Below are 71,145 nucleotides of genomic sequence, written 5' to 3'. Positions count from 1 at the left end.
GAGTTCACCAAAGATGTCGCGGAAATCCACGAGTACTTGTCAAAAATAGGCGGGACCACGAGAGTCTCGAACGAGAGAGAGAGAGAGATGATACCGGGAGACTGACTCTCTCTTGGCCTGGCTGCGTTGGCTGTGGCACAGACTGGAGCAATTCCGAATGCGTACCAAAGGCTACCGAACAAAGGAGAGAGAGAGAGAGAGAGAGCACGCAACACCGATTGAACACACGCCTCCTATGTACAGGAAACGAAAAGAAAGAAATGCACCCGACACCAACAAAGACAAATATGCACAACCCTTTATATGTGTATTTATAACTCCAACTCTGAGCCAAACCTTGGTAGATCATGTTATGATAGTTGTTTATTGCCAAGCAAGGTCTTGCACAAGAGACATGGCAGAAACGAAAACCCTAGTATATGGGAGCTCTCAACTGGACTAAACCTTAAACAGACATGAAGAAGACCTAACAGAAACCCAAAAGTAAGAAGAAGAGAAAACAACCTAAGTGGTATATCCTCCTAACTCAAAATGGGCAACCCCCACACAAGAGACCCTCCCTTCCTTTTATAGCACAAGGAAGGAGTGGCATAACAATGTGTGATAAATATCCCTTATTACAAGGGATACTTTGTCCTGTTATTACTCCTATTCGGCGCCTTAAAAGCACCTGCTACCTTTGTACATCTTTTACAAGGGTGAGTGCACACGGTGCACTACGCCGATATCCTCTACAACCCCGGTTTTCGCACTGTGGCCTCGAATCCTCACGACGTCTCGACCATGCGTCTTGGCTGTGTATCTTGGCCGCATGTCTTTCTTTACACACTTCCGGTACTCTTCAAGAGTGGTGGCTCCTATGCATCTCAACCTACCCCGTGCAAGCATTGGCTTGAAATTGGCAACCTCCATAGACCCTTTAGTGTGTCCTGCACCAAGAACAAGATGAATTTCATCTATGAACAGGATACCTTGCCCTCCCTCTAGTACTTCTTTCAGCACAGCTTTTAGCCTTTCTTCAAACTCTCCATGATATTTAGCTCCAACAACAAGAGCTCCCATGTCCAATGCTATGATTCTCACATCAGAGAGATTTCTTGGAACATCATCTCCAATAATCCTCTATGTCAACCCTTCAACAGTGGCAGTTTTTCCAACGACAGGCTCACCAATGAGGACAGGGTTATTCTTCATGCGCCTAGAGAGGATACAACAACTTGAAGAAGGTCATGGAGATAGTGCAGGAAGGTCGCGTTCCATGGCGTTGGCTGATCCACGTGACTGTTCAGGCTCGTGTAACTACTTGATCCTTCACGATTCATGGTCTGATAGCCCATTAAAGCTTCTTCGACAGAGCCGAGCTGAAGATAAGAGGGATGATGATGAGAAGAATAAGGCTCAGGGACGTTGTTCTTGGCAATAGCAGTAGCGGTAGAGATGGGGACCTCTGTGAATGAAGCTTTGGGGATAGACGCAACTTCAACAATGGCGACGACACTCATGGCGAGGAGACAGGCATGCAGGCACAGAGGAGGAGAGAAGAACAAGTTTTCTCTACGTCTTTATCTGCATCTGCGAAACTATCACCCCTTTTGGCATACAGATAGGCCAAAGCCTCCCTAAGGCTGGACGAGGCACCTGTGATGATGACAATCTTCCTGCGAAGGTCCTCCTCCAACACAGAGCTGATCAAGCAGAGAAAAAGTCTGTGGAATGTGAGAGCGGGCCACAACAGGATCAAGATGCAGAAAGCGACGAGAGGGATAGTGATCCCCAAGAATGCTTGAAGCTTGATATGATCTTAGATTGCAAAATATGTGCACCACTAACTACAAGGTGGACGCAAGCATTGTTCCAGAAGGACCAAAATAATGAGATATCACAATGCCCCCCAAAATACCAAGAGGTTTACTCACCATGCCTTGAGCTTCTCCTTTGGCAATCACCTCTGCAAAGCTACGTTGGGCAGCAAAACCTGTTCATTCTCCTTCAGCAAAACCTCTGAGGGTCTAGGGTTTCCATTGCATAGATAGAAATCAAACAATGAGTGTGAGGGGAGAGAGAGAGAGAGAGAGAGAGAGAGAGAGAGACTTCCTCTTAGGGGTAGTGATCTCCATCATAGGCTGGCTCTCACAGAGAGTCCATACACAAATCACACTCTCTAACACAAAGACTAACACGCAGAGAATAGATAGAGATTAGTGATGGAGAGGGAGAGTGAGGGATAGACTTCCTCTCAAGGGAGGGTCGGCCGGTCAAGCTTGCCAAAAGTGTTGATGGGTGGGATTGAAGCCTAGAATGGATCCACCCCCCATGGATCCACCCCCCTCCCAAGGGGGTTGAGAGAGAGAGAGAGAGAGAGGAAAAATAAGAAGCACACCAAAATGAGAGGGGAAAAAGTTATATATCTATTACATGCCCCATAAGGGGTTTATATAGTACATGATGTAACCGTTACAAAAGAATGAGAGAAGCAGGGAGTTACATTATTGACCCACTCTCTCACTTTTGTACACATGCACACAAATGTGCATGTGTTTATACACATACTCATCCTCACACACTCATACACATTACACATACACATTAACCACATTATCGTGTTCCACCCCTTATGCCTCCCCATATATTATTACGGGTAACAAAGATCTCTAGGTGGCTACCGGTACTTCATCATGTTCGTCGATGATTGTACATGAAAGATTTGGGCCAATTTGATTATGTCGAAAGACGAAGCACTCGAGATCTTCGCTTGATGGTTAATCGAAGTGGAGAACCGGTTGGGACACAGAGTGAAAACACTTTGTTTCGACAACCAAGGCGAATATACCTCTCGAGCCTTCAAGCAGTACCCATTTGACAAAGGGATCCGACACCAAAAGACCGTTCCTCACACACCCATGCAAAATGGAGTGGCAAAACGGATCAACCGAACGATCCAAGAGAGGATGACGGCAATGCTCCAACAAGCCGAACTGAAGCTGGAGTTCTAGGCCGAAGCATTGCAGATGGTAGTTTACTTGATAAATCTATCGCCGTCGAAAGCAATTAAACTCGAAGTACCACAGGCATTATGGTCAAGCAAACAGCCGACCTATGAAAGGCTTCGAATTTTCAGATGCAAAGCTTATGCATTCATCCCCAGGAAAAAGAGGACCAAGTTGGCACCCCATGCGACAAAGTGCATCTTTCTCGGTTATGGAACCGATGGGGATTTCAGCTATTGGCTATGGGACCCAGAGAATCGAAAATTGATCCGAATCGGTGACGTAGTCTTCAATGAAGACTCTATCCTCTCGAAGTGGCACCAATAGAAAATAGTGTGCAAAAAGGTCTCCTTCGACATCGACAAAGAAGTTGTAGAAAGACCGACCCACCGGGCCGAATCGGAGATTCAACAAACAATTGAACTCGACCAAGCTGACAATACACTTGTTGACTCCGAATCGGTAGGAGGTCCACAAGTCGAACTTGAAGACAAAGCCGAATCCACAAGAGTCGAAAAAGGCAAAGTCAAGATGTGAATCGGAAACAAAGTCGACTCGACTGAGACACCCAAGGCCAAAGGGAAAACCATATACGAGTCGGCTAAGTCTCTCCATCCCGAAGAAGGGGAGAATGCAGTGACATCGCCGAAATCCTATCACAGGGGCGAGTCATCCGAAAGGACTCCTTACATAAGTGGTTCAACAAATGTCGGTCGACCGACAGAGACGATCGAAGGATCTGAACCGATCATTACGGCAGTTAGGAGATCTGGACGAAATCGAAAGCCGACAGAGTTCTATCAACCAGGCCTCGAGTACATCAACTACACGGATGCAGGCAAACCAAGCACATATGACGAAGTTATAGTCGCACCCAATGCCGAAACATGGCTGCAAGCCATGAGATCCGAGATGGACTCGATCAAAGAGAACAATACATAGGAGTTGGTCGAACTACCAGCAGGAAGAAAGCCGCTACCTTGCAAATGGGTATTCTAATACAAATATGTATCTGACTCAAAGAAGCCTAAGTACAAAGCTCAGCTCATCGTGAAGGGATTCAAACAAGAACACGGGGTCGACTACAATGAGATATTCTCTCCAGTAGTCAAGATGACCACCCTTCGGCTTTTACTCGGGGTCATGACGACAGAGGACCTAGAGATTGAGCAACTCGACGTAAAGACGACATTCCTACACAAAGACTTGGAAGAGGACATTTACATGTCCCAACCGGCAGGCTTCTCGGCGATGGGGGAGAAAGTCACCTCATATGTCAATTGAAGAAAAGCCTATACGGCTTAAAGCAAGCGTCGAGGATGTGGTACCAAAAGTTTGACTCCTACATCCTGCAACTCGGCTACAGCCAGTCCGACTCTGACCCATGTTTATACACTCGGCAACTAGCCAACGAGTCCCGAATCTATCTAATCCTATACGTCGATGACATGTTGATTGTAGGATGCAATAAAGCCGAAATTGGAAAGTTAAAGAGGAGCCTTCATGACAAATTCGCGACAAAGGAACTCGGACAAGCCTGACACATATTGGGCATGAGGATCGAGCAAAATCGGGCGACGAAAACTCTCCAACTCTCCCAGTCCGACTACATCCGCAAAGTACTGAAGCGCTTTAACATGGAGAACGCGAAGCCAGCACCAACACCACTTCCGACATCGATCCGACTATCGGACAAAGACTCTCCCTCGACTGATAAGGAGAGAGAGCTCAACGGAAAGATACCCTACGCATCGGCAGTAGGAAGTATCATGTATGCGACGATGGCGACCAGACCCGATCTTGCATATATTGTGGGGGTCATCAGGCGATACATGTCGAATCCAGGATAGAAGCATTGGGAGGCGGTCAAACACATTTTCAGGTACCTAAAAGGAACCGAAGATGCTCAACTGACTTTCAGATCGCCAAACCCGACCATAGTCAAAGGCTACACCGACTCCGATTATGCTAGGAATTTGGATAATCGAAAGTCGACATCAGGCTACATCTTCACCTACAGTGGCGACGCTATATCATGGAGGTCAAAGCTCCAAGAGTGCATGACCCTGTCTACCACAAAGGCCAAGTACATGGAGCAAGGATACCGACTAGAAAGGAAATGATCGAGAGGCGAATGAACTCGGATACAGATCAAGGATCCAGCGAGGAGCACAGGAGTAGAAACGAGCGAGCTACGAACAATCAACACAAGGTCAAAATCGAGAATCGGACACAAGCCGATTTTGACAATCAGACCGATTCGAATGAAGGACGATTCAAGCACGATTGATTCGACCAACTCAAACAGCTGAACCTTGAGGCTAACCGAATCAAGCTAGACATCCACCTCACCTTCGCTAACTCGGCTTTATGCCGACTGACTTGTAATATAAATTTAGGTTAACTTTGTGATCTAGGTTTACGAGGGAGATAACCCTAATCACGTGTACATATAGGAAAGAGTAGTCCCATTACGGGGGAGTTTGTTGGCATAACGAGCCGACTCCTTCCACTTTGTATCCTAGTGTGTGAACACGTCCAAATAGTTAGGGCTTAGTATATAAGAAACAACCTAATGTTGTAACATTAATCTTGAACATTCTTGTATATTTTGAGTCTCTGAGAGAGAGTGTGTATGTGTGAGAGAGAGAGAGAATAAGAAATAGAGAAAGCTTCCATTTGAGCTCGAACTGTGTCTACGGTTCAATCATATCCTCTGTCACATTCTCTGTGTTGTTTGTTGTGCACATTCATTGGCACGTCCTCTCTTGCTTCTGCGCATTACTTCCCACAACATTTTGGTTCTAATATCAACATTTAGAGTAGAATGAAAATTTGAATGATCTTGCTTGAATCAAAGAGTGGAAATGGGCATGATGAAGTTTTCCAGACCTTGGACATTCAAGTTTTAGTCAATTGGTGGTGATGAATTGGGTGATTGGTCAATTGTTTGTATGAGGATTGATGGGGGGTGGTTGATAGTAAGGGGTAGGGGTGAAAGTGACGGTGGTTTATCATTATTAGGTTGATTATTTTTATTGTTGTTGTGCTTAATGTCAGTATCTTCTTCAGGATCATCTTTACGAGTATTAAGATCGGGAGTTTGATTTATAGGGGTATCTTTTAGCACAACTATTAAGAGTCTATTACTAATCAATAGACCAAAATAATATAAAAAGAAGGAAAATAGATTGGATAGAAGAACTCGTTCCACCCCCGAGCTATGATCTAGACATAGCCAACCTACCACTGACGTCCCATACCGTTAGATATTAGGATGACTAATACCTTGGAAGAGATAAACATGATCATTGTGACCAAAGCCTAGCCCACACCACCGGTGTCTAAGACGGCAGCCTTCCAACGTAATGTCCTTATGAGGGTAGCTAAGCCTCATATTTATACCTCTTCCTAGGCCCCTTGAATAGATGTGCCTTTCTAAAAGGCTCTCTATTCATTGGTTGTCCAAATCATGATAATGCATGCACCTATCATTCCTTCTATCCAATCACATTAGTCCCCTTTTTAACATTAGTGAACATACCCTTCACTTATGTAAATATTAGTGTCCTACCCTCACCTACGTTGTCGTGAAGAAAACCGGCCATAGGTGAAATCGGAGAGAAAGCGCGTAAACCGGCCCCTACACGGATGAACGCGTGACTGGATACTTTGTACACGAACCGGTGGATGTGACTACTAAGCCACACGCATTTATTAGAGGGGATTGTGCGTATCCCAAAGGGGGACAAGGAATAAAAGGAAGAGGAGTAAGAAAAGGAAGGATATCGCGCGCGAGGGAGAAGGGGAAGCGCAGCTGCAGAAGGGAAGCCGAGCTCTCTCTCTACTCGAGCCGTCATTCTCTGTGGGTCCGTCGCCGCCTGTGGGACTGCGCTGCCTCTGCTTCGTGGACAGCCTGTGTGCTTCCAGCAGAGTCGCTCCCTTTTCCCTTTGTTTCTTGGAGTCGGGTGATTGTCGTCGGTGTGCGTGAGTAGGGTCCCCGTGTCGGGTCCGTCGCCGCCTTGTCAGTTGTAACTGTCAGGGATTGTAATCTCTTGTCATTATAATTAAGTGTTACGATTCTATCTCTTTCCTTCTCGCTTTTCGTGTCGGTGAATCTCTCTCCGTCTCTCTCTCTCTCGCTCCTCGGTCCAAGACCCCCATGGTCCCGCCCTTTTCCACACGTACGTGCATAATAACGTGACATCTTTGGTGAACCCAACATGAAGAGGCGGCAAAGGAGTTGAAAGATGAGGGGATCGGAGCTAGCGGAGGCAATGGCGGTGGCCGTCGACCGGCTGGTGAGCGCTCGTGAGGGAACGAGTATCCTCGACAGAGCCATTGAATCGATCGTCGGCTCTATAGGCCGTTTCGGAGGGAAAGACGCCACAAGTTATTTGGAGGCTTACCGGGCCGAAATGATCATGAGGGATATCCCGGTGGATAGGCGACTGTCCAGATTCCCTCGGGTGGTGACGCCGGGCATCCATGCGGAGGTGCTTGAGGTGATGGCCGGATGCCAGACTTGGGAGGAGTTCGAGCTGCAGCTCCTCGAGAAGTACGGGTTCGACGACTCGCTTCGGTTGTCGAGGCGGGACTTCATGGTGTGGGTGGAAAGCCCCGGAAAAGGGAGGAACACATCGGTGCTCCTCCAGGAGTTCGAAAAACGGTTCGCGCGGTTGTCGACGCTGGACCAGACGGTGCTCGAAACAAGTCGAGTGCTGCTGTTTGTCAAGTCGGTGGATGCGCTCGACAAGGAAAAGGTGGGTCCCCTACTGGAAACGGACGAAGGGCTCACGACGGATTGGGCCGTGGTAAAACGGGTCTGCAGCCGTTTCGACAAACGGCACAATTGGAGCGACGGAAGCACGTCGGGATCGGGGCCGGTCCCGGGGAGGAGGCTCGAGGAGCCGGTTTCGGTGCCGGATGGGAAGAAGCAGGCGGGGTTTCAGTTGAGCACCGAAATCGAGAGAGCAACGGACCTACGGAAGGTCCTTGAAGAGCGGATCCTCGACAGTAAAGTGGAGTTGTCGTTGCGGGAGGTGTTGGGAATCGCCAAGAGGGAGTTCCACGACTCTATCGTAGACTTGGTGAAGTGGAAGAGGCTCTCAACGGAGCCGAAACCGGAGAAGCCGGTGGAAGTGCGGACCACGCACCTGGAAGACGGAGCCTGAGCTAGCGGGAAGCCACTACACGAAGCCGCATTGGGCCAGGGCGACTACCGAACCAGTGGTGGCGTTGGTAGACCATGGATTCGAAATCAACCTGATGTCCATGGATTTCTACAAGAAGGGTAAATGGCCGATCAACACCAAGCATGGCTGGAAGATACGGGCAGCAACGCGCGCCACGGAAGAACTACATGGGGCCTGTCCGAACATACGGGTGAAAATCGGCGATGTCGAGATCGACCAGCACTTCTTCGTGCAGGAGACGTCCTCGCATCCGGTTATACTGGGAGAACCATATATCACGGCGGCACGGATGGAGACCAAGGTGCTGGACAACGGTTCAGCCTATGCAAGAGTCAAGAGCTAGGACGGGCGTCACTCGGTCCAGTTCCTAACGGTGCGACCAAACCACAAGCGTAACCGCGAGGCCCTCGGCAGCGAAACCCGAGGGGATTTTTAGAGAGGGTTGTCAAGGCGTCGGGCCACGATAGTCCGGACACCCAGGAAGAACCCCACAAATGTACAGTACGGAAGAAGTCATGTACCATAGGTAGGAAATTTTGGTTCTTCGACAACGGAGGTTGTACTATAACCAGCGTCAGCGGCAGGGAGAGGAAGTGAGCGGAGGAGCGACTCAGGGGATGCGGAGTCCTCTTCCCCGACGAGGCCATCAGCGGCGCCGTGGAGGCGGTCTCTTTTGACGACACCTTGGGCGAACTACGAAAGGTGATCGGTGAAGACCTTAGAGAAGACCGGACCGTTCCGGTGGGGTCAATGGGAATGTACGAAGTCATCGCAGACTTCGGGGAAAGGATCGGGTCGGATCGGACGGCCCGCGTGGATACGAAATACAAGTCTGTGGACCAGAAGGTGAGGCCAGTCGCGGCACCCTTGCCAGAGGGCAGTGAGGAGCGGATAAAGGGGGTCGCGTCGGACCCAAGTTTACGAAATCCGGCTGGCATAGGGCACCGGTTCACCAACATAACGCTACGGGAGCTCAAGGTCGATGGGGGCGGCTTCCTACTGCCGGTGGAGGAGGACCGGTTTCGGAGAATGCTCGGGAGGCACGGGAAGGCTTTCGCATTCTCACCGGAGGAGATTGGGTGCGTAGACCCGACAGTTGTCGAACCGATGGTGATCTTCACGGTACCGCATGTACCGTGGAATCTCAAGCCGATTCCGGTGCCGAGAGCTCACATCCCGAAGTTGATGGAGCTCCTAAAGCAAAAGGTGGAGATGGGCATCCTCGAACCATCAAGTGCCTCGTATTCGAATCGGTGGTTTACGGTGCCGAAGAAGAACGGCACGCTGCGCTTCATCCAGGACCTACAACCGGTCAACAAGGTGACCATCCGTAACGCAGGGATCGGACCGACCATAGACGAGTTCGCGGAGGCCTTCGCTGGAAGGTCGATCTATTCTGTCGGTGATCTGTACTCGGGGTACGATTAGTTCCAACTAGCTGTGGAGAGCAGAGACATTACGACGATACAAACTCCTCTCGGCCTGGTGCGGATGTGTACCCTGCCACAAGGAGGGACGAACTTAGTGGCTCACATGGTGAACGCGATGAACAAAGTGCTCAGGGATTGTATCCCGGACATCACCATGCCGTTCTTAGACGACATCCCGATCAAGGGATGCCCAGTGGAGAAAAGGGACGAGGCAATCAGGCCGGACGGATGTCGGAATTTCGTGGCGTCCCACATCAATTACTGCGAGAAGGTGTTGCAGAGACTAGAGCGCGCGAGGCTCACCTTCTCCGGGGAAAAGTCGGCCTTCGGACAGTCAGAGATCTTGGTGGTCGGACACCTGTGCGGGCCTTACGGTAGGAAACCGTCTCCGGCAAAGGTAGAGGCCATCTCCGCGATGAGGAACGTTTGCAGGTCAGTCACGGAGGTCCGCAGATTCTTGGGGGCATGCGCGTTGTCGTGAAGAAAACCGTCCATAGGCGGAATCGGCGCACCTAGGCGTGGGAACCGGTTCTTCACGCGCGCAAGCTCCAAGTTGTACATAAAAGCGAATTAGGAGGATAATCGGCAGGAACGGGCCCTAACTCAAGTGGAGACAAAGACCGCGCGAACAGTCTTTTCGGTCGCGCGCGCGAACTGTACGAGTCGGCGGCGTAACTACGCGGATGCGTGAAAAACGGCGCGGATCCCTGTCCAAAAGGGACAGGGAATAAAGCTGATAGGACGGCCTGCTCGTCGGCCTATATAAGGAGCAGGAAAGAGCTGTTGCAGGCATCTCGCGCGGAGAGGACGAAGTGCTGCCGGACCGTTTCTGGACGCTTCTCTCTCTCTCTCTCTCTCTCTGTGTTTCCTTCCTTCTCGAGCTCCAAAGCTTCTGTGCAGGGTTCCGGGGAGGCTCGCGCTGTTTCGAGGAACGCCCGAGTGCTTCCGGCAGCACCTCCGACCTGCTACCCCGTTTGGCGTCGAAGCGAACAGGCATCGGCATCTGTTCGCCGGCCTGTTCAGTTGTAACCAACCTGTGCCCCATCGAGGGTTGTAATCGTGTTAGCAATTTTGTTAATATACATATTTAGTCGTTCGCATCTGTCTGTGTCGGTGTCTGTTCGCGTTCTCCGTGCTGAAGGGCCGTGTCCCTGTGTATCCCCGGTCCTGCGTAGCCGGTTCTCTCTCTGTCTCCTCCCTCGCTTGCTCTTTGGTTCGAGACCCCCGCGGTCCCGCCTCGATTCCACACGCACTTGCGCAATATCTCGACATCTTTGGTGAACCCGACGTGAAAGAGGCGGCAGAAGAGCGGAAGATGAGGGGGTCGGATCTTGCAGAGGCCATGGCTTCGGCCGTGGATCGGATTGTAAACGCGCGCGAGGGCACCGGTGCCCTCGACAGAGCTATTGAGGCGGTCGTCGGCACGATCGGCCGGTTCGATGGGAGGGATGCCACGAAGTATCTGGCGTCCTACGGTGCGGAAATGTTGATGCGGGACATTCCGGAAGAAAGGCGTCTTGCCGGATTTCCCCGAGTCGCGATACCGGGCATCCATGCGGAGGTGCTCGAGGTGCGGGCGGAGAGCCGTACCTGGGAGGAGTTCGAAGGTCGGCTCCTAGAGAAATACGGGCTGGACGACGCGCTCCGGCTTTCGAAGCGAAGGTTCATGGAATGGGTGGAGTCCCCGGGGAAGGGAAGAAACGCTTCGGCACTCCTCCGGGAGTTCGAGGAAAACTTTGCGCGCCTTTCGGCGCTCGACCGAACCATCCTGGACACGAGCCGGGTCTTGCTGTTTGTCAAGACGGTTGACGAGCGAGATCGGGAGCAAGTGGGCCTCTTGCTGGAAACCGATGACGGGCTCACTACCGACTGGGCAGCCGTCAAGAAAGTCTGTGGCCGTTTCGACAAACGGCGAGAATGGGCGGATAACGGGGTAACCGGGTCGGGCTCGGTCGCAGCAAGGAAGTTCGAACCAGCGCCACGGGTGCGAAAGGAAGAGACCGGAGAGTGGTTGGAAACCGGTTCGGCTTCGACCGGCGTAGTCAGAGGCTCAACCGGAGGAGCGGCGCTGGAAGAATTGACGAGGGCGGTAAAGGACCTCCAAATCGCGCAAGCCCGAAGGGAAGGTGGCGAACCGGCTCGTGACCGACGGCCGGCGGCAGGAAACAGGTGCATGTGGTGCGATGAAGTCGGCCACATTCGGAAGGACTGCGGCGACTTCGCGGAGGCGCTGAGGGACAGGGTGGTGTACCTATGGGAAGGACGGGTGCATGCCAGCGACACCCGAAGGGCCCTGAGCCGAAACGACGGAAAAGGTGGCATGAAAGGGTTGATGGAAGAGGCGGCGGCCCGACACGCGGAAACCGTCCACTACTCGGCGTCGGCCGGCATTCGAGTCGGGGGCGGCGAGGCCCGAAGGGAAAGCAAAGCCGGATTCTGGCCGACGATGCTGGAAGGCCTTGCCGGTGCAAGGCTTAAAGGGGAGGAATCGGACGGTGCGGAGAAACGGGTACGGGAGATGACCGGGTGGAGCGACCCGGTCGAGGAAAGGACGGGCTTCGTGGAAGCCGCTTGCCGGAACTACGAGGCTCTGGTAGAAGAGAAGCGGGTGGGGAGACCCGGGACGACCGGGCCCTCGCAACGATACGAGACCCGGTCCGGGCCACGACGGGACGAAGCCGGCGGGGCCGGCACACAAGATAAACCCCATAAGGGCGGGTACCGTCTGGGGACGGAGATAGAAAGGACCACGGACTTACGGAAGGTCCTGGAGGAACGGATCCTCGACAGCAAGGTGGAGCTGTCGTTACGAGAGGTGCTGGGAATCGCCAAGAAGGAGTTCCACGACTCCATCGCGGACTTGGTGAAACGGAAGAGGCTGTCGACGGAGACAGAACCGGAAAGACCGGTGGAAGTGCGGACGACGCACCTAGACGACATGGCGCTGGGAGACGAGTGGGCAGAAAGCCACTATTCGAGACCACACTGGGCCCGAGCGACCACGGAGACCCCGGTGAAGATCGGCGATGTCCGGGAACCGGTGATAGCTTTGGTGGACCACGGATCGGAGATCAATTTGATGTCCATGGACTTCTATAAGAAGGGCAAATGGCCGATCAACACCAAGCACGGGTGGAAAATAAGGCGGCAACGCGCGCCACCGAGGAACTGCACGGGGCCTGTCCGAATGTGCGAGTCAAGATTGGCGACGTCGAGATTGACCAGCACTTCTTCGTGCAGGAGACGTCTTCGCATCCGGTCATTCTGGGAGAGCCGTACATCACGGCGGCGCGAATGGAGACCAAAGTGCTGGACAATGGGTCGGCCTTCGCGAGGGTCAAAAGCCAAGACGGGCGCCATTCGGTCCAGTTTCTGACGGTACGGCCGAACCACGAGCGTAACCGCGATTCCCTCGGTTCTGAAAACCGAGAGGATTTTTAGAGAGGACTGCCAAGGCGTGGGGCCGCGACAGTCCGGATGCTCCGGGAAAACCCCACATCTGTACGATAAAACCGTGTACAATAGGTAGGAAATTTTGCTTCTCCGACAGCGGAGCATGTACGATGGTCGGCATCACCGGCCGAGAGAAAACAAAGACGGAGGGGAGACTTCGGGCGTGTGGGGTTCTCGGCCCTGACGAAGGAATCAACGGAGCCGTGGAGGCAGTCTCCTTCGACGACACCTTGGGGATGCTGGGGAAGGTAGCCGAAGAAGACCTTAACAAAGGCCGGACGATACCGGTATGTTCCGAAGAAATGTACGAAGTCATCGCGGACTTCGGTCGAGGGCTCGAGTCGGAACGGACGGCCCGAGTGAGCACCAAGTACAAGACGGTGGACCGGAAGGTGAGGCCAGTTGCGGCGCCCTTACCGGAGGGCAGCGAATCCCGAATCAAAGGGGTTGCATCGGACCCCAGCTTACGAGATCCGGCCTGCATAGGACACACCTTCACCAACGAGACGCTCCGCGAGCTGAAGATCGGTGGGGGCGGGTTCCTACTGCCGGCGGAGGAAGACCGGTTCCGGAGAATGCTCGGAAGGCACGGGAAAGCCTTCGCATTCTCGCCGGAGGAAATCGGGTGCGTGGACCCGACGATCGTAGAGCCGATGGTGATATTCACGGTACCGCATGTACCGTGGAATCTCAAGCCAATTTCGGTTCCGAGAGCTCACATCCCGAAGTTGATGGAGCTGTTGAAGCAGAAAGTTGATATGGGCATTCTCGAGCCGTCGAGCGCCCCGTATTCAAACCGCTGGTTTACCGTGCCAAAGAAAAACGGATCATTGCGCTTCATTCAGGACCTGCAGCCGGTCAATAGGGTGACCATTCGGAACGCAGGGATCGGACCGACCATAGACGAGTTCGCGGAGGCCTTCGCCGGAAGGTCGATTTACTCGGTCGGTGATCTATACTCAGGGTATGACCAGTTCCAGCTAGCCGTGGAGAGCAGAGACATTACGACGATGCGAACTCCCCTCGGCCTAGTGCGGATGTGTACGCTGCCGCAAGGAGGGACCAACTCGGTGGCCCACATGGTGAATGCAATGAACAAGGTGCTGAGGGACTGCATCCCGGACATCACCATGCCGTTTCTAGACGACATCCCGATCAAGGGATGCCCCGTAGAAGAGAAGGACGAGACGGTCGGGCCGGACGGATGCCGGCGCTTCGTGGTAATGCACATCGACGACTGCGAGAAGGTGCTGCAAAGGCTAGAGGATGCGAGGCTCACCTTCTCGGGGGAGAAGTCTGCCTTCGGGCAGTCGGAAATCATGGTGGTCGGACATTTGTGCGGGCCATATGGCCGGAAACCGTCTCCGGCAAAGGTAGAGGCCATCTCCGCGATGAAGCCTGACTGCAGCTCGGTCACGGAAGTACGAAGATTCTTGGGAGCATGCGCCTTCTACCACATATGGATCCCGCATTACGTGCACGTCGCGGAGCCACTGTACGGATTATTGAAGAAAGGGCGAAGATTCGAATGGCTAGACAAGCACGCGGAGTCGGTCCGGAAGCTGAAGGAGGCTCTTTCGGCAGCACCGGCGCTCCGAAAGGCTGTCTACGGGAAGGACACCCCAGTGTACATAACGGTTGACACGAGTCCGACCGGAATCGGGTGGGTCGTCAACCAAGAAGACGAGGACGGCAATCGGTTTCCGATCCGATTCGGCGCGAAGGTCCTCGGCGAACGGCAGCGAGGATACGCCCAGGTTAAACGCGAACTCTGGGGTATCGTTTCGGCGGTGAAGGTCGACAAGGACTATCTGATCGGGACGGAGGTAATCATAGAGACGGATTGCATGCCGATTCTCGGCATGGTTTCCGGGTGCGCGACGCCGGACCTGGCAATGCTCAGGTGGATAGCGTACATCAAGTCCCTAGACCCGGTAATACGACACATTTCCGGGAAAGACAACGCCATGGCCGACATGCTTTCAAGGGCGAGATTCGAGGACGAGGGCGGCATGGTCTCGGAGGACGAAGAGGTCGGCGTGGACTTCTTCGAGACTGCGTATGTAACAACCGGCGGGACAAGCACTCCGGCGCTTAACGACTTCGACGCGAGCAAGTACGACGGGGAGTGGCTGCAGATCGGTGGGTTTTTGAAGACAATGACGCCCGATGCGTCATGGACAAAGGACGAGGCCAACCGGATCCGGAGGAAAGCGTACCGGTTCTTTCTCCGGGACGGCTACCTATGGAAGCACCCGAAGAAGAGGGACGGCGCTCCGCTCCAGGTGGTGGCGATGAAGGAAGAACAGGAGGAGCTGCTGACGGCCTACCACGACAGCCCTTGGGCTGGACACCGTGGAACATGGGCTACGTTTGAGAAACTGAAGGGGAAGTATTGGTGGCCGGGGCAGTACCAGGACGTGCATCGGTTCGTGACGACTTGCGAGAGCTGTCAGACGCACTCCATAGTCCGACATCGGGACGAGCTTCACCCCACGTACCCTCCGACCATCCACTTCAAATGGATGGTAGATCTGGTAACGATGCCAATGGGAGTAGGACAGATGCGGTACCTGGTCCTAGCGCGGGAGGATCTGACGAACCAGGTGGAAGGCCGGGCCCTTCCGAACAAAACGACCGCGGCCGTATGCCGGTTCCTAATCGAAGACGTGATATGCCGGTACGGGTGCGTCGGGAAGATCGTGGCTGACCGAGGGGAGTTGGACGCCGAAGAACCCGCGGAGCTGTTCGACCGGCTCGGAGTTAAGCTCTCGCTCACCACTGCGTACAATCCGGAGGCGAATGGGAAGGTGGAGCGCGGACACGGACCGATCGTCAAGGCGTTGGTTCGGGCGTGCAGAGGCCAAGTCGGTAACTGGCCGCGGCTGCTGCCTTATGCCTTGTGGGCAGACCGGACCACGCACAGTTCGGTAACCGGGTACATGCCGACGGAGCTCATGTTCGGCCAGAAGCCGATCATGCCGATAGAGCGGACGATCTCCTCATGGGCGACGGTCGATTGGAGGGGCGAGATGAGCCGGGAGGAGTTGTTGGCCGCGCGTATACGACAACTCGAGCGGAGACCGGAGGACGTGGAACTGGCTGCGGAGAGGCTCCGGGCAGCGAGGGCAAAGAACAAAGCCAGGTTCGACCGAACGCACCGGCTCCGACCGACGAAAATCGAAGAAGGTGACTGGGTGCTCGTCTACGACAGCAGCCTCGACAACCAGCACCGAGCCACACGGAAGTTCGCACGAAGGTGGTTCGGGCCTTACGTGGTACGAAGCGCCAATGACAACGGGACATATCACCTGGCGGAACTTGACGGCACGAGAGTGGCGATACCGGTTGCAGGGAAGCGGATCAAAGCATTCAAGAAGCGACATGACGACGAGCCGGACCCGGCTCTCCTAGACAGCAGTGACGAACGATCCGGAAACGAGGAAGAACCGACGGGCGAGGAATGAAGATGGGCCGGTTTTCTCCGTCCCAACTCTCTTGGCGCATACCGGAGGATGCGCGGTTAGGTGGGGGCGGATGTCGTGAAGAAAACCGTCCATAGGCGGAATCGGCGCACCTAGGCGTGGGAACCGGTTCTTCACGCGCGCAAGCTCCAAGTTGTACATAAAAGCGAATTAGGAGGATAATCGGCAGGAACGGGCCCTAACTCAAGTGGAGACAAAGACCGCGCGAACAGTCTTTTCGGTCGCGCGCGCGAACTGTACGAGTCGGCGGCGTAACTACGCGGATGCGTGAAAAACGGCGCGGATCCCTGTCCAAAAGGGACAGGGAATAAAGCTGATAGGACGGCCTGCTCGTCGGCCTATATAAGGAGCAGGAAAGAGCTGTTGCAGGCATCTCGCGCGGAGAGGACGAAGTGCTGCCGGACCGTTTCTGGACGCTTCTCTCTCTCTCTCTCTCTCTCTGTGTTTCCTTCCTTCTCGAGCTCCAAAGCTTCTGTGCAGGGTTCCGGGGAGGCTCGCGCTGTTTCGAGGAACGCCCGAGTGCTTCCGGCAGCACCTCCGACCTGCTACCCCGTTTGGCGTCGAAGCGAACAGGCATCGGCATCTGTTCGCCGGCCTGTTCAGTTGTAACCAACCTGTGCCCCATCGAGGGTTGTAATCGTGTTAGCAATTTTGTTAATATACATATTTAGTCGTTCGCATCTGTCTGTGTCGGTGTCTGTTCGCGTTCTCCGTGCTGAAGGGCCGTGTCCCTGTGTATCCCCGGTCCTGCGTAGCCGGTTCTCTCTCTGTCTCCTCCCTCGCTTGCTCTTTGGTTCGAGACCCCCGCGGTCCCGCCTCGATTCCACACGCACTTGCGCAATATCTCGACAGCGTTCTACCACATCTGGATCCCGCACTACGCACATGTCGCGGAACCCCTCTACGGACTATTATAAAAGGGGCGTAGCTTTGAGTGGAGGACACAGCACACGGAGTCGGTTCGGAGACTAAAGGAGGCGCTTACGGCAGCGCCGGCTCTCCGTAAAGCGGTTTATGGCAAGGAAGTTCCCATTTGCGTAACGGTGGACACCGGCTCGACCGGGATCAGGTGGGTAATCAGTCAGGAGGACAAGGGCGGCGTACGATTCCCGATCCGGTTCGGGGCGAAGGTATTGAGCGAGCGACAGCGAGGGTACGCCCAAGTTAAGCGCGAACTTTGGGGTGTCGTTTCGGCGGTCAAGGCCGACAAGGATTATCTGATCGGGACGGAGGTGATTATCGAGACGAACTGCCTGCCGATACTCGGCATGGTTTTCGGATGCACAACGCCGGACCTAGCAATGCTCCGGTGGATAGCATACATTAAGTCCCTGAACCCGGAGATATGGCACATCTCCGAAAAGGACAACGCCATGGCCGACATGCTTTCGAGGGCAAGGTTCAACGACGAAGACGGCATGGTTTCGGAAGACGAAGAAGTCGGCGAGGACTTCTTCGGGTCGGCTAGCGTAACGACAAGGAAAGGGAACACTCCGGCACTTAACGAATTTGACGAAAGCAGGTACGACGGGGAGTGGCTCCAAATCGGGAGGTTCCTACAGACGATGACGCCGGACGCAACATGGGCAAGAGAGGAGGCGAGCCGGATACGGAGGAAGGCGTACCGATTCTTCCTGCGGGACGGGTGCATATGGAGGCACCCAAAGAAGAGAACCGGCATTCCACTTCGAGTAGTGGCAAAGAAGGAAGAACAAGGGAAACTACTGACGGCATTTCACGAGAGCCCCTGGGCCGGGCACCGCAGAAGGTGGGCCACTTTCAAGAAGCTAAAGGAGAAGTACTGGTGGCCTGGGCTGTACCAGGACGTGCATCGGTTTGTAACGACTTGCGAGAGCTGTCAGATGCACTCCGCAGCCCGACACCGGGACGAGCTACACCCGACCTACCCGCCTACGGTCCATTTCAAATGGATGGTGGACTTGGTGACGATGCCGATGGGGGTAGGACAGATGTGATACCTGGTGCTTGCATGGGAAGACTTAACGAACCAGGTGGAAGGCCGCGCACTGCAAAGCAAGACAACCGCGACGGCATGCCGGTTCCTGATCGAAGAAGTAGTGTGTCGGTACGGGTGCGTCGGGAGGATCATGGCGGACCGGGGAGAGCTGGATGCGCGGGAGGCCGAGGAGTTGTTCGACCGGCTAGGCATCAAACTCTCCCTCACCACGACGTACAATCTGGAGGCGAACGGAAAGGTGGAACGTGGGCACGGACCGATTGTAAAGGCGTTGGTGCGTGCATGCGGTGGGCAGGTCGGGAATTGGCCGCGACTCCTTCCTTACGCGCTATGGGCGGACCGGACTACGCACAATTCGGTGACAGGGTTTATGCCGACGGAGCTAATGTACGGACAAAAGCCGATCATGCCGGTGGAATGGACGGTTTCTTCGTGGGCGGCAGTAGATTGGAAGGACGAAATGAGCCGGGAGGAGTTGCTCGCGGCGCGGATTCGGCAACTCAAGCGGAGGCCGGAGGACGTAATACAGGCGAAGGAAAAGCTGCGAGCGGCGAGGGAGCGTAACAAGACCCGGTTCAACCGGACGCACCGGTTGCGACCAAAGAAGTGTTGGGAGACAGGTCCCTCCGGATGGGAAGGGAGAAGTGCAGTGCCGACGAACAAACTCGGCCGAGGCCGAATCGGTATGAACTGGATGGGGAGTTCCCGACTGCGGAGAGCCAGATGGTGTAGGCCCGGTATGAACCGGATGGGGAGTACCCGACTGCGGAGAGCCGGATGGTGTAGGCCCGGTATGAACCGGATGGGGAGTACCCGACTGCGGAGAGCCGGATGGTGTAGGCCCGGTATAGACCGGATGTGGAGTACCCGACTGCGGAGAGCCGGATGGTGTAGGCCCGGTATGGTCCGGATGGGGAGTACCCGACTGCGGAGAGCCGGATGGTGTAGGCCCGGTATGAACTGGAGGAAGAGACATATTCGTAAATATGTTTCTGAGAGCCCATCGAGGCTACATTTGTAAATAGCCGAAAAGTCATATTAGTATAAATATGACTTAGGGCAAACTCTTAGTTAAGCTGTTCTTGTTGTTGTCATTCTTCATTGTTGGTGCAAGAAGAAGAGAGAGCGCGTAACTGTACAGAGAGAGTGAGAGAGAGACGAGGTCGCTGCCTCCGTTGTAACCGCCGCCTGTGGCGAAGATCTGAGAGCACGAGGTCGTTGCCTCAGTGATCTCACTGTTGTATATTCCTACATAGTGACAGTTTGCAGCCTGTGGGCTGCCGTGGTTTTTTCCCCTATTTTGGGGTTTTCCACGTAAACCTCCTGTGTACCATTTCTCTCCTTTGTGTTGCGTTTCATTACCTGTTTTTCTGTGTATGAAAAGAATCTCGGTTGTGGCCGAGCGTCGGACATAAGGAACGTCCAGTTCTCGTCAAGAAGATCGAGGAAGGCGACTGGGTCTTGGTATACGACAGCAGCCTCGACAATCAGCACAAGGCGGTGCGAAAGTTTGCTAGGAGATGGTTCGGGCTCTACATGGTGACGAGCGCGAACGGCAACAACACGTACCACCTTGCGAAGCTCGACGAGACACGGTTAGCGGTGCCGGTGGCCGGAAAGCGGATCAAAGCTTTCAAAAAGCAGTTCGAAGACAAGCCGAAGCCTGCGAGCGGGAGCGACAACGACGATCAGTTCGGGTTCGGCGGAGAACCGGAGAGCAACGAGTGAGGCCGGGTTTCTTCGATATCTACCCATCTCTTGCGCATACCGGTGGATGCGCGGTTTGGTGGGGGTGGATGTCGTGAAGAAAACCGGTCATAGGCGGAATCGGAGAGAAAGCGCGTAAACCGGCCCCTACAAGGAAGGACGCGTGACTGGATACTTTGTACGTGAACCGGTGGATGTGACTACTAAGCCACACGCATTTATTAGAGGGGATTGTGCGTATCCCAAAGGGGGACATGGAATAAAAGGAAGAGGAGAAAGAAAAGGAAGGATATCCCGCGCGAGGGAGAAGGGGAAGCGCGGCTGCAGAAGGGAAGCCGAGCTCTCTCTCTACTCGAGCCATCGTTCTCTATGGGTCCGTCGCCGCCTGTGGGAGTGCGTTGCCTCTGCTTCGTGGACAACCCGTGTGCTTCCAGCAGAGTCGCTCCCTTTTCCCTTTGTTTCTTGGAGTCGGGTGACTGTCGTCAGTGTGCGTGAGTAGGGTCCCCGTGTCGGGTCCGTCGCCGCCTCGTCGGTTGTAACTATCAGGGATTGTAATCTCTTGTCATTATAATTAAGTGTTACGATTCTATCTCTTTCCTTCTCGCTTTTCGTGTCGGTGAATCTCTCTCCGTCTCTCTCTCTCTCGCTCCTCGGTCCAAGCCCCTTTCCACACGTACGCGCATAATAACGCGACAACGTTATGTGTACATAACATACTCCCCTAGTTCAAAAGATTGCACTCTTTTTTTTTTCATGAGAATATATCCTCCATTGGTATTAGAATTGCAATGGCCAGAGGCCTTATACCAAATAGTCCAATATTACATATGACCGTAGTCAATCTTTGTAGGTAAACAAAGTAAGAAACACACGTAGGCAATTTTGAGATAAAGAAAATACAATGAAGCCATATCCGTCTCGAAGTCAACAAGATGAATAGTCCAACCTCCAGACAAAAACAAGCAAAGGAGTCCCAATATACGTGAAGCATTGAACCAAATCAAGGTTATTGTTTTTTTCTTTTTTCTTCCCCTTCAACAGCCTCAATGCCTCCTTTTACCTTACCTTGTAGTTAAAATCCAACTTCATGAATGAGCATAGTCTTGTCTGAATATACACCTTCATGAAGCATTTGATGACATAAGAAGAGAACATCTGCTCTGCATTCCTACTTAGAGTATCCAACTTTTTCGAACTTCATTTTTCCCATTAGCCCTATCACATAACCGATACTAAGGACATTGTGATAACAACTCATTTTTTATTAGCTAGCTTCTCCAAAGCATACCTCAACCTTTCACAAAAAATGCCCACAAAATCAACCAACTTTATAGATCATGTAATGTGATCACTTTGTCAATGAACTCCAATGTCTAGAGTCGAGCAATGTATTCCAATGACAGCAACACATTTGGCCTGAGTTGTTGTGTATTAAATGCTTCAAAGAGACAATTGTAAAGGTGAGGGTTGATGATATCATTAAAATCTCCAAGCTTCAAAGCATGTACCCTCGTCAACCCTCAATAATATGCTTCCAACTCCACACCATCAACACTCATAAAACAAAAAAGAAAATGAGTCTACTCTCCTTGTCCCGTCGTGACAGCCCCCGACAACCTCATGACTCATCCTTATCAAACAAAGAATTTGTTTTGTTTTCCCCATCCAACATTTAGCCGATTACCACCAAAGTCCACATCAACCACCTCGTCGTAGACCACCAAAGCCCTACACATACAAAAAACATAATGACAATACTCTCCGGATCCCCTCATGAAATTATGCTTCATCCCCTGACACCATCGTCACTCATCCTTGTTAGAAATAGATAATGTGCTTCGTTTTCCATATCAACAGTCTCATCATTTACTACCAAGGTCCTTGAGATTGGAAGACGCGATGACCCTAGGGAAGATATATCCACCATTACACAACGTTATGAAAAGATAAAGGAATATGCTTAATTTTCCACATCAAAATCATATCAACAAACATCCATGTTTTATATGCCCTGTTATCATTGCATTCCATGAGACCACATTTGTTTCCACATCCACCATTCCGAAAGTCCAGTACCTACAACATCAAGTGTGCTCTCCTTCTCCCCTCATGAAAGCATGTTTCAGCCCCCTACACCATCAAAAAAATAGAATGAGTTCACTCTCCTCAAACGCTCATAAAAATCTGCTTCAGCCTCCAACACCATCTTCAGTCATCATTATAGAAAATATGCTTCATTTTCAACATCAACCATTTGTCCATTTTTAGGAACTTCCTGTACCTACTCATAATATTCTACTTCAACCCCCACACCGTCTTCGCTTATAAAAGATTGCACTCTTGCAATATAAAGTGAGGAAATTGTGCCTTAAGAGTATGCTCACGTTCCCATGTGGCATCATCAATAGGTTTATCCATCCATTAGATCTTGAATAGCCAAATCTCTTTAGAACGTAAAAGTTTTGTACGAGAATCAAGAATTCGTTCAGGAACATGAGGTTTGTGAGAAAAATCCTTTAATTTTACAAGATCCTGGATTGTGATGGTGTTATCACCAGAGCCTAAAAATGGTTTTAGACGACTGACGTGAAAAACAGGGTGAATGCCAACGTTATGGGGTAAGGCAAGGTGATAAGCATATGACCCAACTCGCTTAAGGATTTCATATGGGCCACAATATTGTGGGGCTAACTTAGAGTACTTGCTCGTAGACAATGACATAGAGTCAGTAGGGACATGCAAAAAAACATTTTGACCAATAGTAAATGCATGAGGACGTCTATCTTGATCAGCATAAAATCGAGTTGGATCTTGAGTTGTTTAAACATTTTCTTTGGTAATATGCAACATTTGGTTCATGTCTTGCAAAAAGTTGCATGTACTGTCTAATGTATCACGATTAATCGTGACATCGACTGGGGCACATGGCGAAAAACTATACATCAACATAAAAGGACTATATCCAGTGGATGTATGTTTTGAGCTATTAAAGGCAAATTCTAAGATAGGAAGGTATTGCTCCCACTTAGAAGGGGTTTTTGCTACATAAGCTCAAAGCATGTCCTCAATAATTTGATTAACTCGTTAAGTTTGTCCATCAGACTAAGGATGAGCTGCGAAACTCATGCTCAACGTAGTTTCTAGATTCTTAAAGACCTCGGTTCAAAAGTCACTAGTAAACTTGGAATCTCGATCACTAACAATATCCATCAGTAATCCAAGGCACATCTGTTGAAGGGGGCTAGGAAGAGGTATAAATATGAGGCTTAGCTACCCTCATAAGAACATTACGTCAGAAGGTTGTTGTCTTAGATACCGTTGGTGCGAGCTAGGCTTTCATCTCGACGATCGTGTTATCTCTTCTAAGGTATTAGTCATCCTAATATCCGGCGGTATGGGATGTCGGTGGTAGGTTGGCTATGTCTAAATCATAGCTCGGGGGTGGTCGGGTGAGGCTTTCCGACGTAATGTTGTTATGAGGGTAGCGAAGCCTCATATGTATACCACTTCCTAGGCCCCTTGAATAGATGTGCCTTTCTAAAAGGCTCTCCATTCATTGGTTCTCCAAATCATGATAGTGCATGCACCTATCATTCCTTCTATCTAATCACATTAGTCCCCTTTTTAACATTAGTGAGTATATCCTTCACTTATGTAAATATTAGAGACCTACCCTCACCTACGTTATGTGTACATAACTACAACTTTGGAGTAAACGCCTTCAAATAACAATGTCAACATACTACATTTACGTAGAAATACACATGTGTGTGTGAAAGTTGAGCAAGATCAACAAGGACCTAAACTAGGGAAGATGGTGTTGTGACATAAAACATAATTACATGACAAATAACTAAGACTAAGACTCACAGTTTTCTTGTACACCAAATGCTAGATTAAGAATTAAATAAGTTTGATTTCAACGAGGAAACCCCTTTAAACATAGAGTAAAACAATGACAGAGTATAAAAAGAAACAGAAAATAATCTAGGAGGAAGGCCTTCGAGTTTCGCTAGCCTGAGCTATAATGGTCGAAGCTTCAAAGGTAGTTTTTATTTTGAAGATAAGAAGATAATAACAAAGCAAGAAAGCAATAACAAAACATTTGTATTGCCCGGAGACCAAGATGACAAAGTGTTGAAGATTGGCATGGAACCAGAGTGGTTCCATGGTGTGAGCAAATCTTTCACTCATATAGCATTCTTAGGATCACAAGAATATCGCCACTTGGCAACATGCAACTCAAGAACAACAATTGCCTTGCCTTTTCATGTCGTGGGCTATTCCACTCACACATTCACGTCCTTCTCTCCCACTTTGAGTGCCTTCTTTGTCCGCATCTTGCCTCCCACTCCCGAGCAAGCGGAAACCCTATAAATCCTCTCTCACAATCTTTTTGGAGTGCTTCTTTGAAATAGTGTTTGCATGCTTACTAGCCATGTATTGGTGAGAAAAAACATGTGTATTCTTACTCTCATCTCTTGGAATCTTGACATTGTACAACCGAACCTTGAGCCATTTGCCATCTTTCTTTCCTTTTTTTATACCTTCAATTTCAAGCTCTATGGCAAGTAAGGACGATTCAAAATTGACCAAACTTTGGGCGATTCAATTCCAATCCCTATTGACAATGGATGGAAAAACGGGAATTGAGCTTTGTTTTTCCCCTTCCACAATCTCTATACGTCTTAACATTATGTATCTAGTGATGATAGTTGTAGGCATATTTTATCCAACGAGAAAACAGAGTGAACAAGCAAAAGGCATTCGAGATCGAGTTCGGATGGATCATGTCGTGGACAAGGAACCTTCATATGTCTTCTTGTGATCAAACTAAAGATGGCTCATATAATAATAATGAGAGTAGTCGAACAGATAGCAATGTGGTGTGGGTGCGATGCGTCGGTTAAACCTCTCTATTGAAAGCAATTCAATTCAACACAAAATGAATGAAGGAATGACTTAATTGAAACCTTCTTTACAACTTGCATGGAAAAGGGCTCTTTCATCACAATGGCTTCTCTCTCTCTCTCTCTCTCTCTCTCTCACACACACACACACACACACACACCCTCTCAAGCTTGCATGAAAAGGGCCTTCATGCAAAATCTCTCTCTCTCTCTCTCTCTCTTATCATCCCAAACATTCTCTCTCTCTTCCTCTTCCTCTTCCTCTTCCGACAAAGAAAGACGAAGAACAAACACTGCACATAGGTGTCTTGACGAGCTTTTTGAGCTTCCATGGCGAACCTTCTACAGATCTCCCTGACTTCTCACTGCTCTTTCTCAACCGACCGAGCTCTGTCCTTCACCAAGAAGTCAAGAATTCCTACCCCATGTCATCATTTTAGAACAAACCCATCATCGTCTAACAATCGATTCAGCTTGCTTAGCTCAATATCATGCAATTCCGAGCAATTTGAAAGCACGGCTACACTCACGGAGGTTGCAATGACCTCTACAAAGGCCACTGAAAGCAACCTATTTTCTCTAAACAAGCAAGCATTGGTTATTGTAGAAGATAAGTCTTCTTCTTCTTCGGGTGTGCTAGAAGTGGATATAGTGACAGAGTCAGATTTGAAGAAAAATGGGTTCAGAAGTAGTAGAAGAACAAAGCTAGTGTGTACGATTGGTCCGTCATGTTGTTTGCCTGAACAACTTGAAGCTCTGGCTGTGGGAGGTATGAACGTGGCTAGACTTAACATGTGCCATGGTAGTAGAGAATGGCATGCTCAGGTCATTAGTCATGTTAGAAGGCTCAATGATGAGAAAGGGTATTGTATTGCCATCATGATTGACACGGAAGGTAGTGAGATCCACATGGGAGACCTCGGTGGTGCCTCCTCTGTCAGAACAGAGGTACTTTTCAGCGCCTTTTTAGCTACATTCATGCTTAAAATTGTGAATGCCAGGTGCACATATAACTGTTGTTAATAGGACTCCCATGAAGGATAGATATAGACCCATTATGTATATATTATGTCAGTATAGCTTCATACCGTTTTGGTACATTTTCCTGTGTTTTTCAGTCAATTTATGGTTAAATCCTAACCGTTATGTGCACATATACCTATTGCTAACTTGTTGATGAAGCCCAGAGATAGATGCATTAGGCATATAGTACGCAGGATACTTTCTATGGTCTATTTGTGCTAAAGGTGTTTACACAATGCTATTACTAGTTGGAGTTTCTTAATTAGGATCTTCATCCTCAAATCATTCCTGCTTAAATGTAAGTTGAAGAAATATATATTGTTTCTTAGCATGTTGATGCATCACTGTATTTATGAACAGGATGGAGACGTTTGGGTCTTTACTGTAAGAACTTTTGATGGGCCTTTACCACATCGCACGGTTCAAGTTAATTACGGGGGATTTGCTGAAGGTGAAAGAAGATAAAGTGATGGCATTGATACAGTGGAATTAGGAGGATTTGTGCTTAAAAAGGTGATGACTTTTTTTGACAGATGTGATGATTGGAGACGAGCTCGTGGTTGATGGTGGCATGGTGAGATTCGAGGTTGTGGAAAAGGTGGGGCCTGATGTTCATTGTAAATGCATCGATCCAGGGTTGCTTTTGCCTCGAGCCAACGTGACTTTCTGGAGAGGTGGATATTTGGTTCGTGAGGGCAATTCTATGCTTCCCACTATATCCTCAAAGGTGTGTTTCATAAATTCAAACTGACATTTTTGGAATTTTATTCATTCTTCATGGGATAATGTAAAGAAGGCCCGAATTGAGAATTGAGAATTGAGAATTGAGAAGTGTTTATTTGTTTATTTATATGAAAAATGTTTTTGTTTCCGTCTATTCCTTGACATTTCAGTAATGAATAAGCCTTGCTTCACTTGGGAGTTTTATTGAACACACTCATCTTTACCCATATTAGTCATCGCCAATTACATGCAACTGCATATTATTGGGTCTCAGATACCAGGAGAAGGTTAAGCAACATGTTTATAACAAAAAAATAATTTAATTTTGACTTTAATATGCATAAGAAAGAACATTGGCATCCAAATTTCAAATAATAAGATAGGTTTAATGTCTGTATATCATGCACAGAAAGCAGCTAGTTAATCTTTGCCACTTGGAATGGATATTTTTTCTCATAGTAAGCTCGTGTATTTATTTTCCTATGAGATGGAAGGGTTTGACTTTGTCATATTGTTCTCTCAGGATTGGATTGACATCGATTTTGCGATAGCTGAGAATGTTGATTTTATTGCCGTTTCATTTGTGAAAACGGCAGATGTGATCAAGCATCTGAAAAGCTATATCGCAGCAAGGTCACCACAGAGGTAAATACTATATTTATCTTTTTTTTAAAAGAACCAAAACAAGTTTACCTGAAGCTTCAATGACAAGATTCTTATCATACATATCAACGTTTGGTTCAATTTAATTTATTGAACTTTCCACTTTTATATAATTCTGTCGGTGACATTTAGTTTGGATTATTCACATCCTCCATTTTCTCCTTGAGATTTGTAGATAACCATTCACTATGGTTTAGGATGCTAATGTTTCCCCTATTTTTATCATCTCTCACTGCCAGATCTGTACATACTCATTGACTATGGTTTTGGATACTGATGTTTTTCCCCTGTTTTTTTCAATGTTTTTCCAAGAAAATTATCCTAGTAGTGTCTCCTGTTTGGGATACTAGTAGTTTCCCCTGTTTTTATCATCTTTCTCTGAGAGTTTATAAATGGCTATGGTTTCTGTGGCTTTGGCCTATTTTTCATGTCATGTATAGATATGCCTGTAAGTTGGAGTAAATAGGAGCGACACATACTGAAAAATAAGGTCCTATGCAGGTTGATAGGAGTACTAGCTAAAATCGAGAGTTGTGAATCTTTGCAAAATCTAGACGAAATTATCCGTGTGTCAGATGGAGCGATGGTAGCAAGGGGGGATCTCGGTGCACAAATCCCTCTGGAGCAAGTTCCTTCTGTTCAGAATGATGTTGTGCTACTTTGCCGTCAGTTGAACAAGCCAGTTATTGTCGCATCGCAGCTTTTGGACTCAATGATCGAATGCCCAACACCAACACGAGCTGAGGTGCAACATTTTTCTTTTCTTATTCAGTTATTTCAGCCATTTCAGTTTTGTTAAGCCATTGAGCTTATCAGTGATTTCAGCCATTCTCATTTTATTACGCCATTTCAGTTTTTTATCGTGGGAATTGAGAGATCTCTAGCTTTGGATTGTTGATATAGGTAGCAGATGTTTCCGAGATGGTACAACAGGGAGTTGATGCACTTATGCTCTCTGGTGAGTCTGCAATGGGACGATTTCCCGAAAAGGCACTGAGCGTGCTGAGGATTGTCAGCCTAAGAATGGAGGAATGGTGTAGGGAGAAGCAGCGTGACCCTCTTCTCTTGCAACAGCTCTCAAATGTGCTGTCAGACCAGATATCTGAACAGATCTGTACTGCAGGAGCCCTAATGGGTTAGTAGCATTTCTTTATAGATGTCTTGTATACACCCCAGCTATATACATGTGTATATATGTATGTATACATAAAATAAACAAATATATATCTAAATTACGCCTGTAAATGTTTGTGTCTATGTACTGGCATGTAGTACCTATAAATGTGTGGCATGTGTCATGCACTATGTATTCTGTATGTGTCTGTATGAACACCTCTGTCAACTAAAATATGCATACAATCTAGATGGACACACACACACACACACACATATATATGTATGTATGTATGTCTATGGTAGTTATTTTGATATATATTGGATGTTGAGATTTCTTTACTCCCAACTTGTTTGATGCAGCAAGTAAACTCCAGGCAGACGCTATTTTTGTGTACACCAAAGGGGGTCATATGGCATCTTTAGTATCTCGGAACCGACCCGAATGTCCCATTTTCGCATTCACTGATTCGAGAGATGTGCGGATAAAGCTAAATCTGAGGTGGGGCCTGATACCATTTCGTATAAATTTCTCAGAGGATATGGAGGTCAACCTCCGTCTCACTTTCTCACTACTGAAAGCTCGTGGCATGGTGAAATCTGGGGACTTGATCATTGCGGTTTCTGATGTCACTCCCTCAAGCCAATCTAGTATGCTTCAATCCATACAAGTCCGAAGAATTCCATGATTGGAAAAATATAAATGCTCACACCAAATCTCTCAAATTGCTCTTTTTTCTTAACTGTTGAAGCATATGCATTTTTAGTGAAGATACTAGTTGGAAGAACTCCCTGACCAATCCTAGAGGTTTTGGAGCTCCTCTCTTAAGAATATTAACTGTATATAAAAGCCCGGTGAATGGACTTTCCATAAAAACTTTTTTGGCCTTTCTTGCTCTATTTTTTTAAGGAGCAATTTCTTTTTCTAAACTTTTGAGCCTTTGGACCATATCTTGTAGTTTCTCTTGCATTTATTATCATTTATGAAAAAAAATTCAATTCTGGCATAAACAGTGGGATTAATCAAATAAATCAGGACTGGTCTGATTAGAATAAGCCTGCCAAAAGGGCAGGCACAAGCCAAACAACGACGTTATTGGCTGTCATTCTTGCTGGCTTAGCTGTCATCTGTTTTATTTCTGTCATCAGAAAATGTATGCTGTGTTATAAATACTTACTATCCATCACTATAACACAACACAAATTTTCCAATGATGAGAAGGCCGTAGATTTTCTACAAGAGGATGATTAAACGTAGATTTATTTAGCATTGTGTAGATTCTTCTCTTTATTATTGCCATTGTCAATGATTATTTGCAAGCAATTGGCATCCATGAAAAGAAATATGCCAAGCATTAAAAGTACAAGCAAGGTTAGATTTACGCAATGATCATACCCTATCAGGCATATCCAATTGATTGATCTTTGCAAGAATGGTCTCAAGTATGTTATACCTCTCATTTTTATATGGGCAGTGTGTGTTTCCAAAAGCATTAATTGTGAATGAATTAAACATGATCGATAGAAACATTTGCTTGGATTGGCTCAAGGACAAAGGGACTCAAAATGTTTGTTTCTAAATTGTTTACTAGTCTAAATACTTTGATGCTAATGCTTTATCAGCTTGAAAGGAAATTAAGGTTCCTTCTAGTGGTCGATAGAAAGAATAAAATTTCTCGGCCATCATCTGCAATGCACAATACAAGAATTAATTAGCTTAGAGTAATTCATAAAAATATGGATGGGCACATATATTGGCTTCTTATATTCTTGTTTAACTGTATAATATCTTGAATATTAAGCTTGTTTATCTATGGATAATTTATTGTAAACCTCAAAAACAACTTGCAATGTTGCAATATGTATGAAATTGGAACTATATGATCAAATAGAGAATATACCAATCCATTTGCTGAAGTGCTTCCAGAAGCTCCTTGTGTGAAGAAATCTTTGGTTGTTGCTTTCTTCTACAAGACGAAATATAGGATGGATGTACATGAGCAATGCAATTATATTATCATCTTTTGTGGTAATGTCTTATGTGCATGTGAACATGTACATATGGCATGGAACATATGTGTTTCTTTATATTGTATGTATGAATCAACATGTATATTCCTCTTAATATTTTGAAGATTTCTAATTTTTACATTTTGAATGTCCCAAGTCTTTTCCTATGTACCCCAAAGACTCTTCATGGCATTCTTTATTTAAGTTATTACCTTGACCATGTAGCTCCCCAAAAAGGTGTATGACACCACTCATTCAATATTTTTAGTAGTTCACCCATGTGTTCCGTTTGTGTAGCCATGTCTAGATTGTGAGCTTCATGTGCAAGTGATATACATTTTTAATGTATAGTTAACACAACAAGAGCTTTGTAGGAATGTAGACTTTTTTTATCTAATTTAGAACTATAAAATCATACACCACACCGATCAACGTTTTTGTAACATCCAAATATCACTTACATTCTTTTCAGGGATAACAATACGTGTATGATTGTTTGTCTTTGACCAAGCTTGTTGTTTTTGCATCATATGGTTTGTATACCCATAAGTTGTCGTCGTATTGGGAGGTGGAGGCTCTTTGACATTGATTAATGCCTACATTGTAAATATAATTTAATGTATGTACAAGCTAACAAAGGGCAAATTTATTGTTTGATCATACACTCAATGCTGTTTGAGGATCCATGTTAAAATGCGATGTCCTTGAAGGGAACAAAGATCCACAATAATATATTAATGTGTGTACACATATGTTTCAGCTTCTCTAGTCATCTTCTTAGACTATGACTATGAGGTTTCCTATCTAAACATAATACTCTTGAATGGAAAAGACCTCCATAATATTTTACATCGATGTGTATATATATGCATGCATGCACCTTTGAGCTTCTAGGTTCATCTCTTATTTTGACACTTTGTACTAGTCTTTGGAAGCATCAATTATGCTAAGTATAGTAATTCAAGCCCCAAGTGTGAGTGGCATGTTTTGTCAAGACATTTTTATGCGCAATTTGATGAAGTGATGATCTACAAATAGTCTCTAAGGCCTTCTTTGCAATCATAAAGATTTGTGTATGGCTCAAGATTATATGCAACATACAACAAGCCTATACTCATTTTATATTATCTTATTTTTAGTAGAGTCCTCAAAACATGTATACCTCATGCCATTGTGTTCTAGAAGTATCGAAAGAGGGAGTGATGCTATGCTTGTACCAACTTTAAAATCAAGACATGTGTATACAATAAGCATTCCTAACAAGGAGCACAAATAACATATTTATGTTTGCTTTGTGGATGATTATCCATAAATCCCTTATGCACTTATCTACTTTCCATTGGCAAGTGCAACTTGTGAATCATAAATGATTTGTTGCACATGGTTTTCCATTTCAAACTAATTTGGAATGGTGATTCCATTATATTATAGACAAGAATTCTACAAGAAAAGTTGTAGAGAAATTTATAATCATGCTTATGGGATGGATTTGGATCAAAAGTGAAAACCTGGGCTTTATGTCCTTTATAGTGTGGCCACAACTCCCTTGAATATTGATCAAGATCATAAAGAAGCATTTTTTCCTTCTCCGAATTTCTTCGTCGATAAGTTGTGGTTGAAGGTGGATTATGTTGTGGTTGATGGCCCATGTATCCGGGAAGGTGATAAAGTTCTTTTTCTATCCTGGCTTTTAAAGATATAAGCTAACATGAGAAAACCCTAACTTCACAAAATATGATATATTTCATTTATACATTTAACATATCATTTTATTGAATATTCAATCAAAATAACCTTAGTGCCTTGTCTCTTTGGATAAGAATGTCTTCTTTCAATTGACCCGTGTAATTCCATGGCCCAAATATTCGCCTAATAAGACAACCATAAAATATTGATTTAATAACGAAATGAAGTACAATATTTATCGTCAACATAAATATTTACCTTGACTCATCTTTAGTATGCTCTTTGCTGGTTGCTTTATTTTGAGATATGGTGTTACCTTTCCCTAGATCTTTTCCTTCAAGTTGATCCTACACTTGCACCACATGAAATCTCAAGAATGTTTATATAGGTTTTATATTTTGCCTTCATCTCTTAAAAGGATATGATAATTCATTAGCTTAAGATTTGAATAAACATAAAGCAAACAAGAATGCCATTGTGATTTACTGAACGACAAAATCTTCATTGTTTCACACACACACACACACACATGTGTGGAATATTCTTCCATGCTTTCGTTTGCGACCAAAAATTAAGCGAAGGGTTCTAACGCTAGTTCAATAACTAGTGGCATGTAATTTGTAATATTGGAAATAATGTTAATTAATGTAATATAACTTGTAATAAATATGCAACATACTTGATGTCGAAGGACAAAACTTCCATCATTATATGTGGTATTATAGCCTGCAAGAGTGGCACATTCTACTTTACGATCATTGCACGGTTGCTTGTTCTCCCCATAATCCTCTAATTTAGGAGCTTTTAAATTGCAATAATCCATCCTTTCAAAATCAATGAGTACAAAATTCATTATAGCGTCAAGTGAGCAAGAGTAAATACTTGTGGACACCTATCTATCATTTTCAAGGGGAAGTTTGGAGGGTTTTATTGATGGCTATTGTTTATATCATTCTTTTACCCATTCAGAGTAAATAGTGCAATGAATATGCCATAATATATCCAAGGTTATTTATTACTATGAAAAAATTGGAGCTCAAACATGTGCTCACATGTATGCACGTAGTTATACATCACATGATCCCATCAGTCTCATCTAGCTCAAGAGTGTTAATATGGTGTTTGTTTCATTTATCTGGTTAAAATGTAGATACTCCCTTGACAATGAAGGCATGCAAAGTGGCCTTCATTAAAACCAGACTTAAGTTATCATAAATTTGAAGCTTGATCTAAGTATGGAATACTAAAGTGCTTCTCTCTATCCATATTGTCTCTTGAAATTACATAGTGAGGAATATATGCTTGTACATGTAATATATGCATGGCGTTGTTTAACAAGCACATATAGAAACCTTGCACATTGCGCGCTTGAAGAAACTTAGTGTTGCATAGGTACATGTACATGTAATATATATGGCTTTGTTTACCAAACACACATAGCCACCTTGCACAAGGCTCACTTTGTTGTTAATAAAGTTCTACGGGGTACTTATAAATTGTTGTTGAGCCTCTAGGGGTTGACACCCAACAATAGAACTACCACCATCACCAATCGATGGTCAGATCCCCACTTTGCCCAACGATATTTTGACATGTTCCAGCATATGGTCTACTATGTCCATTGACAAGTACCAATAGATCATAAAATGTTGCATGATGGATCACCTAGTGCTAATTGTAGCATGCAGACACATACATCTCTTATCTTATGTGCAATTAAAATGTTGTTACATAATATTCAAAAAACAAAACTTACCCATAAGAAGAGACTTGTGTTGGGAACTTGAATCTTGTCCCAATGTTAGATTTCCCCTTTGCTTGTATATCTCTTCCTCCGTGCCTAGTAGCAAAGGCATAATCTTCATAATTTGGTTCAGTACCCAGCTAGTAATCCAATAAAATCAGAACACACAAGAAAACCATCATTTACTCCATAATCAGACATTAATCCAATGACATTTATCCTCAAAAAATTCCAATTGATATAATAAAAGAACTAGATTAAGATTAACGAAAACCCAAGTAAGTTAAAAGAAAATCCAATTAAGATTACACAAAAGACCCAATTAAGATTATAAAGAAAAAACAAATCCGACCTAATTTGATTACCTCTTTCGTATAAGTTGATTGAAACCTCCCAAGGGGTTTCTGATTCTTCTCTTCCATTATTAATAATCGAATGATTAGGTTTCTAATCAACAACAATATTGGTGAAGTGATCAGAAATCTGATTTCATTTTCATCTATCTTCCTTCTGAGAAAAAAAAGAAGGCAAGAGAGAACAAAAGAAAAGAATTTGGGCGAAAAAAGAGAAAGTATATATATACAAACAAATCAATCGTCGCAACCCAAATCTTGTTATTTGAATTTACAAAATTTAACCTAATTCTTTGGTTTTTCTTGAATTGACATAAATAACCCTCCTTTCTTATGAAATTACGAAGCATAACCCTAAATATCCTTAGTTTGTTGAATCTACAAAAACAGCCCTCCTTTATAATGATATCAAATTTTTTAACCTAGTATCCTTGTTTCTCAATCTACATCAATTTCATTACTCGCTCCATTCGATACTAGTCTTACATGGAATGTGTCAGGGTCAGGCACGTGTATGGTTGATTGAACCCATACCTTATTAGTCCTTCACAAACCTTCGCTAAAGGCCTAGTTTGACCCAAAACATAAAATGTGTAATTCGTAAACTAAATGGCTACCAAATATCTTCTTTGGATCTTTTCACAAGGCCTAGACAATCAAATGGCTTAGATTGCGAAAATAAGTTACTAGTGAAGTTTCAAAGTTCTAAGACTATTATAATGTTTGACCCATTGTTCTTGGTTTTGTAAGTTGACATAAACAACCAGGTTTTTATGTGGAATTATAGTTTTAATCCAATTCTTGATTCCCTATTTATTCGAGGTATTTGCATAAATACCCCTATTTGTTTGTTTTCTGGATACACTCCAAATATATGAACCAAAATTTCCCCAACTCTATGAGTCTTTTTTTACAATTGTTTTACCATAGTTTGGACAAGTGTACCAAAATACCCCTCTTGTAATATTAGGTTGAAATTTGTAAACTTGGCTACATTCTTGTGAAATACTTAACAAATCGGGGTATTTTTTGCTTGACAAAATAACACCATCTACCTATTTTTTTCTAAACCCCCAATAACAAACCCAACTAAGAGAGGACATTACTTATTACCCACTCAGCCATGCATATGTCATGACATGACATGAATGAACAAATAAAACACCAAAAACTTATGTCTAATGATAGAAGGTTGTAAAATTGTAGACCCTAAGTGTGACAAAAAGATTTGGATAATGAATGACCTAGAGAAATGCATGTTCTTTATGGAGATTCATGGCATTAACATGGAAGATAAACCTGTCTAGGGAGAATGAAGAATGGCACCTCAAGAGGTTTGCTTGGCCCTACAAAACATAAGGGTCATGTCAAAAGCATGAGTTTCTAAACAATTGTTATTAAAGATCACGAACAAGCTAATGGACCATTGTAAGATTCATTAACTCTTAATTAGCTCAAATTAATGTTCATGTGCAAATTAGTATAGATGAATAGTTAACCCTTTGGAAACTCAACAATTAAAGAGTTAAGGTAATAGAGAGAAGAAAATCAAACATGATGAACATAAATGATGTTTGGATTATCAAATCTAGATGAGAAATAAGAGCATTTGTTATACACATTACCATGGGTCATCTAGCTATGCTCACTATGAAACTAATATTCGGTAGATATAGATATAAACCAAGTGTCTATTCGAATACTATTCAAATACAAGGTTTGGTCAATCACTAAGTAAATTATTTGCAAAAAATGTGTTTTTAGTTTGTCGGTGTATTTCATTGAAGAGTATTATTCGCAAAACATATGTGGTAAAACAAAGCCTACATACATTGAGCCATAATGTTTGCCACATGTGGGGACTCAAAAATCATAGTACAAACAAAATTTTACGTTGACACAATTGATTATGTGAGTAGTTATATGTAGAGTCTAATATTAACTTATTGCTTGACAAAAATGGGAACATTTAATGTTGATACACAACTATATCAATTGGCAAATGTCAATCCCACTCGAATTAGAGATTTAGATAGATCAAGTTGACTCTTGTGCAAAGCCTAGAAAGGCACAAACACGAAGATTGCAGAAATTGATCGAGTAAGTAGCTAATTGTAGAAGTCAAAAAAAGTGGAGACCACTTGCAATATAATGTAAAAGTAGGAAGTTTCAAACGATCATTATCCGAATCAAATTAATGTTGATGCATGAACAATTGTAGCTTTCTCAACTAAACTTGTTGATATCCAAGCTGCCAAAAGTGAAGAAGTTTTGTATATGAACCATGAATGAGACGTGTGCCTGTGTTTCATGAATTCATTATGGTGATATGTATGTGGGGGGCAATGAGAGGAGATTAAAGGCAGACAAGAAGAAGAAGGCCTCCTTCTTATGTATGTGCATATATATCAATATGCATAGTACGTAATATGCAAACATTCCTTTTTTCATACGAATGCGTATGTTATCAAAACATTCGTATGTTAAAAAAAAAACTTGTTACCTTAAATAAATATTAAACACTTGTTACCTTAAATAAATAATAAACTTTACCTTATAATAAATAATAAATACAAAAAGTATGGTATTTACCTTAAAAAAAAACTTTACCTTATAATAAATAATGAATACAAAAGTATGGTATTTACCAAACGTTTTGAGGGTGTTTACCATACTCGAACGTTTGAATCATTCGCGAAGGCGAATGCACGTATGGTGCATACAAGGTTTATATGTATATAGTATATTATTATTATATATATATATATATGCGTATCGTGTGCATCACGCGATTCCCATCGGGAAAGCAGAAGGAAAAGGAAAGAAGGAAACGTCTAAATAAATAAATAAATGGAAATAAGAGAAGCACAAAAGAAGAATTATGTATGAGAGAGAAAAAAGAGATATTTGCTTTCTGCTCTTCTTCTTCTTCTTCTTCTTCTTCTTCTTCTGTACATAATAAAAAACATTATACAAACATTACATATTTCATATTTATTTGTGTTTCTGCTGTGCGTGCGTGCGTGCGTGCAATCGGCGAAGAAGAAAGAAAAGGCGACGACGAATCTCCCCACATATTGCTGTCCTTCTAAAACGAAGGCATCTTTCTGTCTACTCCTTATGGTTGTAGCAGAGGATCGAACACAGGCACACCGGAAGCAGAGACGGAAGGACCAGAAGCAGTAGCAGAATAGAGAGAGAAGCAGGCACTGGAAGCCATGGCATCAATGCCAGAAATATTCGATCGTGGACTCTCTTGTGTAGTAAGACGTGCTGTCATCATCGGAAATGGTGCTCCTGGCGCTGAACATCAGTGCTTTGGCCTCATCAATGCACTCGGTCTTGCTGATAACACTTCTTTCTTTGTAAGTCCTTCTTTTTTTTGCCTCCCAAAATCTAGCATTTCCCGCAGTTTTTTGATGGATTTGATGCACCTACTTAGTAAGTCAGTGCAGTGTTTCGATCGATTCTTTAGGCCTCGCTGATAACACCTCTTTCTTCGTATGTTGCTTTTTTCGCTACAACAATTGAAAATATTTCTTTATCTTATCTTCTTTTGTATTGTCATATATGGTGTGCTGTATTAGAATTTAACCATGTGGATTGCAATAAAGGCTTCATCGTTTCGGTTTTGTAAGGTACAAAGTATTTTTTTGGATGGCTGTGATGACATGTCTATTTCTCAAGTCTCGGTATCTACAATGAATTGGATAGTTTTGACTTTACTGGTTTTGAAAGACAAAATCCAAGTTGATGGCTTTGACATGGTTATCTTTGAAAGACCGATTTTGGCATAGTTTGAAAGATATACAGCAATTTAGATGGATTTAACATAGTCAGCGTTGAAGGAACAAAACCAGTTGGACAGATTTGTTTACCTGTATCCTGGGAAGTCTTCAATTTAGGATTTGAATGCCACATTCTATTTGGGATGCATTCAATAAATATATTTAGTTTCGGAGTCTGTGACAAATGGCTGGACACCGCAAACCATTTGGATGGATGCAAGAAAATGTTGACTGTAACATTGGCGCTGGCATCTACCATGTAGAACCATGTTTTCCGAATGGACCATTCTTTTCTTTGTAGTGATTCAAACTAGATATTATCATCGGATATTTATGCGGTTTTAAAATGTGAACCCAACTAAAATTTGAACTTTTCATACAAAAGAACCAGCGATGTGTCTCTATTCTGGGTCTGGAATCAATTTGATTCTCTTTTCATTTCCAGAAAAGACTTCTGTTTCTCGTCATCTTCTTACTTGGTTCTAACATTCTGCAGCGTGTGAGTCGGCCAAAAGGAAGTTATAACAGATGGCTGAGGTGGTTGCCTGTCAATGTACACAAGAAGATTGAGAACATAATTCAGTATATCCAATCAGACTTGAGATACTATTTATTATCTCAACAAAAGAATGTACACATGATAAAGGATACAGATCCTGCAATTCCTGAGGCTGATGCACGGAATATAGCAGCATATGCAAGACAAAATGTCGACAGGTTTTATGTTTTATTAAGTTTTGCTTGCAATTTTCTAACTCAGAAAATCAAAGTGCATTGCTATTGATATGCGATTCCAACTTTTCTTTATTGCCTTTTTTGATTTGTCTCAGAGAGGGACCATTGTTGGTGGTTGCCTCAGGTCGAGACACAGCATCAATCGCTGCGGCTGTGAAACGATTGGCTTCTCGAGACACTTTTGTCATTCAGGTATATCAGCTACTTATTGATTTAAACAGGTTATATCTACTGGATTTATTAATTAGAAGTAAATTAAATTAGCGAGCTCTAGGTGTGCTGGCAATGAGATATAACGTTCCTAAACTTGATCACAAGAATGGTGAGTGTAAGCTGCTGTTGCTGGTATTTTCTCTTTTTGTTGCTTCCTCAGCAAAGTTGGAACACTAATTACAACTTTGGAATATGTGCATTCTTTTCTTTCACAAAAATACGACCAAAACCATGCTTCAGTTGCTGAACGAAGGAAACCAAAACAATCATTGTGTATTATCAAATGATTCTTCATATTGTCATTCAGCATGTCTAGAATTGAGGGAAATGATAGAATCTGCAGGGTTCCCTAAATGTAGATATCCAATATGTCGACATCATTGCAACTCATTGTGATTAGATACTAATAATACCAACACCATGCTTCAGTTGCTGAAAGAAGGAAACCAAACCAATCATTGTGTATTATCAAATGAGTCTTCATATTGTCATTCAGCATGTGTAGATTTGAGGGAAACGATATAATCTGCAGGGTTTCCTAAATGTAGATATCCTATATGTCGACTTCCTTGCAACTCATTGTGATTATATACATCTATTTGTGTGCTGGCCATTCTGGCATGGTCTGGGTTTGATATTCTTTTTGTTCATTGTGTAATTTTCTGTTTTGCCTCACGACCAATGTGTTAATATTTCAAGAACACATTTTGTCAAAGTTGAGACTAACAATTGGCAGGTTAAATATCTGTCCCAGCATTGCGGCTGTTCCATCCATTTGGGTGCAAATTTCTTCGTTGGTACCAGTTTCTGATATTTACATGATGGTGCAAATTCATTGATGGGCTTTTACCCCATTTGAAAAGTACTTGCATAGATAAAAACGATAGAGAAACTTCAAATGATACAAGTGTGCTATACAAGTTATAGAAAAGAGAAGTTTCAATACAATGCTTGTTGTCCTGTCTATTTTGCAAAGTTGAAGCCAATAAAAAAAGCTGCGAGTTGAGAAAACCTAAATTTCTTTTGTAATTGTCTATTATTCAACATATTCTTAGGGTTTACTTTGCTTTCACATGTATTGGGTTTCAGAACTCACAAAAAACGAGTTTCTTTGTGTCTGCATTCTGCATTCAGTGCTTCTTCAAGAGTATCATTGAAACTTGCATGAAATATTTAAAGATTAAGTGAAACAAAGGATATAATGGGATTTTAATATCAGATTTGAAGCTCTTGAAACCGAGGTGGTGCATCACATTGAGTTAAAATAAAATGTCAAGTGGATGAATTTCGTTCATAACTTTGAATTCTATTACTAGAGCGTAGAACTTCTGATCATTTATCTCATAAAAACGTGTTGTCATGCATTTATCGGAAAAGAGTCCATTTTGTATGCTGAAAGGATTGCATAGCAATTATCTCCTTTTAGGCAGTCACACAGGCTCTTATAAGTGGTGTTTCAAATTTTTTTCTTCAGATACAGTTACCCAGGACACGTCTACAACAATATGATATGGTTATTACCCCTCACCATGATTATCATGTTTTAACACCAGCAGCCCAGCAGGAAGTACCTCAGTTCCTTCTAAGATGGATTTCTCCTTGGCATCCACCTGATAAACATGTGGTAAGATTGAGAGTTTAAATTGGACGAATCTGAATTGTGATAAGAGAGTTAATTTCCATGTTTTATCTTGTTTTAGCATTTGCCAGGGTCTATGCTAAAATTTTCTTACCTAAACAGGTTCTTACAACTGGTGCTCTTCACCATGCTGATCCTACAATGCTTCGGGTGGCAGCTGCACGATGGCATAATGAGTTGGCACCACTACCTAAGCCAATGCTTGTGGTGAATATTGGTGGCCCAACAAGTATGGTTACTTTTTGTTCCTTCCCTTTAATTTCATTGATGACAACATTAAATGAAATATGAGGTACTGTTGTAGCAGGACATTGTAAATATGGTAATGATCTTGCCATTGAACTTGTATCTGCATTGAAGATGGTTCTGGCAACATGTGGGAGTGTACGCATTTCTTTCTCCCAAAGAACTCCAGTCAAGGTGAATTTCACTGTTAAAAACAGTCTGTAATGTATATTTATTTTCTGTTTTGCAATTTTGGAATGAGGCATTGTATGAAGCACCGAGTGTCTTTTTGAGCATACATATGGAGGAAATGGTAAAAAATGTATAGATATGAGGTACTGTTGAGATCTTCACTTCTTCTTGGGATTGGAGTAATAAGTTCCTCTGGCTGTAGTTGTACCTGCAGTTTCTTATGTTGTAAATTCTTGCAAGCAGATCAACACATTTGTCAAATTCGAGGACACTTGCAAGTATAGAGGATCCCAACTTGTGAACTAATCCTGATATGCCTATTGATTGCTTAAGCACACCTTCCATTAATTTTACAACTTTAAATTCTTTTCACTTTCAACATAGAGGATATAAAAAGATTCGAGGAAGACAAAATGGAAAATAAACAAAGTGAGGATCTACATAATCTTAAAATCACTTTCAATGCTAGCGCATGATTCTTATCTCTGATAAGAAATACCATAGAATCTGCCTTTTTTTCACCCAGCACTACAATTTTGACAGAAGATGATGATCGTCATGTTTGGAGCATCATGTATTGCAGGAATTCGGAGTGATCCAATTTATACATCATAAATAAGGCCAGGATACATGTGCAGATGGCATTACTGAACCCAAAAAATTTCTTCTCCATATTTGTTGAAGGTGTGCTTTGCTCCATTTTTCCACTTAACCTCCACTAACTCTTCTCATGATAAGTGTTGAATCTTTGAGCATATATCTCATTTGATTTTCGTATCAAAACGAGATTAATATTACCTGTAGGTTATGGGTATCATTCATTCATTACATGTTTTTCAGTCTCAGTTTGCCATTCTGACAATCTTTGTCTGGTTAGAATCTAGACCGGAGCTACACCAAATTCGGAGAAATCATCTTTGAAGCAGGGTGACCAAAGCTTTTTCTAGCTGAAAACGTACAATCCCCATTATCCTAATTTATCTAGTATAAAGGCTCCCATAATGCCAATGTAGTTGTGACAGGTTACACGCTCTGAAGGCAAATGAGCTGTACAAAAATAATGATTTTGATCTCTTACAGCCAAATGAAACTTTTTTCAACTTGGTAGTTTGTATGTTCTGATTTAGACTCATTGATCTAAACATGGTTTTAACTCATGCTATCTCCATGACGTATTTTTGTTTTGCTATTTCATAAAGGTAGGCATATTGAACTTTCATTTGGAGAACTATAACGAACTAAATGACTTGTATCTTGAGTTCAACAATGATGTGGACTGTGTATTCTGTACTGTGAAAATGCTGTAGTAGCAAGTGACAGATATAAGTTTTCTGGTCCAAGTGCAACTTCTGTACTGTGAAAATGCTGTAGTACCAAGTGACAGTTTTAAGTATTCTGGTCTTAGTGCAACACTCTCAGACGCTGCATTTGTCAATGGTTGGATGTAGATGCCATTTGCCATTGTGCTTCGAAAGTGTTCCAAAAAAGCACAAAAAATTACTCACTACACCTGAAGATGTAGGTCATGTAAGAACTTCTTGAGAGTTAGTTGACCTGTATTGATTTGGAATTTTGTTCTTATAAATTGTAGGTGCATACTTTATAATAAACTCTTTTTTCTGATTGTCATGCTGTATAACAATTTTGTAAAATGCTTATATTAACAGATGAAGGATTTTATTCAAGATGAGATGAAATCATATGCCAAAGTTTACATTTGGGATGGTGAAGGTAAATATCTAGTGTTTTTAGTGAAGGTTATTAAATAATCGGTATATTGTAATCACACATGGTGTCAAAATGGAAATGCAGGTTTGAATCCTCATCTAGGGCATCTGGCCTGGGCAGATGCATTTATTGTTACTGCTGATTCGATTAGTATGTTGAGTGAAGCATGCAGCACAGGGTAAATACGATGCTGTCTTCTTTCTTCAAGATAAAGTTCTAATTTTAATGCCAGTTTTGACTGGAACTTCTTTTGTATGCAGAAAACCTGTTTATGTTATAGGAGCTGAGAGATGCAACTGGAAGTTTGCAGCATTCCACAAAAATCTGCGTCATCGTGGAGTCGTACGTGCACTCACTGATGCAAAAGATGTGGGGTTTTTCTATTCATGTCATGCTTTTGCCAAAATTCTAGTTATATCATGATTTTTAAAATATGCAATAATGTATATAAAAAAAGGATTTGTTACAGTATTTTGTTTTCTGCTTTTTGCAGATGGGAGATAGCTGGAGCTATCCACCTCTCAGCGACAATTTAGATGCAGCATCCCGAGTTCGACAAGCTATTGCAGAGCATGGATGGAGCATTGGCAGATAACCTTTCCAATGGTTTCCCCACTGCATTGATCTGAATTACAGTGCTATTACGTAGGTTTATTTTCCAGAGGTGTAGTAAAAATTATTTCTTTGGTGAGTGTACAGGAGCTGTGAGAACTCGAGTACAGAGCTTCTTGTAGCACAGAAATTCATAAAAAATTCCAGAACTTGTACCAGAATGTACGATGCTTAAATAAACAGCATTTGAGGTATAGATATCATTTATACAAATTTCCCTCTATAAGCATTTATTCCTCCTGTCTAGAATGCTCATTTCAGTCTACCACATACTATGTCAGTTTTTGTATTTATTCTGCTGGTGTTTACAAGTCAGACACTGTTTGTACAGAGGATGTTTCTTATCCTCACACATGTTGTAGTTTTACCAAATGTTGAGGTTGGGTCAATAAGATTCAAAAGTTACTTGTGTTCATTTTTTGTAGGCATTGAAACTTGAAATCTAGAAGAATGTACACGAATAGCTTCTTTACCCTACTCCATGTATGTTTTCTTGATGCTAAATTGATTTTTATTCAAATAAAAAGGATTCAGTTTTGATTTCATGAGCTTTGTCTATTTTATGCTTCTGTGCACCGTGGTCTGTTGTGTGCTTCTGCCTATTATGTGATATAATTGAGTGAATAAAAATTTCCTCTCAATTTATGTAAGTTTTTTGTTAATGCCCTAAAGTTGCCAATTTTATACCCATGTCTGTTGAACCAAATAGACACCCACTACAGGTAAGTTGGAGTGTCTTTGCAGAGACCCTCATGCCTCAATGTTGAATTGGACAGATATACACTAACAGAGATTTTGAAAGACCTTTCCATGATTTTGAATTGAACAGAGACATGATACGATCGTTATCATGCCGTTCCTTCGAAGATGGCTTGGGCCATGATGTAAAGCAACTCTGTTAAAGAAATCTTTAACTTAACTTGTAAATGGTCAGCCTAAGAATATCACAATCACATGTTTTAGGTGGCCTTGCTAGAGATTCAAGCGCCAGGAGTAGGATTTTGGGTTTAGGTATAGGATTATTATAGTCAAGAAATGTGCCAGCAAAATCAGTGAGATTGCTTTGTTATGATGTGATAGTAAATAAATTGAATATATCCTTGAGCAAACAAAGTGTAGGCTTAATAATAAAAAATGAGTCTTTGGCTTACAAATATTTGATCATATATAGCTGGATATGCGATAGTCTGTTACAAGTGGTCCTAGGAAGTTATAAAAAAATTCTAGCATATTGATCTGTTGTATGTCAGCCCATTATGCACCAAGAATTGCGTCAACATGAACTACTGAAGCTTTGGAATATCTTGCATTCAAGTAGGTGGATTGATGAGGACCCATTGCCTTGTGTAGCATAGGACTGTGTGCTGAACGTTTTGCCCTTGGTTGATACATAATCAAATATTACAGAACTTTATTTGATTTCATTGACATCTCTAACCTAAACATTTGTAGTATGGAAGTGGATTTGGACAATTGCATTGGGGTTTAAGTCAAAATTGGGAAATAAACAATGTTTTAATTCTTTCTAATTTTGGTCAACCTCTCTTATAGTGAGAGACATTTTATTGTTGTTCTTACAGGTTAAATGTAACCTATGAAACTAATGTGAAAGATTTTAACAAATAGACTTGTCCAAGTTCTAGATTTTTTCTAACAAATGCAAATGTTGCAATTAAGAGTACACATTGTACTTGAGGGAAATGTAAGGAAAGGTCAAAATTGAAAAATGCAGGAAAAGCAACGTTGAATGTGATAAAATCTAACATGTTAGAGTTTAAGTGTGATACTTTCACTTGTGAGCTTGTTTTGTAAAATATATGAATAGTTTACAAGTCAGTTTGTTAATGACCTAATGTCTCTTCTCACATTAAAGAGAATGCAAGCTATCATACAAAAACAAGGTTTGATTGTTGACACATGGATGGGTTCTTAACATGTATGAGTGTGCGTGCAACTAGTTAGCTTGATGATGTAGTTTGTAATTAGTGCATTGAATGTAATCCAATGTATGAAGCATGAGCCCATGTATCTCGCCCAAGTCATGATATGTTGCCACAACAAGATATGTTGCCCATTTAAAACCTCTACTTTCTCGTGCATTTTAGGAAGTTAATACGAGATTTTTTTTTTGTCTTCAACATAGCCCACAAGCCTCTCTATGCCCACAATCTATTTTCTTTTAAGAAATAGAATCATTTATGGTATTTCTATCATTACTGATGAAACTTCGTAAAAATGTGCTTTCAAACATATTTCCAACTCTTTTGAAGTGGACTTAGAGATGTTATTACCCTATACATAAACGTATTGGTGTTGCATGAACCCTTAGAGAGTAAATGAGAGTAAATGAGAGTGAAGATGCTTGGTTCGGTCTCTTTGATGAGGCTGGAAGGGTTAAGGTGCTGAAGGGCGTGAGCGGATCGGGAAAAGATAAGATTTTTGGGGAGAGTCAGAGTAGGGGCTCTTGGAACCCTATCCACATGGTGGCGCAAGTTGGTAACATCTGGAAGACAGACCCGGATGTTGCTAAGGTGGAACCCCATTGGAAGTTATGGGTATATGGTTGTCGTCCCCTTGTCGAACTAGAATGAGACCCAGGGGATTTCAGGTGGAAACATGATGGCAGATTTCGCCATTTCTTCGAGTACAACACTAAACTGGGTCGGGCTTTTCAACTGTAGCTAGACGGTCCCTTACGCAATGGCTGGCGTACATTGGGCATCCCTGATGAGGTGCTCATTACCTTTTGGAAGGGTCTCTGGCGTCTCCACTTGCCGGAAAAGATAAAGTTTTTTTGGTGGCAAATCGGGCATAATGTGGTTCCCGTTGGCGAATGGCTAGGTAAACGTGGCAGCCCGTTAGGCTGTCCACTTTGCCATTCACCTATTGAGACTCTGAGGCATTGTCTGTGGGATTGCCCTCACACTCAAAAGGTATGGGATAGAGTGACTCGCCTCCTTGTGGCATGTGAAGTGGAAAGATCAACATCGTGGAGTGTTGCGGCATGGCTCAAGATCATTCTGGTGATAGGTGGACGAACGCCTTCAATGCGGATAGCCGGTGCTATGTATGCATGCGAGGAAAAATCTCTAAGATTCGATTTGAGAGAGGCTTGCAGTCCGCATCCCCTAGGTTCCTGGACATTTGGATGCTGATCGCAGGCTTCACCCTGTGGTACGTATGGAAAGCGACTGCCTAAAGGTCTTCCAGGATCTGGTGCGACCCCCGAAGGAAGTGATTATGGACATATGGTTTGCGCTTATTAGCTGCCTACGAGGGCAATTGGACGAGGTTTGCAGCCATTCCTCTGACGTGGATACTGCCTGTTTGCGCATTTGGTAGAAATGGTGGAACACGCCTATGGTGACACAAGGAGGAAGTGGCCCAAGGTGGAACTACCAGCCCCCACGCTGGTTGTTTCCGGCTCACTTACCACCCTCCCTCTGTTGTCGACCCCAAGAGTTGTCTCATGCTAGCCATCACTACATGGCACTGTTTTAGCTGTAGGTACTTACACTAAGTAGTCCGTCCGAAAGGCGATGTAACTAGTCTCAATTTCTAGGACTTGATCAGAGGGGGATTCCCCGATCTATGCTTAAGCCTCCTTGTACAGTCTCTTTGTAATAATCTTACCTGACTAATGGGAAAGTAGCTTCATTTTGGAAGGAAAAAAAACACCAGTAATGCTAGTGAAACTATTTGAAAATTAAGCTCTTACACATGTAAGACATATCAAATTCTCATAGATGTGTATATGTTATAAATTGTATGCATAAATTCAAGTAGTAATGGGTCTTCCATACATCTTCAAACATGTACAAAAGGCACCTCATCAAAAGCATTCTTGAAGTCTATAAAGCAACATACAACCCTTCAAATTTCAAATGTCTCGTATTCATACTTCTACTTTGAGGGTGCACACTAGGTTGGCCATTTGGACTTCCCTCTAGTTTATCCTATTTACATCATAAATTCACAACATTCACCACTTTGCCCCCATTGCAAATTGATGACCATGTGAACCACGTTAGTGCTAGTGGATGCAAAGGTGTGGCACCTCCATGAAATGGATGTGACGTATGTTGTTTTTGAAAGGGACCGGAGGTCTACATATGCAAACCATTGGGATTCAATTCAGAATTCCATGCTTGCACAATATGTCAATTCATAAAGCTATATATAACCAAGCACCAAACTTGTGGCACTTGAAGCTCATGTAGTACCTAAAAACCATTGGCTTTTGATGTCCAAGTTAGGCACTTTACTCTACACACAAGTGTACTCTAAAAACTCATGTTGCTTATTCTCTTGTGTGTCGACAACCTAGTGATTGGAAGAGAACACTTTGTATACATTAAGAAAGTGAAGGATTTTTCCTTAATGAATTCGAGGTGAAATTACATGAGATTTTATTTTCCCCATGCAATTACATCTCAGATTAGATTTACTCTACAAGCAAGCTGAACACAACCTTGCTTGACTAAAAACCTAAACTTTCATATGGACTCGATCTCTATGATTCACAAACCATCACATTATAGGAGTATTGTCAGCAATTTGATCTGCATGATAATCACATGGCTTGACCTTAGCTACACAATCAACCTTCGTAGTTGGTTCATGCTTTTTGATGTGCACTCAGAGGGTGTTGATGTATGTTAGTACCATTGTGGATCGCAACATAGTGTGTTTTGATCTTCTACAAATGTACTTTTAGTCATTTATGTGATGCATATAATGAATCCTCAATAGAATTTTATCTTAATTCTTAACATTTTTTCCACCACATCTACCAAATCTATTTGACGACCAACAACGAGTTCACAATACTTTTTCATCTTTCAATGTCTTTAGAAAAAATGTTGGCTTCACCTTTTAACAAATCCCATTGAAATACATAAGACATTTTGTGTGTATGTCCAAACATGATAATATAAGAAATTCGTACTTATGAAACAAAAACAGCCAAATTGATATAGAGTTATGGATAGATTTTATTCAATAAAACCCCTACTAATAAGAGGTTCACTAAGAGTAAGAGGAATTATTAATAGCTTTAATATGCTATCTATCTCCACTTCATTTACGAGGCTGCACGGATCCCTTGCTTGGGAAAAAAGAGCATCTCATATGCTTGTCTTTCCATAAAGGAGTAGAATGAGATTGGGGTCTAAATTGTAGGGTGCAACATGCCTAAAAGCATATTTACTAGAGGACACATGCTCACTAGTTATTTGGTGGCTTGGAAACGCATTATATGACTTTATCTAATTTCTCAACTTTTATGGGAACCCATTATAGGTAAAATCAAATATGCTAGGGGGGACTAGAAAGACAAAAGGAATCTATGGAATATAAAAAAACAAGACTAGATTGTTTTGCTGGTTATAAAAATGCAAAGTTATGATAGACAAAAGCCTCCCAATATTAAATAATATGAATAAAGGTATACATCTATAGACTAGAAGAATATGATTGACCAAATATGTTTTGTATCTCTTATCAAAGTATCGTGATATAAGACCCTAAAGTTTACGTCATTTTCGTGTTGCTTAACGAAATGTACCATCCGTTGGTTGAGATAAAAGAGAAATTGGAGTGTTCTTCCCAATCATGTGATAAGACAAACCACTATTTGAGAGGCTGAGTTGGTATTGTAAAGCCTATATTTTATTCACAACTAATTCCTCTAGGTTTATGAAGGTTAAATCATCACTACTTTTGAAACAATTGGCAATGCATGTTGTACTTTGCATATAATGACTTGTTAGTGTTGCCACTTAGAGGTAATAAATCGTTCTCTAGCATATGGTCCTTGTTGGTAGTTTGTAAAGCCAAAAACTAGGAATATAGTTCTAATATGTTAGCCTCCTCTCTTGACAATGTTTATCACATGATATATATATAGATGGAAAGTTTTCCATATTTTCTTTCCGAATCGATTTCTCTATGTAAATTTATTGTAGATATTCATGTTGCTTTTGTAAATAACAAAGGCCATTGCTTTTAGTGGATTTCAATGTTATTATCCTTCGATTCATTAGAGTCGCATATGCTTTGCATTTTTATATTTCACTATATCTCGTTCAAATGTATCCTTTATTAAGAAGGCTTCCTTCACATTGTTTTATACATATAATTGAAAATATATCAATATCAATGTTCCGATGCCAACCAACAAGATGAAGAGTTGTTATGGTGCATTATCTCCAACCAACATGATGAAGAGTTCATTTTACTCCATGGTCTTAAACTATAAAAACTTTTTTAATGCATGATTTCATCTTATAGTTATACTATATTTATAGAATGGTTGTTGCATCAAACTCATTGTTTGGGACTAGCTGCAAGATTTATGTGCAAAATACAAGCTTTACAACAACAATTATTAAAAAAAATTCAAATCACTATATAGCAGTAAATAATTTGTAGGAAGGCAATACATTCATATTCTACTTTAGCACATATTGATCTGATTATGTTAAATAACTCCTACTTATCCAACCAAAGTCTAAAAATTCCTATAGTTTTTGCCATAGTATGTAATATACTTGAATGTATTGGAAAACATTCTTTTTCATACGGTTGAAAACAAATGCGTATGTTATCAAAACGTTCGTATATTTTTTATAGGGAAAAGTACCAGGATACCCTTGGAAGTTCATCTATTCTGGAAGTTCCAAATTGACCAAACTACCCCTATGTCCAAAAAATTACACTTTATAAAGTAATTATACACTCAAATCTACAAGCCCTATTTACCAAAGATGGAAGAAATGGACCCAAACTAGCCCTATTTACCAAAGATTTGAGTGTATAATTACTTTATAAAGTGTAATTTTTTGGACATAGGGGTAGTTTGGTCAATTTGGAACTTCCAGGGGCATTCTGGTAAATAGACGAACTTCCAGGGGTATCCTGGTACTTTTCCCTTTTTTTTAATCACTTTTTACCTTAACTTTCTTACCTTATAATAAATAATGAATACAAAAGTATGGTATTTACCATACTTCTTGGGTGTTTACCATACTCGAATGATTGAAACATTCTCGAATGCGAGTGCATGTATGGTACGTATGGTTTCTGCCTTCCATTCAGTAGCCAAGGCTCAATGTAAACTTATTCAATGAATCAAATTATTTGCCTGTGACGGCCTTTTTTCTAGTTTTTTTAACATGGTCTTGTTTTTTATGCATATAAAGTTTCATGAAGCTCTAGTTTGAAACAAAGTGACCTATAAAAACATTTATCAAAAACTTTTGGAATGCAAATTTTCACATTTTTTGTTGGTAAAGTACATTATACGTCCAATCAAAAAGATGCTTCTCATCCATAAAGCAAATTCAAGCTCTAATGGCAGCCATTCCCTAGCTGTAGCCAATATTTTTTAAGATGGACAGTTTTCATGTACATAAACTTTCACAAAAATCTAGGTTTATGTAGAGAAATAAATAAAATTTGTCTAAAGACTTTGGAATGCATGGGTTTCATCGTGTTATTTGGTACAATTACATTATATGCCCAACCGCAAAAACTCCCCATCCAAAACGCAAAGCCTAAACCTATCCCATTTGTTCCCATGCAAAAGGCAAAGCCTATCCCTAATCACATTCGTTCCCATGCAATGTACTCGCTTCCAAGCCATCATTCATGAATATGTGCAAGAGAGCTATGAGAATACAACAAATAAATGAAGCTAGGGCTTGAAAGCTACGACTCTATGTTAAGAAGGAATGTTAAAATATTTTTATATATGGGGAAATGTTGATTATGAACATTTAACAAGGTTCAAGATAAAATATTTTACCAATGAGAGAACACAAATTCAAAGTTTTTATATAGAGAAATGTATAACTTTGTCGGATTTATAATTAATGCTTGAATACAAAAGAGCCATTGATACTTATTCAAGGTGATGAGAAATGATCCTATATGAACTAGCAACAGTGGTAGAAATCAGGAAGAAAAACAATGGACCACGATGAAGGTTGTAATGATTGTTGAGGTGTATCTATATGATATTGTTCTCTTTACTAATATTTCCTAATGGCACCGTGTAAATTTCAATCATTATGTTAGTGAATGATGGGATCTTTTTCATGAAGTGTATACAATTTGAACTTTGCACGGTTTTTGTTTTGTTGAGTATCACAATTCACAACTTTGACGTTGTTCTTTTTGTAACTGAGCATCAAGTGCACAATCAAATGAACTAGGTCAATGTTTTGAATATTTTCAAATGTAATAACGAGCATGGGGAAAGTCACTTGATAGTGAAATCTTGTATATGATTTGACACTTGCATGGAATAACGGGAAAACAATCTCCTAATTGAGCGTATTTGGTTGTAAAAGTCCAGTAGATTGTCATGACTCGTGGTATTTAAAGATATTTTTATTTACTGCTAAAATACTAAAACATAATAACAAAATAGTAAAAAGACTTCCTGTTGACAAGTGCAGTGATGATTAAGTGTCGTTTTTGTTCCAAATGGATACACGTGAGGTGATACAAGTAATGGATTGTATATTGACACAATAACATAAAATAGACTTCTCTATTCCATTGGAGATCGTTAGTGGAGGGACGCAAAACATCCTTCAAAGTATAGATATATTGAATAGCACGAGCTAAATTGTAGTGTACAAAAAGAAGAGGACAACACAAAATTTTAGAGAGCAATTTCTCATAGTGAACAAGGAAATTGTTATATGTAGTTTCTCGAAAGCAATTTCTATGTAATTTCAAGAGTTCATGTACACATTGATCTCATGAGTCTTTGACTATTTGATAAAGACATGAGTATAGAGAGAGGGACTTTACAGGTCGTTGCATGTCCTTTTCTTGGTTCTATGGTTGTGACCAAAACACCAAATAAGATGTAGGGATGTCTAGCTTATGGGATTTAGTGCAACCTCATATTAACAAGCTCCTAACATCCCACTTTGGTGGTCCATTCTTTCAAGCTAAGCAATTGCCCATTGTGCTTGGCTCAACAAATTTAGCATATGGTTGAGAGGCAAGTCAATCACTACAATCTACCATGGCTTCACAGTGAATCAACCTTCATCAACAACAAAAAGATACAAACACGTTGAGTGATAAACCCTCAACGTAGATATGAACCAGGTTTTAATGGAGAAACTTCCCTAATATTATCACATATTGTTCTTGAAAATTGGTAATGGCATCAAGAGCCCCCTCTATCTTATTTTTAAAACCCTACGATGTGGCTCAATGGCATTGCCTTATAAAAGCCTATAAACACATGATTGAGTGATCAACTCTTCAACATAGATACAACGAGCAAGGTGTTGATGGAGAAACTTTCCTAATATATCAAACCCTGTTCTTGAAAAATGGTAATGCCATCTAGGGCCCCCGCTATCTTATTTTAAACAATCTACAATGTGACTCCATGGCACCACTTATAACAAAGCCATGCAACCATCCTCCTAAAAAGCAATGGCTATGTGTATAATTTATTTGACAAGATTTACAATACCTACTAGAGATATTTGCTGCACTCCCAATAATTGATATCAATGTATTAACCTTTCCCATTCCATTTTTCCTCCATCATGATGGTTTTTATTGGTATAATGTGTATGTATATGTATATGTAGTAACATCTACTTGATGTCGGAGATGGCCTTCATGAACTTCACAAGTACAAGGCTTAGTGTTCTCAAGAAATAAATGTGATAATATATCATTAAAGTAAGTCAATGATGGTACGAGGTGTGCAATGTGATGTACTTGCTTGGTAATAGAATTCACCATTCTATCGAGTTAACTCATGTAATTTAATTATGTTTTTTGAGTCACATTATATCATAAATATAAACCCATATTATATTCTTTTGGATCAAGAGTGAATTAACCTTTATGGTTCCTAAAACTTGCCAAATAGTTATGACAAAACGAGCTAGAACATTTAGGAAACTTCTGTCTTTCAAATTTCATATTGTGTGTTTAGCTCAGGTTAATGTATTGAAACTTAGTACCATGATTATTGAGTTCATGAGACACATGACTAGCATGGTGATGAAGTTTGGACAAACAATGTTTGCCTTATTGAAACCAACTCACTCTCAAATGCTCAAGTACATCATGTACCTATATTAATAATGTAATGCAAATAGAGAATGTGGGGAAGTGGATATATGATACTACCTCAACATTGATCATGCACCAAATGGTAGGGGATAGTGTGAATTCTAGATGGTGGGAATTGGGACAACTAGTTTCAAACCAACAACTGAAAATCAACTAATGAGTGTTGGTATGTGTTTGAAAGATTAAAAGAAGGCCTTCCAAAATAATCAACAAAAACTTATTGAGTAGATCTAGTTAGATATTCACTTGACCTACCTTTACATGGCCCTTAATGGGCAAGCCAACTTGGTGATTGGTAATTTTTTCTTAATAATCGATCATTTCCTTTTTGATCCATGTGTATTTGAAGAAATTATATAGAGAGATATCTTGTATAAATATTACCAAGTGGCAAATTAAAAAATTCCACAACGTTTTAGCAAATGTGGGGCATCTTTTTACTAATGTCACATCAATCAGTAGCTAAATTATATAATTCTTCATCGTCGTCAAAGAACGAATACAAAAAAAATAGTTAAATTGTTAGCACATGAACCTTATTTTAGAGGTGTTATACAATAGGTCGATGACATTGTACAAAGCACATGTTTTGTGATACAAAAAAAATGAATATGGTGCATCAATATTTGTAGTGAGAGGGCAATTTTATGGTTCTGCAATGAAATTAAAGCATAAACCTTTAATTGTTTGGGAAGGGGAAGGGCTTCTCCGATGCCTTTGAGGCTTCACAAAGACTTTCTTTTGTTGGGTAAGTATACTAGCACGCTTTTCTTCTGCTTTTCTTCGAGTTATAGCGAGTTTTTCTAGTATCTTATTGGTGGTTTCAACCCTTTTTTTCTCTAGTTGTTCCTAGACATAACAAATTTATCACATGAGAAACAATCAAAATTATGCATTTATTATACGTTTGGTATTATTTGAAGATGTTCTATTTAGCTATTGTTACTTACCTCAAGCTTCTTCAATTGAGCATTAGCCTTTTCCTTGGTATGTTTCTCCCATGCCTCTATTTTCTCTTCTTTTTGTCGCAATCTACAAGAACATAATGCATTATAAATAATGTTTAGTAATGACATACATACATGTGATGTGGATAAATTATTGTGCAAGTGAGAGAGAGAGAGAGAGAGAGAGATACTTAGCAAGCTTGGGATGGATTGAAATATAGTCAATGTCATTATGGTGATTGTCATAATGGCGTAAGCTGGTGCTTAGATCGGCCTCCTCGGCTTCACGAGAGGTCCAATGGAAGCTTTGCCCTATGTGCTCACCCTCTGACAACTCTTGCAACTCCAACTTAGCTCGATGGCAATACACCACTTCCTCTACATCTAGTCTATATTCATGCATTTGTTGATGTAAAGCATTGTTGTCACTATTGTTACTTAGCCGCATGGATCGTATTCGTGCAGGTGTGTTATGCCTCGCTGGGGACATGATTGGGCTTCCATTTTTTGATGGGTACCTGTGCATCATTATCAACTTCGATTTAATCCCTCTCACACACATGTATAAGTCTTACGCATGCATGCACCAACCCCATAAGAGGCACATGTATAAGTACACTAGAAAGAGAATAAATAAAAGGTTTTCCTCTTATCATTTGAACTCATGTGTCTATCTATTATCTTAGTGTGCTTGATTATGGAATTAGTTCATGGAAGAAATATCACTAACATCAACAAACTTTTATATAATCAAGGTCATTAAGTAGATGAAGTATTATATAAGCATAGGTAACTTCATGCACATTGTTGTGTCAACTTAATATGTTCTAGCAGAAATATCTTCGTGCCTTTGGTGCCATTACTCTCATTACAATGTATATGGGATTTGACACAACACGATGGGAAGGACCAAATCTAGTTTCTCTCCATCTATGTCTTTGAGCATGAGATGATTGAACATCAACATGTAGAAAGACGTAAAATGAAGTACGTATTTATCTTAGCATGCCTTAGTGTGTCTTTGGAGTAACAAAACATATATTTACTAGACCTCACAACATTGTTTCCAAGGGAAGAAACATGGATAAAACAATATACTAATGACATTCAAAATTATTATCAAAGACACGTTATAAGCAGAAATAGGTGGACGGTAATAAATACCTTGATGTGCTTGTTGAACCATCAACTGATGTAATTTGTGTGCCCACTTCTCTTAATTTTGATATCACAATTGTATCTTTGATGAAATGACCTTTATTCATCATATCCACATAAGAATTCCCAACCACATGTGACTCTCTAGTTCCAAACCTATCTGAAAATCCAAAGACATCACTTCCCCTTGTTAGAAGTACAATTGAAATAAAACATTGTTTTTTCTTCATGCATTTTAAGGTATTAAGCACAACAAAGAGCTAATGATAAGGGGTTTTTGAAAGCCCTTTCTTTATGTTATTCAATATATGTAGTACGAAAGGTGTACTTCAAATTACATGCATACATATGCATTGTATTCTAGCTTGCTAGGAGTTATTCAAAATACACACATAATAAATGAGAGGAATTCTTGAAATGACCTTAGCCAAATTACAAATGTGCATTGTCGATTAGGGATTTGGGTGTGAAATAGAAATTAAAAGGGTAAATAAAGAATGATTTATAGAGTTCATAAATGTAGGCATCATTTATGAAAGCCCAATCAAGGAAACAACCTTGAGCTTTATGTTTCCCTCAACCCTCTGCTTAAAAGAGACAGTAAACTTTTCATATGTCAATAATGACTTCTCCTGTCCATAACAAGTTCACATATGTCAACAGAATTGTCATTGGCCCATGTGCGGTTTAACTTTTGCTATTAAACCTATAACCTTTTGTGTCACATTTTAATGAGGTTTTAAAACTCACCTTCTAGCCTTTCCTAAGGGTTAATAAGAAGAGGGTTGTTACATATTGTGCATACACACAAAGAAGCACGCAATTTGAAATATGTGTACATACACAAAGTCCGAGGGCATAAACAAGTACACATCCTCGAATTTCTTAGTATTGAAGTATGACTAAAACATTTTTGTTTGTTGGTGTCCCTCTTGTACTCATTAATGTAGTAATTGGCAAGTTCAAATCATTGATTTCTTGTTCACCATGCAACTTGTTTGAGTTGTTTAAGGCTTATTACGTACAAGTTAAAATGTAAATAGTAGAAACGATCATGATCATACACAACTTGCAATCTAAGTGATGTTGTCTTACTTTTGAAATTTCATATGAACTTAAGATGTTAATTTCCATGACATCACATTGGAATCTTGGATGGATTGTATTGAAAGGCGAGAAATATTTATCATATTTATAAGTCAAATACGTGATGCTATACATTTCTCTTAGTAAAACATATTCCTCATATGGAGACATTGAAGGGGGAATATAAAGGGGCATCAATCCACATGCAAAAAGAACAAAAGCAATGTATGAAATATAGTCCTTGACACAATTGCCTCACACATCCATCAATTACAGGGTCGTAGACTTTTTTTTCTTCTCATGATCGTCAAACAGACTTCCATTAGAAAAGGGATGTGTGTTGCATTGATGTCATAACGAAGAACAACATTGTGATGTTTCACCTTCGAAAAAGAAATCCTTCTCCAAATAGTGTGACAATGCAAAGGATAAGCATATGCCAACAATTTTCCAAAACAAAAAGTTCTAGGAGAGAAGGGGGGACAAGCGGTTTCCTTTAAAAAGGGGGGGGTTTTGATGTGTAAATATCATATTATTTAAGAAAGATTGCTTGGAAGAGGATGGTGAAAGATGGCTCATGTGAAGAGCTAATTATTTTCTAGTTATAAATTATGCCTCCTATCACTTTTGAACCCAAGGTCCAAAAGACACCAATGGAGGAAACTTATATAACACATACTAGGATGTCATGACGAGGGGCCCAACATGTGATGTGAAGTGTTAACAAGTAGATATGACTTGAAGTCTTTATTTATTTACAAACAAAAGTAATGCAAGCATCAATATATGAAATGGCAATGTATGTGTGTGCGAAATAGTACCTGATCCCTCATCTCGATAGGGTGCTTTCCTATACTCCTCCTCCATTGGTGGTGGAACCTGCCTTCCCATTGCATTGTTATGTGGGGGATGTTGTGCATTATTTTCATTTGATAATAGTGAGTTGCAGTATTCGCTTTGCAATCGATGCACTAATTTGCTCTCTTCTAGCTCATGATTGACAATGATATGTTTATTCACATCAATCATTTTACTTTGTTGTCCCTTCTTCTTTTGAATGTAAGTTGGAAGTGGGGTAATGTCTAGTATATTGGCTATGGACTTGGTTGTGGGATTAATGCAATCTACTTGTACAATTTGGGAAGGAATAGGAGGATAGGATTTGATTCTTATGTCATTATCATTAGGAAGAGGAATTTGAGGATTAATATTATGGTGGTGAGAATTATGGTTAGAAATATGATGAGGTGATCTCGTTAACAAGCAATCGTTATTAAAGCTATGTATGTTTAACTTGGGTGATCTTGTTACATGGTTATCTTTAATATAGCTAGGTGTGTTTTGAGGTGATTTGGTTTGCAAGCTCTCATAGCTAGGAGATGTGTTCACACCATAATTGAGCCTTGAGTCAATGCACCCATTGCCATTAATCCACTTGTCTGCATCCTCCCATTTTGAGCCGGTCACGGGCAACATCCTTTCATCATGCCCATATGAATGAAGAAGATTGGTCACGCGGGAATTCGTTGTGTGGAGTGATTCACGACTATACTCCGGGCTACGTACGGAACTACACGATGGCCTCGTTGCAAAGCCATTGGGATTGTTAAGCTCGTGCATTAAGCTAGGTGTGCTAGAGTTGGACGATGGAGAATGACACTTCATAACTGTTGTATAATTCATCAATATTTCCCTTCCATGATGAGGAGATTTGCTATATACGGATTCCCTTCGGGCTTTGGGATGGTCGGGAGGCGTGGTGACCAACCGGTGACTCCTCCTTGCATTGGGGCTCGACTCGCTCCTCACCACAACAATGTCCGAGTCATCTACCGAGTCTTTCATTCGGATAATAAATGGTAAAAGTTTATAAAGTTAAAAAAGTCTAGAGTTATATGTAGTAACATCATCCAAGACTTCATCAATCAATTTGTATTAAAACTTTGGTCAAAAGTGATTTTAGATTAAATGTGTACTACCCCTATAGGCATCACTTACTACATTATCATACAACAAACCGGAAGTCTTGAGCAAGTGGCTACAAAAATGTGAGGTATTCATGCACACAAGCATTCATTGCTCAATTTAATGGGAAAAGTGAAAAAATCATAATATATGGAAGCAATCCGACCATATGATTCACCATTAAATGATAATTATTCACTCAGACAAGTTTATCGTGATTCTTAAAAACGCCCACATATATATTATAATTCTCCTTCAAACAATTAAGGTAACATGATCATGTTTTAACAATTCCTATAATAAGTATATTATGTAGAAGAATGCAAAATAAAGAGAATGTCACTCTGAGAAGACAAATCATTAGGATGGTAATTAATCATCTTAATCAAATCCCCCCCCCCTCCCCCCCAAGAGTAATGATTCAAATTTATGAAAGATAAAGCAATCCCATGTTTAGCGGAAGAAGACAGGGTGCGTTCATTAAGGCAGAGTATTAGCGTGAGGAGGATTCAGAAGAAGAAGAGTAATTAAGCACATGATTAGCAAAAGGAGAAGTAGAAATTAAGTGTACAATTACCAGACACGGCGAAGATTACAATACATATAAAGCATATGGTTTGCAAAGCATGACAGATATTCATATCATAGAGCTCACGATTAATGAAATGAGAAGAATAATTAGGCATACGAAAAGTGAAAGAGGATTCAGAGCAATGAAGAATGTGATTAGGAGAAGAGGAAGATTAATTGGGCATAGGAGTAGGGAAAATGCAAACGCAAACCGATCGTCGTTAATTACCAGTGTGTCAAGTGACTGATGATGACTTGGGATGGGCCATTGATGTGTAATTATGTTTTGCTAGGAATGTATTCATCGCCATACAACTAATACCTGAGTTTAGATACGATGGATCATCATGATGAAAGCTCCTACTGCCATGGCTAATCATCTGCCGCTGCTGATGACGATGATGGCGGTGGTAATTAGGGATCATATTAAGAGAGATGGATTTAGAAAGAGGGATAAAGAGCAAGTCTAGTAAGAAATGGATTAATGGAAATTAGATGAGAGAGAAAGAGAGAGATTAGGGCTAATTACAGAAGGATTATTGGAAGAAATGAAGAAAATCTGATGAAGAAGAAAACAGAGTGATGAAGATGAGGAGGAGGAGGAGGAGGAGGAGGAGGAACAGATTTTAAATATATATAAATAAAGATTTATTTATTATTTATTTAGATATATGTTATATAATTAATCTATTTATATATGTATGTATGTATGTATGTATGTATGTATGTATGTATGTATTTGATGTGTGTGTGTGTATATGTATATGTATATGTATATGTATACAGTATATGTATATGTATTGATAATTGGACTGTAGCTATCTATCTTATGAGTAAGAATTTTAAATTTAGTTCTCTGTTTTTCTTCTCTAGTTTCTTAATAGGCACTTCAACATTCTCTCCCTCTCTCTCACATGTGTGTGTGTGTGTGTGTGTGTGTGTGTGTGTGTGTGTGTGTGTGTGTGTGTGCATATCCTTTCTACAATGTATATGCTTGCTTTTTCTTTCTTTAAAACTTACATACATGTATGTATGTATGCATGCATGTATGTACAATATGTATGTATGTATGTATGTATGTATGTATGTATGTATGTATGTATGTATGTATAGATGAGATGTTCCCCTTGAAGCTCCGATAGCCCGGTCACACACTCATAAGCTCCTAAGCTCCTCTCGAGGGCTCCGCATCATCGTGTCAAAACTTGCTTCCAACCCATGTATATAATTTGTCTTTGATGTTGTTATTTTTGTCACTTGCTGTTCGACAATTATAGCCTACAGTTTTCTCTTAGACAAACTCATTTTTCGACGTTTGGGAAATAGTTTTGCATCAATTATTACCGGCTCCAACACAAAACATGAAGAGCATTATTTTCGATGTTTGTTATTATTTAATCGCTTACTTTCCATGAAACGAAGCTTTAGTCATTTTCAAAGGTGTACCATAAGGATCTTCCATAAATATATGCATACACATACACACCCTAGTAAGCTCTTGAACGCACGTCTTTTCAACCAATCAAAATACAACTTTTTAATGGACCCGTTTTTAGGTGTACTGAATTTCATGAAAATCTAGTCTTATGGAGATAAAACGTTTTTCCAGTTTACATAAGGACAAAGAATGAAACTAGTAAAAAAACACAGGTTTCGGTTAGAGACTCATATGCTCAATAGAATATATGCACACACATGAACCTTTGTCAAGATTTATATACACGTAGTTTAATACCTTATTTGAGTAACAACATTGTGCTTAATATAATCATTAGGGAAATACAAAAGATGAACTATGAGAGTTCAGTCAAGGGGAAACCATGGGTGCAATGTCGATTGTGTCAATGTCCACATTGTGGTGTTTTCTCTAATGCCTATTTATTAACCCGAACTAAAATGTCCCATGTGCCTAGGCTACATGGATAAGCTATAACCTACACCTAAAAGACTTAGTTTCTACAACTACATGGATACATTGTGGCCTACATCTAAAAGCCATTGTTCCTAAAGATACATGGATAAAGTCTAACCTATGTTTAAAGGGATCTTGGTGTCTAGAGATACGTGGACAAACTCGAATATATACCATGTGCCCTACTTGATAGACTTAAGGTCTTCAATCACCTAATTGTATTATACACATCTTGTTCCTCACTATCCATTTAGCATGGTTGGTAGCATTTAATGAATTATAAAAAGAGCATAGAAAGATAAGAGGGTGAATGGTAATAATTATGATTAAAGATTTTGGTTTTTAGATTTCCCTTGCAACATCTAGACTTTACCTTTATCAATACAAGTTCAATTACAAGATATACGTCTAGGTTTGGCAACAAGGGTTTACAATTGACACTACATATTCGGATTTGGTAACAATGGTTGTAACTCGTGAGAGGTTCTCCCACTAACTAACAAACACGACATGTTTTGTTATGTCTCGAAGATTCAATTTGTCAATGCATGAACATTCGTCCATAAAAAAGGCTTTATTGATCCCCAAGAAGACTTTTTGCAATTGTCAAATGGGTTTTAGAATTTGCCAATTCCATGGAATTAAGTAGTCACATTGCATCTATAACCATGTCATTTTAGAACATGCTCAAGGTTTGAGGTAAACTATGTTTTGTTTATAATTATGACCTACAAAACATTTTGGGAATCCATGGAACGATAAATGTCCTTCATATGAGACTGACTTTTGCTCTATACTACTCCTTGACAAGTTTAAAGGAACAACCAAAATCTCCAAATCTTTCAAACCATAAACCTAGGTACAATAAAAACCCATCATGCATTTAAATTAGAAATAAGTGTTTGGGGTTGTGTGATGACCTTAGTGGTAAATAACAAGATATTGATTTCGTCTAGGGTGTTACATGAAGCACCTAATCAGAGACTTTGAGGGCTATTGGCTCCTATCTAGATTGTCACATTCTCTAGGCTATTGCCTCCTAGGGGTTATTTGTATAATTGTAACAATGATGTTTACCTCGCTTCGTGAACTAGGTCTTTTGGAAAAATAGATATGCTCTCTCTTCAAAGATAAATGATTTTAGGGTTGTAAGATGATTTACTTCTATAATTAGTCATAGATCTAAAAGAGAAATGATTCTAGGGTTATAAAAGAAAAATCAAACTTCTCTAAGAAGTATGAGAAAACTACTAGTAGGCATTTATAAATAAATACTTGAAATTGTTTATTAGAACATACGAAACATGCAAAAAAGTGAACTATTTCTCACCAATAGGATCAACATTATTTATTTGGCAAGATATATCAAGAAGTTGCAAACAAACTACATATTGAATGTTGTACTCATAACAAGATTTCATATTGTTACTTCAATTTTTCAATCTTGCAAATGGCATCTCTAACACACACACATGCATGCATGTATGTATAGTGCCACCACAATGGAAAGTACAACTTTGTTGCATCATTCCATATCCTCTATATATGTTCAAACTACACCAAGAATACACGTAAAACGAAGTGTAGTGTTCGTGAAATCCTACACCACAAAAAGAAAACACGGTCAATCCAAAAGTGTATGCATGTGTACTGTTATTTGTTTGTCACTGAAAAAGACATAGTCATGTCTTTTACACGTTGAACCACATGAGGACATGGAAAAGATGCTTGATTAGCCCTTGTATGATAGGACAATAAAACAATCGGCTTTGACTAATGCCAATTGAATCCATCTACATTCTTGACAAAATAGTTAGTAGTGGAACAATTGTAACATTAACAACATATTTTATTGCCTAAATGGTGGGAACTAGCTCACTCTACGTTCATTAGAGAATTGAACGAGAATTGAACGAGATGCTTCCTGTGAATTGAACGAGATGCTTCCTGTGAATGTTTGTGTTTGTGTGTGTGTGTGTGTGTGTGTGTGTGTGTGTGTGTGTGTGTACTCGAAAAGTACGTTCTCCATTTGGCCAAATGTATATCTATCGCAAGAACCATACCATGAGACTTATCCTTCCTTTTTTATAAATGCAAACCATTCTTCATCACCATCAAAGTGCACACCTAGTATATTGTGCTTGGTTGCAAGAATAGTGAAAAGAGAAAAGAAAATGGGTGACTCTCTAAAGTGTGCGGGCAAGGTTGGCTTTGCCCCGAATATGTGAACCTATACTTAATGGTGACTAAATCTAAAGTCTCACTCTGAACATAAAGAGTCATATAGTTTTCCCACTTTACTTCCTAAAACTGGGGACACCAATTTGCTTCTCCTCTTAGGCTAGGTCAATGTCTCCTTTATGACTTTAATGACCTAGTCTAGATACATGGAGTTAATACCATGTGGAGGACAAACTAAACACTTAAACCATGATACATATATTGAAATAAATCCTTGAGACTTGGGCTATTGTTCATTCTAAAAATGTCAATCCATACAAACCTCAAGATATCACAAACAATTACCTTCATACAAGCATTGTAAAGCTTTTCAGATTATTATTATTTTCTAAACAATATATCCTTCCATTAGTTTTAAAATACATATTGACTACAAAATACAACCCACTTGTTTTACCAAAATGAGAGATGATTAGGAGATATATAACCTCCACTATATGACTTTTTGCATACATGCTTGACATCAATGCATATCCTGCAATTGTATCAAGATCCAATTTCATAGCTTCATTCGAGCACAATTTCCCCATATCTATATTGCCAAAGCATCTACATGCTATCAATAAGGTTAACCAACTACACATATATGCTCCTCAAAGGTTTCAAAGCTGGAAAACCTTTATTTTTCCACATACCCAGAAATCATTGTGTTGTAAGACACCACATCTTGATTATGTTGCTTCGAAAAGTCAGTGAATACTTCTTCCAAGTTTCCACCTTTAAAATACATGCACATATCAAACATCATGGTTGTGCAGAGCTGAGAAACCTTTATTTTTCCGCACATACCTAGAAATCATTGCGTTGTAAGACACCCATCCTGTAATTGGCAACACACACAGTGGTGATCATCAACCTGTCCTTTTAGATTAGAATTAGAATTTTTATCGTCCATAAAGAGGCCAATTTTGACCTATGAGACCAAAGTATACATGTGTTCTTGATATGTGTCTCCTTCCTAAGAAGGGGTATGCATACATTGAAGCACAAAGTCTCTATGTGTGAATAAAGCATACACATATGAGCTCAACCTTCTCAGTGGTGGCTTAAGTATGGCACTTAAGTTATCACTCCCTCTTAGTATGTCAGCATATCTTGAACGAATTGCACTATATGTCGAGCATGTGAAGAGCAAGTGACATTCATCCTCTACCATGCCTTCATCGCATACTTTGCATGTCTTCAAGTTTGTTACAGGTAAAGCATGATGAAGTAGTAAACACTTAAAAGAAATGGCAAAGCTTTTAAGATGGTCATGGCAATTACCTTCATATGAGCCAAAACATGAAGCTTTTGGCCTGTATCACAATCATTTCATCAACAAATACCTTTTTGTGAGGAAAACGAATGTGTTATTTAAACACTATTGATGGCTAGTGCATCTTCATTAGAAATAAAGTTGTGAATCCTTAGCCCATATATGACCGTTACCGCATTGCTATAGCACTCTCTCATAACTATGATATTGACATGTGACTAAGATCCAAAGAATCAAGATTTATCATGTGTACAAAGCAACACAATAAGCACCTTATGCGTAAGGCAAAATCTTAATGATATAACATTCCAATACTATTACCATAGTACGTAAATTTCGTGTTCGTCTAGCATAACATTCGTTTTGCTACATTGGAAAACGAATGCAAATGTTATTCAAACATTCTTGTGTTTGTTTTTTGTTTTTTGTTTTTTCCCCTTTTTTTTTTAGGTTTATCTACCTCATAATAAATAGTTAATCCAAAGTATGGTATTTATCATTCTTCGAGGGTGTTTACCATATACTCGAATGATTGAAACAATCGAGAATGCAAATGCGGGTATGGTGTGTATGGTTCATACTATGACTATTACTTTACACCTTTAACCAATCCCCAATTAATTTAATTGGCGCTGCTAATGTTTCATAACTCGATATTTCTGAATATCAAAATCCTATCAAGATAATATCGGTCTCAAATATTGGAAGTTTGAGAATAATACGGGTCAATTACGAAAGGCAGATTTCTTCGAGGTAATACAAGTTCTACCAACATATTCTGCAGTATAGAGGACAAGAATTATACGAATATCTTCAAGGGTTAAGTTAATGAAAGACCTCCCAAGATACATTCATAAGTTGAAATACTAAGGCATCCAAAAACATGATTGAATTGTTGGGATCATCCATTCATAAGTTCAATCATATGTTGGCATTTGAAAAATTGTTAGAATGATGCATTGACCAAGGATGGGAAAAAACACTCCTACAATCTCCAAGCACATACTTCATGCACTAGCATTAGAACTCTTTGTTTTATCTTTCAAATTTCAAAACAATAAGACCAACAGTCAAGTGACCATGTCACAGTCCAAAGCAATCAATAAATACACAAATTAATGCCATGCAAGAGATATGTCAAGCTCACCTTAATTGAAACAAACTAGGTGCTAGTGAACACTATCAAATAGGATACAAAACTAATCTGATGTAAGATGTATGCAATGCTTATTATAAATAAACTAGGTGCTATTGAAGAATGTTTCAATTCTGTAGGAAGTGACTTACACAGCAATGACCCCCAACCTAAAATATCCCCATTCACAAAAGTCGCCATGTGAAATATTCAGTGTTTTTCCAATATCTGTGAGTTTTCGCAAATATTACTGTTTTGATGATCGTAAAGAGCAACAAAGTTAAATACTCAGGTTCACATGATGAATCAACACCACCCAAGAAGTGAAATTACACCAGGAAACCCAATAAAACAGTCAATGGCTAAAAACCTTAATTAGCTTAGCCCTAACACATTTATATATTACAACGATTGTTTATGCCTGACTTCAAGCGAACAACAAAGTTATAAACCAATAAACTGGTCAAGCTATAACATTTATAACAATTGAATCAGAGCAAAAAATCTTAGGCCTACAAAGTTTTACATGTGAGCTTTTGCCAAATCCCATCTGGCCCATAGCTCCTAACTATCCTAACACTATGTATACCTTTGCATATAACAAAAGGATGACCAGACGCCAAGCATAAGACAAAAAGCACTTGGCCTTACTCCATCAGCACTATATATTAGTAACTCTTCCACACTTACAATTTGTGCATAGAATATGAAAAACAATTCAACTCACAATGAATGATTTAGAGGACCCCACGCATATGTGCACCCAATTCTCCAAATTGATCATCATTCTCCTCTGTTTCCATTGATAGTCGAACTGCATCAAGCTTTGCCTTCAGAATATCAATAGCATTTAAGAACATCTCCGATGCTTTCAAGGCTCCCGTCGACTCAATGGTGAAAATAAAACAATCTTCTCTGCTTATTATGTTTACAAGACCAGGTTTCCCCATCGCTTCAGCTTTCTTTATCACCTCATCATCATACGCATATGCCTCTGCATCAACCACCACCACCTGTAGAAATGGATATAAAAATAAAAGAGCTTATTTGCCTTATCTAGATTCACTGTAGGGAAGAATTAATAAACCTATCTAGGTATTGGCTAACCTGGTGAGTATTTGGATCAATGTCAAATACTTTTGTAGGGCAGCTTTCAACCCATTCTTTCTTCTGCTCTAGTGTAAGAGTCTCCATCAGTGCTTCATTGATATGAATTTCAGGCTCGAACTGAAAAGTTATTGTTGAAGCAGGAGACCACTTTGCGTGATCTTTACCAATGCCCTTCCTTGCAATGGCTCGCAACTTCAGTTCTTGTCCACGCCTGAGTTTCACAATCAGAATGCCCCTGTAGAAATTGAGAACAAAATGGACAAAAAAGTCAGAAATGGGTCAAAAGTACTCACCCTCTTCCTTTTGGAAGTTTTTATGAAATTTTCATATGCTTTTTGCACAGAATATCCACCCTGTGTCATGATATGCATCACTAAATGAATAATCCGAATGACAGGAGACACAAGAAACCGTGGTTCCATTTTGAAGTTCTGTAATGCCAAAATCAAAAAGGTAACTGATTCATAAAATGCATGTTCATATCATTTATAGATATCTCGCATCTGCACAATAAGTGCTATGCACACAACAAATTGTCATTCCATTTTGAAGTTCTGTAATGCCAGAAAATCAAAAAGTGAACTGATTCATAAAATGCACATTCATATCATGTATAGATATCTCATGCCTGCACAGTAAGTGATAGACACACACTATACATTCATATATATATATATACACATGCATGATACAATATTCTACATATTTTAGGAAAGTGGGTCATATCACAATATAGATAATAAATTCATCTATATTGTAGTCATATCTTTTCCAATTATCTGTTACTATCTGTGCATTGATATGTCATATCTTCCAATAATTAAAGTCTTTCAGCATTATCACAGCTATTATAAACACTCTGACTTCATGGCTGAGTGTGAAGAAAAATGCAAGTATATGCGCGTGTCTACAGAAGGATGCAGCCCTTCATGTTGGTTTTTTTTTGTACATAAATGTCAGATATGCACATTCTAACATCATGCTCAAAATAAATCGCACCTCTGATCTGGAGACTCATCTCCAAAATTTCCGTACTCATTCCGATCATGGAAGCCCACTGGATATACTGGATATTGCTGCTCAGTAGGAATTAGGTCATTGCTTGTTACATCTAATGTTTGATCAGATGTGCATTTGACATTGAGTGTGAACTCTACTGAGCAGTATTCACATCTGTAGTTCAATAAATGGAGTATTAGAATGGCAAATTTGTGTGTGATCCACACAGAATGTTATAATCATCAATATATTAAGTGCACTTGCATTTGAAGTTGAACCCCCAGAGTATTAGAATGGCAACTACAAGCATGTTCATTTAACATTTATCTGTGAAATCGACAGTAGTATTCACATCTGAGAATGATGTATATAAAGATGGTCACTCTAAATATTCATGATTCTCTGAATTTATTACAGCTGAAAATCTCCTCAAAACATTTTGCTAACAAAACAAAAGCCCATGTGTAATGTAATAATGGAAAGATGCTATAGTGATTGACTTTAGTCAGTTACTATCTCAAACAAAAAAACTGAGACCTTGTCACAAGGACAAGTAACGATTTCACATTGATTCATAAAACAAACCACAATTCTAATATCTTTCATCTCTCTCTGGCCAGATCTTGAACGGGAAAAAAACAGCATTAGTGATTGACTTTAGTCAGTTACTATCCCAAACAAAAAAACTGAGACCTTGTCACAAGGCCATGTATGATTTCACATTGATTCATAAAACAAACCACAATTCTAATATCTTTCGTCTCTCTCTGGCCAGATCTTGAAAGGGAAAAAACAGCATTATCCTCACATGTAACATCCAAAATATGGTATACAAATTTAAACAGATACAATTGGAGAGATATCACTCAAATATAGATGGCTGATAAGAAGGTGGCCAAAAGGGAAAAGAGATCACAAAAAGAAGTAGGGATATATGACTAGTTGGTAGGAGATTGATGTGGATTTATTTATAGCTCTCAAGAAGGGTTTTCTTACTCTCTCTCTCTCTCTCTCTCTCTCTCTCTCTCTCTAAGATATTTAGGTCATCAACTTAACATCATGAGTTCAAATATTCACTTTCACACATCCTTTTCACACCACCATATATCTCTTCTCTTAAACTACATGATACATCAGTGTAATGAACTAACAATCTCACAGTATCCAAAACATTGACACAGCCACCTCAACTATGGCTCAATTGGCTCTTCTAAGTGAAATCTCAATCAACTTTACGGATAGATGGCAAACACCAGACATTTAAATGCGTTGGTAACCAAAGTCTCACATTGGAGGAATGGGAGAAAACGAAAATATGTGATCTATATTGCTCCAACCTACCAAAACAGGAGAGAGTTCCACTTTGGACTACCTGGAATATGAAGAAATCATGCATGATTTTCAATCATTCCTACAAGGTTGTCCTCATTTTCCAGAACTTTCATCAACAATGGGAGCAACGCCTGCAACATTAGGACTACTCTTTGCTCCTATACTCAATCAAAGGACTAAAATCATGAATGGCCAGGTAGTGAAATTAGGAAACAAGCTTAGTTTATTGTTTTTTCTACCATTAGAAAATCCCCCACCTACACAGCTGGAGAGTGTGCTTTGTAATAATTGTAGGTTCCTCAGATCATATTGGCACCCTGTTCTTGTTAACATATAATCTCATTATCTCTCTCTTTCCAGCATTATGTTTCTTTTGGTTTCATAGATTATATTCCACCTACTAACTACAATCAAATGTATCTCCCCCTGTCTTTCAGATGATAGTACATCACCACCACCATCACTCCGAGAAAAAATTTCTTTCATATACGTATATCACAATGTCGTGTGATGATAAAACCCAACTCCTTCCCACCCAGATGATAATAAGTCATCATCACCATCACCATCTCTTAGAAAAACCAAACATTGAAAACGACCACGACAACAACAACGAAAAAGCAAAGAAAAAACAATAGGAATTGAACAGAAACTGAAAGACAGGAGTGAGAGAGAGAGAGAGATAGGAATGAAGCATTACTTGCCATCACCATCGCAAGCATCACAATCGCGGGAGAGTTTCATGTGGACAGCACGGGAGGAAGTGAGGGGGATGAGGCCGAGGCGGTGAGCTATGAACTCATCGTTGAGGACAGAGGAATTCATCTCGATCTCCACAAGGTCAATGGCGATGGTGGGTACTTCGGACAGCACCACTCGGCGGAGGGCATTTGCCATACTGGTGTCCGTGTCCCGAAGCTCGAACTTGAGGAAATCGTCCTTCATCTCCCTGATCCGCACACTGGGGAACCGCTGGTTGCTCGCCCCTCCATCCATCCTGTCTCTGTCTCTGTCTCTGTCTCTCTCTGTCTCTTCTGCTCTGCTCTGCTCTACTCTCTGCTCCCTCACACCCCCTGAATGTCTGTCTTTCGCGCTCTTGGTCACTCTAAATGGTCTGTCTGTCTGTCTGTCTCTCCTCTCCGGTACGTCTTACTAAATTATGTATGTATATCCCCACACCCCGGGCCCCCGCTTTTCTGTTTTTGTCCTTCGGCGACGAGAGGCTATGGGTTTCTCTTACATCCACCTTTTTTCCTTACCCTAACCCTAAGTTTAGTGCAGTGTACCCGGAAAAAACTATTCCGCCTTCAAAATATTACCACCAAACCCCTCTCTATCTATCTATCTATCTATCTCCCCCGGCGGTGCTCGTCTTAAGGCCCATGGAGTCCTTCCGCAGTAAACATACAATCGCAGAGCTATGCACTCTACATTTCTATGCCTGGGACTAGTTATGCATACCCCTTCCTTGATAGATTTTAGCTACATCTCATGGCTATTCAAAATGTTAATGTGTACCCTTGTTAATATGCTTGGCTATAGCATCCAAATGACACATTAACTATTCTTACTCTCGTTCTTGATCAATCCGTACCTTTATGGTAACCCCTAAGTAATTAAGAGAGAAGTCTCTCAAATTTACATGACAACCACCTTCCATATCGATAAGAGAGATCATAATGTTCATGGTTTCCTTGTAAAAAGCAAACAAGTCAAGTAGA

At 41.4% G+C, this 71,145-nt stretch overlaps 5 protein-coding genes across 8 annotated transcripts; 2 read left to right on the top strand and 3 right to left on the bottom strand.

Moving 5' to 3' along the window:
* The first annotated feature begins 25,380 nt into the window (after positions 1 to 25,380).
* LOC147863637 (pyruvate kinase isozyme A, chloroplastic-like) lies at positions 25,381 to 29,616 on the top strand. The gene is made up of 7 exons (XM_087319465.1): positions 25,381 to 26,093; positions 26,529 to 26,619; positions 26,702 to 26,895; positions 27,415 to 27,536; positions 28,056 to 28,299; positions 28,458 to 28,689; positions 29,031 to 29,616. The coding sequence occupies exons 1-7, from the start codon at positions 25,476 to 25,478 to the stop codon at positions 29,354 to 29,356; spliced, it is 1,827 nt and encodes a 608-aa protein (XP_087175591.1). The 5' UTR covers positions 25,381 to 25,475; the 3' UTR covers positions 29,357 to 29,616.
* Positions 29,617 to 30,075: 459 nt separating this feature from the next.
* LOC147863636 (uncharacterized) lies at positions 30,076 to 34,756 on the bottom strand. The gene is made up of 9 exons (XM_087319466.1): positions 34,473 to 34,756; positions 34,120 to 34,247; positions 33,043 to 33,187; positions 32,622 to 32,710; positions 32,472 to 32,546; positions 32,186 to 32,360; positions 31,139 to 31,273; positions 30,569 to 30,634; positions 30,076 to 30,354 (listed from the first exon to the last, which is right to left on the bottom strand). Exons 1-9 carry the CDS (start codon positions 34,527 to 34,529, stop codon positions 30,256 to 30,258), a joined length of 969 nt encoding a protein of 322 aa, XP_087175592.1. The 5' UTR covers positions 34,530 to 34,756; the 3' UTR covers positions 30,076 to 30,255.
* A 2,821-nt stretch (positions 34,757 to 37,577) lies between these two features.
* On the top strand, positions 37,578 to 44,007 carry LOC147863635 (mitochondrial fission protein ELM1-like). 4 transcript variants are annotated; one of them, XM_087319704.1, is made up of 11 exons: positions 37,578 to 37,825; positions 38,745 to 38,965; positions 39,079 to 39,175; positions 40,671 to 40,820; positions 40,938 to 41,064; positions 41,140 to 41,255; positions 42,920 to 42,983; positions 43,065 to 43,158; positions 43,241 to 43,349; positions 43,474 to 43,586; positions 43,680 to 44,007. In XM_087319704.1, the coding sequence occupies exons 1-10, from the start codon at positions 37,679 to 37,681 to the stop codon at positions 43,573 to 43,575; spliced, it is 1,227 nt and encodes a 408-aa protein (XP_087175830.1). In that variant the 5' UTR covers positions 37,578 to 37,678; the 3' UTR covers positions 43,576 to 43,586; positions 43,680 to 44,007. The 4 variants fall into 4 exon arrangements, with proteins under 4 accessions (XP_087175830.1, XP_087175829.1, XP_087175831.1 ...); XM_087319703.1 differs by having other exon boundaries at positions 43,474 to 44,007; XM_087319705.1 differs by having other exon boundaries at positions 37,579 to 37,825; positions 41,143 to 41,255; positions 43,474 to 44,007.
* A 10,150-nt stretch (positions 44,008 to 54,157) lies between these two features.
* Positions 54,158 to 59,889, bottom strand: LOC147863634 (uncharacterized). The gene is made up of 6 exons (XM_087319086.1): positions 59,760 to 59,889; positions 57,724 to 58,740; positions 55,823 to 55,976; positions 54,850 to 55,176; positions 54,662 to 54,743; positions 54,158 to 54,560 (listed from the first exon to the last, which is right to left on the bottom strand). The coding sequence occupies exons 1-6, from the start codon at positions 59,860 to 59,862 to the stop codon at positions 54,357 to 54,359; spliced, it is 1,887 nt and encodes a 628-aa protein (XP_087175212.1). The 5' UTR covers positions 59,863 to 59,889; the 3' UTR covers positions 54,158 to 54,356.
* A 6,441-nt stretch (positions 59,890 to 66,330) lies between these two features.
* On the bottom strand, positions 66,331 to 70,469 carry LOC147863633 (DNA-directed RNA polymerases II, IV and V subunit 3-like). Its single transcript, XM_087320468.1, has 4 exons — positions 70,125 to 70,469; positions 68,093 to 68,266; positions 67,091 to 67,328; positions 66,331 to 66,996 (listed from the first exon to the last, which is right to left on the bottom strand). Exons 1-4 carry the CDS (start codon positions 70,418 to 70,420, stop codon positions 66,721 to 66,723), a joined length of 984 nt encoding a protein of 327 aa, XP_087176594.1. The 5' UTR covers positions 70,421 to 70,469; the 3' UTR covers positions 66,331 to 66,720.
* Positions 70,470 to 71,145: the final 676 nt, after the last annotated feature.

Source organism: Azolla caroliniana, unplaced genomic scaffold, assembly GCF_043228905.1.
Source record: "Azolla caroliniana isolate FFs.n. ecotype wild unplaced genomic scaffold, voAzoCaro1.0.p SCAF_5, whole genome shotgun sequence".
In the NCBI taxonomy this organism is placed as follows: domain Eukaryota; kingdom Viridiplantae; phylum Streptophyta; class Polypodiopsida; order Salviniales; family Salviniaceae; genus Azolla; species Azolla caroliniana.
Note: the sequence above shows the minus strand (reverse complement) of the source record. Positions and strands in the feature narration are given on the sequence as shown.

What these genes read in the sequence shown, in the direction of transcription:
- LOC147863637 (XM_087319465.1), top strand. Translation starts at nt 25,476, where the DNA reads ATGGCGAACCTTCTACAGATCTCCCTGACTTCTCACTGCTCTTTCTCA. An exon ending in TTACGGGGGATTTGCTGAAG is followed by an intron (nt 26,620 to 26,701) that starts GTGAAAGAAGAT and finishes TTTTTTTGACAG; the next exon opens with ATGTGATGATTGGAGACGAG. An exon ending in CAACACCAACACGAGCTGAG is followed by an intron (nt 28,300 to 28,457) that starts GTGCAACATTTT and finishes TTGTTGATATAG; the next exon opens with GTAGCAGATGTTTCCGAGAT.
- LOC147863636 (XM_087319466.1), bottom strand. Translation starts at nt 34,529, where the DNA reads ATGGAAGAGAAGAATCAGAAACCCCTTGGGAGGTTTCAATCAACTTAT. An exon ending in AATCAACTTATACGAAAGAG is followed by an intron (nt 34,248 to 34,472) that starts GTAATCAAATTA and finishes TTGGATTACTAG; the next exon opens with CTGGGTACTGAACCAAATTA. An exon ending in TTGTTATCCCTGAAAAGAAT is followed by an intron (nt 30,635 to 31,138) that starts GTAAGTGATATT and finishes TTCGTCTTGTAG; the next exon opens with AAGAAAGCAACAACCAAAGA.
- LOC147863635 (XM_087319704.1), top strand. Translation starts at nt 37,679, where the DNA reads ATGGCATCAATGCCAGAAATATTCGATCGTGGACTCTCTTGTGTAGTA. An exon ending in GAGACACTTTTGTCATTCAG is followed by an intron (nt 39,176 to 40,670) that starts GTATATCAGCTA and finishes TTTTTTCTTCAG; the next exon opens with ATACAGTTACCCAGGACACG. An exon ending in CACTCACTGATGCAAAAGAT is followed by an intron (nt 43,350 to 43,473) that starts GTGGGGTTTTTC and finishes TGCTTTTTGCAG; the next exon opens with ATGGGAGATAGCTGGAGCTA.
- LOC147863634 (XM_087319086.1), bottom strand. Translation starts at nt 59,862, where the DNA reads ATGATCCCTAATTACCACCGCCATCATCGTCATCAGCAGCGGCAGATG. An exon ending in TCCATCGTATCTAAACTCAG is followed by an intron (nt 58,741 to 59,759) that starts GTATTAGTTGTA and finishes TCCGAATGAAAG; the next exon opens with ACTCGGTAGATGACTCGGAC. An exon ending in ATCCATCCCAAGCTTGCTAA is followed by an intron (nt 54,744 to 54,849) that starts GTATCTCTCTCT and finishes ATGTTCTTGTAG; the next exon opens with ATTGCGACAAAAAGAAGAGA.
- LOC147863633 (XM_087320468.1), bottom strand. Translation starts at nt 70,420, where the DNA reads ATGGATGGAGGGGCGAGCAACCAGCGGTTCCCCAGTGTGCGGATCAGG. An exon ending in GCTTGCGATGGTGATGGCAA is followed by an intron (nt 68,267 to 70,124) that starts GTAATGCTTCAT and finishes ATTGAACTACAG; the next exon opens with ATGTGAATACTGCTCAGTAG. An exon ending in TTGATCCAAATACTCACCAG is followed by an intron (nt 66,997 to 67,090) that starts GTTAGCCAATAC and finishes CCATTTCTACAG; the next exon opens with GTGGTGGTGGTTGATGCAGA.